Source organism: Danio aesculapii, chromosome 16 (genome assembly GCF_903798145.1).
Source record: "Danio aesculapii chromosome 16, fDanAes4.1, whole genome shotgun sequence".
Classification (NCBI taxonomy): Eukaryota; Metazoa; Chordata; class Actinopteri; order Cypriniformes; family Danionidae; genus Danio; species Danio aesculapii.
Window position 1 is genome coordinate 26861843 of NC_079450.1, and position 72089 is coordinate 26933931.

Below are 72089 nucleotides of genomic sequence, written 5' to 3' on the forward strand. Positions count from 1 at the left end.
ACTTAGGTTGGGGTCAGGGTTGGAGTTAGGGTTTGTGTAAGTTGACATGTACTTGCAAAGTTTTTATAGTCAGTTAAATGTCTTTTGAAGGAGCAGTATCAACAGATATTAAGCAGACAGACTACTAATACTCAAATGGACCATCAAAATAAAGTGTTGCCTAGCATAAAGGTTTATAACCACCTAATTGTGAGTAAATTATGATTCAATTTTTAGTTTTGTGTGAACAGTACCTTTAAACGAAATGATTGCATCTTTCCCAGTTAAAGTCAAATGTGAAATTGATTAAAGAGTGTCACTTTTAAATCAGGGTCAGAAATGAACTAGGGCTTGAAACAATGCCCCTCGATTGAACAAAAAAGCTCCAAAACTAAACCATACTGTTGCAATACAAGTAAAATTTAATAATGCATCAGTTGGCATTATATTTACTGTAGATCTGTGCATATGTTGCATCAGAATTCTTACATTCCACATATTCCCGTTGATAATCAGTCAGATTTGTTCAAAGTCACCAATTAACACTGAATTCTGCGTTCTCACATACTCTTTCATCATTAACAACAAAGTTCAGTAATTATAATGGGAGATTCCGATTTCTTTTGTCATTGTTTTCTATACATGCATCATATTTAAATGTATTTTTATATGTACAGCATTAATAATATTTACATTATTACAGGAGGAATGGTAGACATTACACAAGAAGGCTTTTTACAGCTCTACCCTGTATGTTAATAAGTTACATTTTATCAATGTACAGTATAATTCAAACATAAATTACTAGCTGCTAGTCACAGTTTGATAGTTAGCATCTGACATAAAAGGCAACACTGAAATAATTAAATTACAAAAAAATAGCCCCTGTAAGATCATTTCAGATACGGTATTTACTCTGTTTGGATAATTCCTCAGCATCACGTTTACTGCAAGTTCTTGGTAAAACACAGTGTTTACTGGGATTCATTTGATATTATTACATATTAACCTGCAAAACCTGAAAGGCAGGATTGACTTTGACCCGGATGCATTAAATGATTGGAGCATTTATTTAGTGATACACACCTGCTCCGTTCATGAATCTGATACATTCACGCTTTACAAAACTTTAGATTTTAGGCTTTTTTTAGGCTCTATCTGTGTGTGCGTGTGATGACTGGAATTTCATTCACTGACCAAATCAAGGATAATAATACCTGAAATTATTGATCTTATAGGAGCAATGTTTGGTTCTTATGAAAGTTTTAAGGGGGTTTCTGTTAGAGGACACAACACAGAATAAACCCCAACATGCATTTTTTAACAAAAAGCTCCTAAAATGAAGATATGGTAATATAGAAGAACTACTCCCATTCAGAGAATAGGTAAAAGAATCTTTTTTTTTTTCTAAAGAGCAAATAACATTTAAACAATCTACAATACTTTTTTTTACCATGACTTTTATTTTGTGCAATGGAAAAATCAAGTAAAAGGCTAATGATTGAATTAAAGCTAGTATTAAATTAATGCTGTTATTTTTATTTCTGTGTGTGTCACAAACAAACATCTTGTGAGTGCAGATGCCGTTGGTGTAAACACATTTAAATTGCTGTTAAATTAAACGATTTACGTCAGTGCCAATAGCCTAGTGGTACTGTGCGCTGACATATAGCACTGACGTGCTCACGGTGACCAGAGTTCGATTCCTGACTCGAGGTCCTTTGCCGATCCTTCTCCTCTCTCTGCTCCCAATGCTTTCCTGTCTAAAATCTCTACTGTCCTATCATAATAAAGGTGAAAAACCCCTAAAAAATAATAAAAAAATAATAATAATTAAATGATTTACAATAAACAAGGAGTTAAAATTGCAAACAATTGTATTAACCATCCCAAAACACTGCAATGCTTATACAAATCAAACAAGCAGAGGATAATAAAATAATTATTCATTTAAATATTCATAAACACATATTTATATCTTAATGCTGACTGCATGCCTATACAGTAATCGTCATGGGGCAACTTTGTAGACCTCAAACACTGACACGCTGCACAGGGAACATGCATTGTTGACTAACAAGGGGAAGTGTTCATGACAAGTTAACAGGGCCCCTGGAGAATGACCCTGAGAAAGATGCTATTTATTAATACTGAGTGTAAAGTCATAAGTTTGCTTCTGTCAGATAATAACCAGCCTGACCAGTCAAAAATGTATTATTTAATTGAATGTATTATTTTTGTATTAATATATATTTAAACAGCCTCAGTGTTTATAGTTGTGCATGCATGTTATACAGCAGGAAAAGCTCCTCTTCTTTTACTCTGTTAACAGCGAATCCACATCTGTTTCCTGTAAATTTACATTCCAGCCTGACCGCAGACCTTACCCAGAATGCCCTGCTCCAGTCATATGTCTGGTCCCATGACTGTCACGAGACTTTTGATTCAAAGGTTTTTTACAGAGTGAGAACTAAAGAACCTGCATCAAACTTCCCTTTTTGTGCATGCTATATAACTATATGATAATAGCTACACATACCAGCAAGTTACAACCTAGCCTAGTTCATGAGCTAAGGGGATACTAAGTTAATCTTATGGACTGATAAATATTTTTGCATTGCACGATTACATTTAGCTTAATGTACAGTATGTACTAAGCCTCTAGCCTTCCAGATTAAGCAAGGAGAATAGTTGGTGCAACCCCTGGTGTGTGAGCATGTGTATTTGTGTACATATGTATATACAGTGCTGAGCATAATTGAGTACACCCCATTTTGAAAATGAATATTTAGTAATAATAATATAGGCAATGCATTTTGGCACATTTAAACAAAATTATTTGAGAAAAAATATCACAACCTATAAAATTTCAACAAAATTTTTGAAAAAAATTCTTGAAAACTCTTGATTTTCCCTTTTTAAAATTTGTATTAAATATTTTTTTCTTACATATACATTTGGCTGTACTAGTTTTTGGACCGTTATCGTAAGTTATTTTGTTAGATAAACTCCAGATTTGGCTTCAGTACTGACTAATCTAATCTCTTGTTAAAAATATGATCTAGATATAACCTTTTTCTAAGTCCTTCATCTTCTATCTGGACTAGTCCATAATTGTTAATAGGTGGAACACCAGTTTTATGGGAGGAATGGATAGATAATAATATGAACATTCTGGAAAATCTTTATGAAGACAACAAATTAATATCTTTTGAGAGACTTAAAATCTAAATCTGCCTAATAATCAGTTATGGATATATCTACAGTTGAGACATTTACTCATACAGATTTGAAGATTTTAAGAGAACTGGGAAAAAAATTGCAGGGAATTTAAAATCTCTAGAGATGTTAGAACACGTCTTAAACAGTTAAAATTTTTACTTAGATTTTACTGGACCCCTAAGACTTTTTAGAGCAGGTTTAAAAAAAAAATCCAAAATGCTGGCGATGCCAAGAAGCATGTGACCCATTTCATGTATTATGTCAATGCCAGAAATCCAAAATTTTTGGAGAGAAGTGCATGAATACCTTTGATATTAATATTTAAGATATTGCAGACCCAGTATGACTTTTGCCCAAGCTTATGCCACATAAATGAAGCTGAATCACAGTGGATACAGAGCTGTATCATCAGATGGTGATTGTTAAAAACTTGAAATCATCCAGTAGACCTCCGATATTTGAGTGGATCACAGAGTTAGGACGAGTTGCAGCTTTTGAAAAACTTTCCTATAGTTTACATGGAAGGATTGAAATTTATTTTGATAAATGAGGAAAATTTCTGAATTTCTGTGACCCACAATGCTAGTAAACATGTAACTAGAAAAATATTAAGGCTATAATATTGGCAACTCCCTACCCTCTTCTTTTTTTTCTTGTATGTGTTTTGGTTTGGTTTACTTACTCAATTTGTATGACGTTATTTAATTATTGTATTTATTCATTTTGTATTGTTCTGCTTTTATGCTAATTCTCTGTATTTGATTTTCATCTACATTATTTGCAAATATGAAAAAATAATAAAAAGTTCAAAATATAATGTGTCATTTAAAGTAGAGAAGATTGTTTCGATTTTTAAACATAATAGTTTTAATAACTAATTCCAGATAACTAATTTCTTTTGTCTTTGCCATGAAGACAGTACATAACATTTTATTTGCTAGTTATTTTTCAAGATACTAGTATTCAGCTTAAAGTGCAATTTAAAGACTAGGTTATAATGTTAATGCAGCAGGTTATGATCATTTGGCAAGTTTTTGGACTAAAGTGATTTGTTTTATAGACAAAAGAAAAAAAACTCTTGAGGGGGCTAATAATATTGACCTTAAAATTGTTCCTGAAAACTTTTTATTGCAGCCAAACCAAAGTAAATAAAACTTTCCACAGAAGTCAAAAAAAATTATAGGAAATACTGTGGAAATTCCCTTGTTCTGTTAAAAATAATTTGGGAAATATTAGAAAAAGAATACAAATTTCACAGGACGGCTAAAGATTTTCATGTCAACCGCATATAAAGTGCTGAATGAGTGACAGTTCATTCATAAAAGCCCTTACAGAAGCCTGTTTGTGTTTTTCCAGTGCCACCACTATTGATGCACAGATGTCCTCAGGCTGAGGATTAGTGAGAGTCTGGCAAACTATACATTAGTGATAAACACATGTGCCTTTAAAGCACATTCACAATTTCAGAACTGTACCATCTGCCACGTGCGCAGGCATCTGAGGGCTTGTGATGGCAAGATTTGACCAATACAAATCAGTGAGTCTTACGCTAATCCAAGGTCAGACCGGCATTTATAAAGGCAGGTCAGAGAGGCTTGTGTCACTGGATTCACTGCAAAACAGAGAAAGAGAGAGAGAGAGAGAGAGAGAGAGAGAGAGAGAGAGAGAGAGAGAGAGAGAGAGAGAGAGAGAGAGAGAGAGAGAGAGAGAGAGAGAGAAAATGTTCAGCAGGGAATGATGAAGTTTTCAGAAGGTTGGGCTGTTTAAATGCACAACAAGCAGCAGACAGATTTTTGCTTATATCAGAGAATAAAAAAGCAAATAATCTAAACTCCTGGCTCACTATCACAATGGCTCTGCAGAATACATGTTGGAAAAGAGAAAACACTTAAGTTGTAATAATTATCAAACTGATCATTAAAGTGCTATTTTATAGTGCTGTTTTGCATGTGCATACTATACAGTTATCATAGTCATTACATAAAGAGGGTAGTACTGTCCCTTTAACCAGGGGTTCCAAACTTTTCAGCCCGTGACCCTTAAAATAACAATGCCAGTAACTCGCAACCCACAAATTCCTCTGAGATGGTCATAAATGTACAAACGTTGCACACACAACATTAGGCCTACAGTATATAAACACAAGCATGTTGACAACACAAAAAAGTGCAACAATCTAACAGTCATATCGTATTTATAGTCATTTATTAATTTGTTTAATTATTGTTAACTTCAACTAAAGAGACTGGTAGGCACAATGTTTTCAACAAGTCTATTCTTGGTTTAATTTTGGAGACCGCAAATCAGAGATCATTCTTAATGTTCAGTTGTGGATTGTAATTATCATTAATGTATTTGATTGCCACAAAGGTGTCAGAAAGTTTAACCTGGTGCTATAAAATCAATCTACTGCGGCTGACGCTATTGCGGTGCTGTTAATCTAATGTAAACACACCAATCCTATGAAAAAATGATTTAAAAATTATTAGTATTTTTTACTAAAAACAATTTTTTTTAATCTTCTGTGGGTTATGATTGAAATATGGCAATTCTAATAGTTTAATTAAATATATTTGATTCTGGAAATCACCAAGCGGCTCACCAAGCGACTCCCTGTCATTGTCCAACGACCCCCACTTTGGGAACCACTGTCTAAACTAAACCTCAGCCTATATGTAACCCATGTATTTACCCTATATAGCTGCAAGCCAGTATTTTCTAAGGTACTGTAAGTACACATCCTCTAAAATAAAAAGCAACCCTACTTTCTGACAAAACAAGTAAAGCAAGTAAATTCAGTGGCAATGCCTGTGGTTATAATTTAGTATCTGAGATAAATTATTAGATACTATTTAAATGGTTAAGAGTAAAAATCTACATTGCAACTAAATATAGCTTCATATGGTTCGTTCAAAGCTATTTCAGGAATTGCTAGTGTAAGGCATATATGCGAACATTCAAGGACAAATACCTTATGAAACAAACATGTGAGCAGCACAACGGCATTTTAAACCCTCTTCAGCCTCCAGGCTTTTATGTTGCTCTTTATGAACTCTTAAAACAGCTGTGCTAATGTTACAGACATTTACTTGAGATTTAGATATGATTTAATTTAGATTTAATTTAAAAATGTTTTAAGAAAATTCCTGCTGGTAACATTTTAGTTGAAATAAATAAATAAATAAATAAATAAATAAATAAATAAATAAATAAATAAATAAATAAATAAATAAATAAATAAAATGCTGCTGGTAACATTAGCTTTTTGTGGAACATGACAACACAATTTAAACCTTATGTCTTAGGCATTTCAGTAAAAAATTGATTTAACAAACAAACACACAGAATAAACTGCTGGTAACATTAGTTTTTTGTGATATACATGACTACATCTGAGGTATTTAGGTCAGATTTAGTCATTTAAATAGTTAGCTTGTCAGTTAATTATTTCTAAATGATTTTATTGTGTTTTTAGTTTAATCATGGTGTTTATTATCACATAACATGCTATATTATATTATATTATATTATATTATATTATATTATATTATATTATATTATATTATATTATATTATATTATATTATATTATAATCATATAAATATTAAACTATGATATTTTAATTAGGTTAGTATTTTTTATAATGTATGCATTTACATAAATACTATTTTTAATTTAATTTTATGTTGAAATTTCTGCTGTAACCCTATTTTAGTTCGACTACAATAGCATAAAAAAGACAAAGGGTTTGGAAAAATAGGCCAGTCTTGTTTTGATGTATTACTTTGGTGAAGTTTAAAGAACTTGGAGCTTCTAAATGAGGATAAAGGTGAATGTTTCCTATATTAGAGACGTTTCAGCACTCAGTCCCTTCCTTCATTTGAAATGTTTTCCCTCTAGTGGCCAAATTTAATTAAAAACCTACAGGCAATGTGGAGGGTGTCACTGTTCTCCCAAACCACCAATGTATGTGCAGATCTCTCTGTTTCTATTCAATCTGCTGTATCCATGGACTGTAGATGAAGTAAATAAGCTGTTGCCATTAGGGAACATCCTTATGATGCTTGTGAGCAACCGATGTCAGTGACTGGCCTGATTCATTGTTCTTTGAGACTAAATATCACACCTCTGTTATTCATTTGTGCCAAAATTACCATTAATATGATTCATTGAGCGTAATCTCTGTCCTCTTCACACACAAAAAAAAGAGAAGAAAATCAAAGATGACATCTTTTTTTCATATTAGTGGAATTAGCTTAAAGCTGCGTGATATTCATTATAAAGGTACTTAAGTTATTTAGGAATAATTGTAGTCTGAAAATGTGTGGTTTTATGGATTTTCATCACAGCCTAATTAAACCACAAAGATTTTTTTACCACAAGTTATATAATATGGTGGTTTCTCTACAGATGGTAATCTTAAAACTTTATGTATTATGAAATTAAAGTGAATGACAAAAGTTGCTATTTTAGTTGAGCGGATATGCCTGGGAGATCTGACCCTGGTCAGCATATTAGAGGATCTCGGTTGCAGACTTGCACATTTGACTTAAAACCTCATTTAATGTGATTTATTACCACCTTACCTGCACTATATCATAAGCAAACACTTTAGAAATGTATGAACAAAAACCTAACACATGGTTAAGATAACTTTCAGTTTAAAAGATTATTCATTCATTCATTTTCCTTCAGCTTAGTCCCGTTACTCATCAGGGGTCACCACAGTGGAATGAACCACCAACTTATCCAGCATATGTTTTACACAGCAGATGCCCTTTCAGCTGCAACCCAATACTGGGAAACATCCATACACACTCATTCACACGCATACACTACAGCCAATTTAGCTTATTCAGTACACCTATACCCACATGTCTTTGGACTGGAACTGGAACTGGAACACCCAGAAGAAACCCACGCCAACACCGGGAGAACATGCAAACTCCACATAGAAATGCCAACTGACCCAATCGGGACTTGAAACAGCGACCTTCTTGCTGTGAGGTGACAGTGCTAACCACTGAGCCACCATGTCGCCCTTTAAAAGATTATATTACACTAAATTTGCTATTATATTAAACTTATACTATTATATTAAATGTAACTGTGCATTATGTATACAAACGGAAATGTTAATTTTAACATTATTGATTCATTATTAAAATTAAAAGTTGTATAAAGTATATTTGCAAGTAAGTTTGGATGTTCTCCCCATGTTCGCGTGGGTTTCCTCTGGGTGCTCGGGTTTCCCCTACAAGTCCAAACACATGTGCTATAGGTGAATTGGGTAAGATAAATTGTCCGTAGGCTATGTGTGTGAATGAGTGTGTATGGATGTTTCCCAGTGATGGGTTGCAGCTGGAAGGGCATCCGCTGCATGAAACATGCTAGATAAATTGGCAGTTCATTCCGCTGTGGCGACCCCAGATTAATAAAGGGACTAAACCGAAAAGAAAATGAATGAACAATGTATATTTTATTTACTATGTTAGGTTACTGTATAATATACTATACACACCTTTTATTACACACACACACACACACACAAAATAATGTTTTATTTGTATTGCCATTTTATCGGGCAACTACATTAGTTAATATAACACATAAACACACACACACACACACACACACACACACACGGTTAACATTCAAATACTTCTAATTTATATTAGTCATTTATAAGACTAATCTTACCAGGGTATGTGTACTAAATTTAATTTATATAGCTTAAAATGAGGTATTATCTTTTAGTATTTACCTGTGTGTTACTTTTAGTTGGATTTGTTTGTTTTTATGTGTCAGAATCTGGGCCATTCTCCAGTTTAGTCACTGTGGCTAACGTCACATTTAACAAACAGTAAAAAGCTCATTGAAATTTTGCACAGACTACTGTTCTCATTTCGACAAAATAGCCTACTATAGTTTACCACACAAAAGTCACATTTAGTTGAACTCTGTGTGTCTTTGTATCGCATAAATCGACTGAAGTAAACATGTGTCCTATGAGATGTTTTCCCAGCATCTACAAGCCACGAGAGTCTCTCACTCGGCCATCTGCTGTTTTACCTAAATCCGGAGATTTGGCCAAGCCGCGCAAATATCTGCTATTCTCTCAGAGTGCCCTCGCGAGGTGTTATCCTTCACCAGCCCTGCTGAACAGAGCAGTAAACACCGATCTGCTCTCCAAAAAGCGCTGGGCTTCAGATGTTCACTCGTACTGAAACGGGCAGGTGGGAGTTGGAAGTTGGAGGAGCGAGTGCAGAGAAGCGTCAGTGCGGAGAACAGCCAACCTAAATTAAGGTTACAATTATCCTGCAAGCCCCTGGAGAGATGTGTCGTAGACAGAACGAATTAATGAAGGAGCAAAGCGATTAAAAAACATTCGGGTCTTGTCTCTTAAGACGGGCTCATCGTCTTTCTAAGCACGAGGATGATGTTAGAGGACATTGTGCAGAAGTGAGAAACTGCGACTCGACATGGACAAGAGACTTGAAGAGCAATGATGATGAGATCGCTGCCGTGCAGATACTGTGAGGGAAGACGGTGAGTTCCGCTTTTTCTTTCGTTCTAATAATTTATGTAGGCTCTGCATTTGAAAATAAAGTGTTTGCTGGGAGTTTTTCAAGGGTTTGGTCGATTCTGAAGTACTTCTCGTCAGACTTCATGCACGTCACGAAGTTGTCTTTTACATTATGTTACTATAAGATGAATATTTAATTAGGTTTGGTTTGCAAATTAATTATTTTAGAAATAGTATGTAAAGTTTTAATTTGAATGTTTTCTTAAGTGTGGACGTTTACTTTCTTAAATAAAAAATGCTCAAAGGATTTGCTTCAAGCAAAGCAGGAGTAGGAGATGATAGATTGTGTTGGATAGATAGATAGATAGATAGATAGATAGATAGATAGATAGATAGATAGATAGATAGATAGATAGATAGATAGATAGATAGATAGCAAAATAATCGTATAGATAGATAGATAGATAGATAGATAGATAGATAGATAGATAGATAGATAGATAGATAGATAGATAGATAGATAGATAGCAAAATAATCGTATAGATAGATAGATAGATAGATAGATAGATAGATAGATAGATAGATAGATAGATAGATAGATAGATAGCAAAATAATCGTATAGATAGATAAATAGATAGATAGATAGATAGATAGATAGATAGATAGATAGATAGCAAAATAATCGTATAGATAGATAGATAGATAGATAGATAGATAGATAGATAGATAGATAGATAGATAGATAGATAGATAGATGGTTAGATAGATAGATAGATAGATAGATAGATAGATAGATAGATAGATAGATAGATAGATAGATAGATAGATGGTTAGATAGATAGATAGATAGATAGATAGATAGATAGATAGATAGATAGATAGATAGATAGATAGATAGATAGATAGATAGATAGATAGATAGATAGATAAATAAAAGCCTTCATCACAGGGCCAGATCACAGTCTCACAAGGCACATGTCTTTGAAGCCCTTTGTTTTTGGAGGCAAATGTGCACCTAAAAATAGTTAGTTGTCCTAGTGGTGAATTTGCAGTATATGCAGTATGCGTGTTTCTGTCTCACAGTCTCTGGTCTCACAGTTGCTTGGGTTTAGAGGCCCCTGGCAGTCATGGCTGACTTAATTAGCTCTAATCAATCTATGCAAGATCTGTCTAATGAGATTTCAAACAGTATCCCACACCGCCAGTGTAGTGCAGCGCCGCAAATTCCCTGTCGCGCCTGTGTGAGCCAGAGCTCAAGGAGCACAAGCTTTGGGGCCCGTCCAGATGAGCACTTTAATCAGAAGGGTTGTAATGCACAGCAGGGCCTGATTTATCATCGGTTGATGAGCCGGAGCGGTAAAAGCACTTACTTGATCACTGGTTTGTTGTGCTTGGTCACTCGACATTCTCATCACACCCTCAGATGTATCGGCATGTGATTTGTGAGGGCTGCTAGTATGAGGTCATTTTGGAGCAGGGTTTAATATGACTGAACCAGTGCAGATGTCCTGTTTTGATCAGTTTTTGCCTTTTTAATAACACACAGCACTTATGTTTGGACTAAATGTGAGATTTGGGGCCCGAGTCTGTCTCGCATCATCACATGAGCATCATCCTTGTTCTTTCTGTAATCCTGCTGCCCTAAAACGGACTGCTTAGTGCTTAGGCACTGAACTAACCAGGGCACCATATGACCCTGCTAATGGGTGTCCTGTATTACAGAGCACAGGCTGATGCAGAGGTCTAACTGGAGAAATTTCCCAATAGACCAGACCCATCTTTTAACTAAGCAACAACCCTGCATGTAAAAATAAAACTGCGTCCTATAAAGGCAACGTTTACCCAAAAAGGAATATTTGCTGTTTGTTTGTTCACACTCAGGTGACTCTAGGTGTTTTTTTAGTAGAACATTAATGAAGTTAATGAAGAACTGTGAAGAACTGAAACCATGATCATTTGTGATTGATATAACCTCTTAAGGCCCAATATGTTTTTTTTTTTTTTACATGCAATATTTTTGATTTCTCTTCGCTATTTGGGCTTATTGGAACCTAATTAGAATAAAAGTCTAAGTATCATCTTTTGATATGATGTACTTTTAGAGAAAAATGATGTCCATATATGTGGTCACGGGTCTGAATTTACATAAAACACTTTTTCCTGAATGTTTTTTACTGCATATTTAACATAGATTTTTTTCAACTTGCTTTGAATATCAGAGAGTAAAAACAATTTTTTCCCATTTTGGACAGTTAAAAATAGGGTTTGGGACATTCTAAATGCAGGATGACACTGTATGTCTATAACAAAATATTAAGTATTTTAAATACAAAGTATTTTAAATAGCCACTTAAGAGCTAAAATGTACTGTCCACTCAGTATAATGTGAGTCAATGGCTACCGACACTGAGAATAAAGGAACTAGGGATGCCCCGATCAGGTTTTTTTTTGCCCTCGAGTCATTTGATTTTGAGTATCTGCCTATACCAAAAGCTGATCCGATACTTTTATAATACATAAAAATAATAAAGAAAAGCGAAGAAACAGATCCAGGATGATCCTTATGTTTTATTTAATTCACCCTATTTTAACAAACAGAGCACTTCTGTGAGGTAGCTTGAACAATCAAGTAATAAATAACATCAATTCTACACTTTTGGACTTTAGTGTAACAGTAAATAAAAAAAATCTAATATATAAACAAATCGCACCTTAACTTAAGCTCTGAAAACTGAACTACACTGTTTCAATTTACTATGATCTTTTATGTGAAGCTGCTTTGACACAATCTACATTGTAAGAGCTCTACACAAATAAAGGTGAATTGAATTGAACTTAAAATACCCGGCAGGCAATCCCAAGTTTACATATCTCACAGTTTGCTATGGCAGTGTTGTCATCATCAACTTTATAATACCTCCAGACCGCAGATATACTCGCGCTTTCCACTTCACGCTGCTTCCATGTTCTACTTAGCCGGCATTTACCCAATAGCATCTCTGCAACAACAAAGTGATGTCACCCCGCATGCGTTGCTGTTTCTGTGTGAAGTCAAGAAAGAGGTCTAACTCTGTGCCACCGCAAAACTATAGATGTGTTAAAAAATAATGAGAATAAATATAATATACATATATATTCGAGTCCTGATCGAGAGGTATAACGTGTGATTCTGATCGAGTCTGAAACCACGTGATGGGATCTGGACATCCCTAAAAAACAAACAAACTGGAGGGCCACAGCTCTGCATAGTTTAGCTCCAACCACCTCCAACTCACACCTGCTTAATAGTCTCTAGTAGACTTGAACACCTTGATTAGTTGGATCAGCTGTGTTTGATTAGGGTTAGAGCAAAACTGTGCAGAGCTGCGGCCCCCCAGGAATCCAGTTTGAGACCTATGCTCTAGAGTGAGGTTTTATGAGGCAAAATGATCAGTTTGTGCAAGAAACTGAACATAATTTACAGCATTATTACCACAAATTCACAGTAATTCATGTAAAAAAAATCCTGAGCAATGCAGTTCACTACACTTTACACACAATTTAACTAGAATTTACAATTACATTTCCAATTCCTCTACTTCCCACATCCCTTGTTTTAACAGACAATCACCAGAAGGTGAATAAATGACAGCAAATTTGCATTTCTGGGTAAACTATCTCTTTAAGAGCTAGATGTGTGACCCTGGGAGGGAGGCAATCTGTCAGCACTGGGTTTCAGCCTCAATTGATGGATTAAAATCTACGGACGTCTGATACAGTACATACATGGGCGAAGCAGATTCTGCGCTTTTCACAGATGACAGATGAGTGTAAACCATGTCCATATGTGTGACCCCTCGCACTAAAATCAATGGACTCTGGCTTGATTTATGCTCGCCGCTTCAAGACACGTTGCATCGCTGGAATGAAATCTGAATCCGGCCCTTCGCAGACAAATGATCTCCATCCCACCAGCATGTTTATTGAGTTGCCAATGCTTTTAGTGTTTCATAGGTTTATATTGTACAGTATCCATTGTTATTTAAACTTGCCTAAAATTAACAATGAGCTTGAGCACACGTGCAGTGACCCAGATACATTAATGCATTGAGTTTAGCCGGAGGTGACCTTACTTGTGTGTCCTTGAAAACTTACTGACAAAGTTAGTTTAAAGCGCTCATACGTGTGTTGCCTTCTAGCAGGCAGTACTGTAGGAATATGCGTGATGATCTCATGTTCATATTTTTTCCCCTTTTGCAGCACGTTTGATTCTCTTTGTGGTACATAATGTACATGTACTGAGTGAAGTGACCAGCGCAAAGCTGAATTATCATAATCTGTCCTTCAGACTGTTTTGATCTAAACTCAGCTTGACCTCTCTCAGCTGCTCCACATAATCATGAAAAACAACAACAAAAAGGCACATTCATATTCGTTTGTTCAAGTAAAACAGACACGAACGTTTACTGGGTAAAATTCAGTCATTCATTTTCTTTTCAGCTTAGTCCCTTTTTTAATCTGGGGTTGCCACAGCGGAATGAACCGCCAACTTATCCAGCATATGTTTTACACAGCGGATGCCCTTCCAGCTGCAACCCAGTACTGGGAAACATCCATACACACTCATTCACACAAATGCCCTACGGAGAATATAGCTTACCCATTTCACCTATATCACATGTCGTTGGACTGTGGGGGAAACCGGAGCAATTATTTGTAAATTACACAGTGGCAATAGAAAATATAAAAATATGTTTTATATATAAATTAAATTGTATGAAAATCATATTAATAATACACAAATAAGGGCAGCACGGTGGCGAAGTGGGTAGCACAATCGCCTCACAACCAAGCCCCGGCTGGGTCAGTTGGCATTTCTGTGTGGAGTTTGCATGTTCTCCCCGTGTTGGCGTGGGTTTCCTCCAGATGCTCCAGTTTCGCTCGCAAGTCCATAATCATGCGGTACAGGTTAACTGGGTAGGCTAAATTGCCCGTAGTGTGTGTGAATTAATGTGTACGGATGTTTCCCAGTGATGGGTTGCAGCTGGAAGGGCACTCGCTGTGTAAAACAAATGCTGGATAAGTTGGCGGTTCATTCCGCTGTGGCGACCCCGGATTAATAAAGGGACTAAGTCGAAAAGAAAATGAATGAATGAATGATACACAAATAAAAATTGTCCTTTCAGTAAAACAGTAAAAATTAAACATTTTATCTCTCAACTCTCTCACACACTCAAAAATGTATGATTATATGGTGTCAAGAGTTTGCCATCAAAAAATGTAACTATAATGGAAGTCAATGGGGCAAAAACAGCCACGAACATAACGAAAGGGTAGTAAATTTGAGTGTACTGTTAAAATTTCGAAACATTTCAAAGCATTTTCCCAAAGTTTGTGTCAAAGTAAAATTTGTCACCAAAAATCATTTCATTTGCTGAAACAGAGAAAGTTGCGGCCAAATTAAGACCCAAAATCATCCCCAACAGCTCACAAGTGTTGAATATTTTATTAGCATTTTACATCTATGCATTATTAATAAATTGTTAGTATTTTTAAAGAAGCTTCAGATGACAAAGGTAATGTAAATATAGAAATAAGGGGAATTAGCATTCACATTTAAAAAGCCAATATTAAAAATCACTGAACTCACAGCCGATAACCATCATTTAATTACAAATGTGATCATTTAAGTTTCAAATTACTTCTGTTGACAAGGCATAATCATAGTCTGATAGGATTTTAATAAATTTGCCTGCCAAACTAGTGCATTTTATATACAGTGATAACACCACACACACAAAAATCATCAACCCACTGCCACAAAACACATATTGACTTGCATCCTGAATTATCCAAAGAGATTTGCAATAACAACTCTGAATCCTCCCTGTCAGTCTATCTTCCTCTAACACACTCCTTTAGTGTAAATAACCCAAATCAGTCACACTCTAACAGAGAACACAAAAGACTATAAACTCCTAAGACTTTAAAGTATTGTATTATATGCTGCACATGCAAGCACAAAGCAAATGTTTTCCATCATAATGGTTTTCAGCAAAGTCGGATTAGAGAATGATGAGCAGAGGCATGTTGTAAATTCACTGTGGACTTTTAAAATAATAAACACTTTGAGGAAGCATCTGTGGTTTGTGCATCCAAGTGTGAAGCTCACCTTCTCAGTTATATTTATTTTTCCGTTCCCCGGGCAAGGGAACAAATTCTCCACGTCCTGAAGATCTGTCATCGTATCCCATTGCTAAACAACACCTGTTTCAGAAAAGCTTTTAATACTTGCGTTCATCCGCATGACTGCATTCTGTGGCGGGGGTGGAGGGCCAGCAGCCATAAACAGCCTCTTTCTCACTTTGTTGCAATTGTTGCTGTGAAGAATGGATGTGAGGAATTATAATTGGAGAGTTGGAGACGGGTAGTTTTCACCCCGGCTGGGACCAGAATAGCACACAGGCTCCATCGAGACAGGTGAACTACATTCCCTGGCTGCTCTCAGAGGTCTGAGGTCAGGCTAAATGTGCAGGTCGGTGACCTCTGATGTTGTCACTGGAAAAAAGTTTTGATATTTTAGAAAGTGTTAGTGCGAGATAAACCAGCATAAAGGATAAAACTTAAAATCACTTGTGAGTAGGGTAAACAGTGGTAAAATATATAATCTTTTATTTCAGAACATTAGGAATAACCACTGAAATGTTTTAATTATATATATGTTTTAAAACGTAACTAGTAAACCTAAAACATTACTAAAATATGATTCAATTATCATTCATTCATTTTCTTTTCGGCTTAGTCGCTTTTATTCATCAGGGTTTGCCACAGCGGAATGAACCACCAACTTATCTTGCAAATGTTTTGCACAGCGGATGCCCTTCCAGCCACAACCCAGTACTGGGAAACACTTATACACTCTAACATTCACACACATACACTACAATTTAGTTTATTCAATTCATCTCATGTCGTTGGACTGTGGGGGAAACTGAAGCACCTGGAGGAAACCCACACGAAGCCGAGGAGAACATAAAAACTCCACACAGAAATGCCAACTGGCCCAGCCGGGACTCGAACCAGCCACCTTGCTGTGAGGTGACAGTGTTGACCAGTGCCACCGTCAACTTAAAACATCACAAAATTATGATTCAATTAATGTTTCTTTTATTTAAAACCTTGCATAACTATTCAGTTAATGGATATTCTGTTCTAATGAGTGCGAATGTAAAAGAAAATCACTTGGTGAACTCTCTTCAGATCTCTTCAGAAAACATGTGTGAATATAAAGCCAAATACTTTATAAACTTGTCATATATGTGTACTAAAAAACTCAAATTTGTAAAAGCGATGGCATCATGCATCAGTATTACATGTTCAGTCCATAAGCATTTGTTAGATTTGTTTTAATTAAAAAGATATAACAATTACAAAGTTGGCTAAAGAATGTACAGAACAAAACTGAACAGGCCCTTAAAATAAAAATAAGTCAATAATAGTAGTTAATAGTGTATAATAGTAAATAACTGTAGTGTTATAATTAAACTATTACTAATAGTAGTTTTTAGAAAAATCGCCAAATATTAATATTATTATATATTTTTTGAATAGGTTGAAGCTGAACAATTTTGTGACTTTTTAATTTCACTGTTCTTCTTGTTAGTTTGTTTGCAATAATGCGGGCTGCACCATATTTGAAAAATCTGACATTGTGATATTTTGTTTTGCTGCGATATATATTGCAAAATGAATGCTATATCATTTAAAGATCAAGATTTCATGAATTTAGATTAACTGGGGTAATCAAGTCTTTTCCTATGCAGAAAACTGCAGAAAATTTAATAAATCACAAGCATATAAAAATATGATAGTAAGTCAAATTTATATACCCACTGCTTCTTTTTGGTTTAGTCCCTTTTTTAATCTGGGGTCGCCACAGCGGAATGAACCGCCACCTTATCCAGCATTTGTTTTTACGCAGCGGATGCCCTTCCAGCTGCAACCCATCACTGGGAAACATCCACACACACTCATTCACTATGAATAATTTCATAGTGAATAATTTCATTTTCAATTTAGTTTACCCAATTCACCTAAACCACGTTTTTAGACTTGTAGAGGAAACCGGAGCACCCAGGGGAAACCAACACGAACACGGAGAGAATATGCAAACTCCACACAGAAATGCCAACTGACCCAGCCAAGGCTTGAACAACGACTTTCTTGCTGTGAGGTGGACGTGCTACCCACTGCGCCACCATGCAGCCCCCACCTAATTTTTGGACAATACTATAAAAATAACATTTAATAATATCTTTATCTTTTAATCTTTAATAAATAATTTAATCCTGTGATGTGACTATCGTGGATACATTTCATTATCAATGCTCAAATAATATATAGTTCAGCCCTAATTTGCATTTATGAATATAAAATAAAAATGTGATTCATTACGTCATGTCAGTTAACTTCATTGATATGCTCATAAAAAACAAAATATACTATGCTTGAGGGCAGGGGCGCCACTAGGGGGGGAAGTTAGGGCGATCTAAGAGCCCCCCGAGACATAATAAAGGGCCCGCAATACTCCCCCCCCCCCCCCCCCCCCCCCCCAATCTTCAATCCTTCATTCGAGGACCCCCCCCCCCACTCTTCAAAGTCTTCCGTGATACCTCCGGAGCCACCAACCCCCCCGCACTATTCAATTTCATCCGCGATATCCCACACACCCCTTGTCAGAGGGCCCGTGGCGGCCAGCAGCGCCCCTGCTTGAGGGAAAAAACATTGTTAAGGAGAAGATTATTACAGGAAGACTATTATGGTGGAGCAGCTGTGGCCTGCGGAACCTGATCAGTAGGTTGCAGGTTAGCGCACTGGCACGGATGGTCAGTGGTGGGAGTGAATAACCAACGCTCTCACCACCCCACTTGGATGGGTTAAATGAAGAGCACAAATGGGTTTGGGTTGCCATACTTGGCCACATATCACGACCTTTACTTTCACTTTCACTTGAAAGCACAGCTGGTGAGCATTTGTTAATACTCGACAACCAAAACAGCAAAGTTGGACTAGAGCAACATACAGTATGTGCACAGGTGTTTCTGCACAACAGTCGCAAGCCACCAAAAATACGTGGCTCAGCTGTCTCGCTTCAATATTTTACAGTTTAAAAAATAATAACCGTCACTAAATCAGTTTCCTATTGAATATACAATTACAACTCCCTCTTTATTGTATTTTTTCAACAGCAAAATGAATGAAAACTCAGTTTTTATTGCTGCATACTTTATTTGGAATTGTTTGTAACTGAGTAATTTTTTGTAATACTAAAATGTTTTTTTTTAATTATATTGCTTCTAAGAAAAAAAATAAGAGTTTATTTGCCAGAATTTAAATAAATTGTCCTTTCTTCAACATGTGTTCAACTTGTTCAACATGTGATGCTTCATATTTGTTTATTTTTGAGTTGTGCATGAACATAAATATGTATTAGTAGTAATACATATTGGGGTTTATATGTACCCCAATGGTTCTTTAAAAAATGAGTTTTGCCAAAAATATCAGAAATGGCTCTTTGCTAAAAAAAAATTCCCAACACCTGCTTTACAAAGTGATATTGCCGCCTACTGGCCTGGCATGCATAAAACACATTGGTCTTTCATAGATCCATGTGAACCATGATTGTTTTGACCAACGTTGTGGGTCTGCGAATCTTAAAAAAAAAATGCTAAGAAAAGTAGTAAAGGTCACACTTTATTTTGATGCTCCATTTGTTGAATTTAAGTTACATTGCATTTACATGCCAACTAATTCTCGTTAGATTATAAGTAGACTGTTAGGTTAGGGTTAGAGTTGGGGTTAAGGTTAGCATAAGTTGACATGTACTTGCAGAGTTTCTTATAGTCAGTTAAATGTCTGTTTAGCAGCAGTATCAACAGATATTAAGCAGACAGTCTACTAATGCTCAAATGGACCATCAAAGTGTTACCGTAGTAAATTATTGTAAGTTTGTACTAAATTTATGTCTTGTAAATGTACCCCTAGAATTCAAAGACGTTCAAAGAAGTTAAAATTCAAAGTGTGTCTGTCTGTAAGACTTTTTTCGCCATTTCACTGCCCATGTCATTTGATTTGAAAGCAAAAACACACTGTGTGATTGTATTGTAGGCTATCATTAACAGTAGCACAACCCGATGTGATACAAAGCACATTTTGTATCATTACTGATATATTCTACAGTTCTTCATAGAGCAGTGTCTTTACGTGGTGGAATCATCATAATAATGTCATCATAATTATTCAATCTATATTACTAATTAATAAATGAATTAATTAATAAGCTAGAAAAATCACCTAGTCATGCTTATGGGCTTGACTGTGAATATCCTGTAATGCTGAAGATTAATATTAATTTCAAAGTGTCTCTCATCTATTTGCTCAGCACATCCATTCTGACCTTTTTCGCACAAGAATACACAGTTATAGCTCGATAACTGTTATATTCCATGTTGGCCGCCTGGAGCCAGTGAAGTGCAAATTGGAGTGAGTCTGCAGAGGTCTGAAGTGTTATGGTTTTCTAATGGAGTCAGTACAAGGTTTAGCTGGCCGGTTTTAGTATCTGGCAGTGGTCCATGTTATTTACCGTAACCTAATGAAGCCTGTCGGACCCTGATGAGTTTTGATTGTTGACGTGAAAGTATGAAAGTCAGGGCTGATGTGAGAAAACAACACGTTATGTTTGCATGTGTAAGTGTGTGTGTTCAGCTTAGAGAGGACCGGCTAACTGTGATGACATTGCATCAGATCGACAAGGACAGACTGTTTGGCAGAGCGTTGTTTGTTAGATAACAGCGTTTCCAATGCTGGTAGATGTTTGATGATTATGCAAAAGTTTTACTATGAGGCAACATATAGACCAATTACCAGCCTACGTCACACATGACATCACACGGGTCACCGGCGGTTGCAAAAAAAGACAGACTGCAATAGTAAACATGTCGTGTTGTGCGGTAGGATGCCAAATTTGAACTTTTACCATACACCACACTGCTTTAATGCCAACTGCAGACGTCTTTGGATAAAAGGGAGCTGAATGAAGTGACGACCTAATTAGAAATTAGGACTCTGCAGTTCTCATGTCATATCAGGTAAGCTCACGCTATGCTGAATCATACACATTACTCGTTTTTGATTGCAGAAATGATTTCAGCAAAAACAGTAATATACGGTTAATTAAACTACGGACACTGAATGCTCAGAATGAAACGTGAAAGTGTAAGTTATTAAGATAAAATTGGTTTTATATTCACACATTCATTCAGTGACAAATTGTGACACTCTCCCTAAATTGTTAACCAACGCACTTTGAATATTCGGTCTGAAATAACCTGCAAATGTGACTTGAAAACAACATTAACAATGTTTATTTGACTGTAAACAATGTTGTACTTTGATAGTCATTGGCTGCTAATATGATTTTAGAGTTTGCAAATGATATTTTTATGAAATTATATTATTAAGGAGAAAGTCTGAATGTGCGAATATAAAATCACATATCCTGCCGTACAAGTGTAGTTCATTGTCAGAATGCAGTTGTTTTGCTTGTTGGTGATTAATTACCCAGGCCTTGTACAGTTCCGTCTTCTTTCCTTGTCTTTGGATAGGTTTTTAGCACTACATAGTGTTGAATCTAGTAATCATGGAACATTATTTCTTGCACATGACCACACAGAACAATATTGTTGGCATCCTTCTCTCTTGTAAAATCACTTGGAGCTTCAATGAGATTCTATATTTGGGGCTGGATGCTTGGTCATTTCGTCTCATCCAATATCCATTGGGAGGGTGCTATCGCAAATGGACCTGTCAGACGAACGTCGCTTATCACTGGGTGACGAGCTGTTATAATATGCTGAAAGCATTATGTAAATAATATATGTAATGTGTAATCAATATATCTTATTTCTAAGGCAACAACAAACTCTGTACCGCATCGGATGTCATTCCCTCTCTGTAAATGCTAGCGCTCCCGTTTTTTTTCTGCCACCTCCCTGCGCATGCATCCTGAATGTTTACAAACATGGTAATTGGTCTATATGTGGCAGTTTGAAAACAAAAATACATTGATGTTTTGTTGTAATTAACTAATAAATTAAACGAATAACTGAAATAACATAAATTGGCACATTACAGTATTTTATGTATTAATATGTAAAAATTATTATTATTTGAGCAATATCACATGAGAAGCAGTGCGAAATGGCTGTTTATAGGCACTGGTGGGAGGCGTGTGTTGTGTGATCACTTGCCAAATTTATAATGGTTTGATCAGCTGTAGTTAAAAACTACGCATAGTTTTTCTCCTCAAAGGTCTTATTATGCATTTTCTGTCGCCATCTTGTGGATGGACAACGTCAACTGTCTTTGACTCTGCTCAGTATAACAGGCTGATGGATGTCGACGTGCTGTATTTCCAAAATTATAAATATTTTAAAAAGGCACTTTCCTTATGAATAAAATGCATATTTTGCTCTCTAAACAACTACATTCTCGCCTGAAAAAGCCTCAAAAGTACATTATGTTGTCCAACAGCTGCAACATTTGTCAAGTTTGTAGTGAGTTTATTGATCTGCTGTCACTCTATGTGGGTGGAGTAATACAGAAGGGTGAGGAGGCTGTACGAGTGCTGTTATTACAGAAATATCGCACAGCTATCAGCCGATCAGATTCGAGAATCAGACAGAACTGTTGTATAAATAAATACACTTAATATACTAATTTAACCATAAAACAAAAATAGTCATTATTTATTTAAAAAGTAGACAGTGTTAATAAAATAATATAATAATATATTTTCAAAACTAATTAAACTGTATATTAAAATGTTATAAAACAAATGTTTATATTATTAAAAATGCATTCTTTTAAATTTTCAATTGTAATATTACTAGATCTTATTAAATATATATATTTCATTTCATTAAAATATCATACATGTTATTTTAATAATAATATTAATAATAATTAAAAAAATTGTATTCTTTTCTAGCTCAAATAGACAAAAGAAAATATATAAAGAGAAATCAAGGGGTGAAAAAAGTCATGTTGGCTTTGAGGAACAGATATATAAGATACAAAAGTTGGTGACGTTAATAAAAATATATACAAGATATATAAAAAATATACAAGATATACATTTTTTAACATTTTTTACCAAGAATAATAATAACAAAATATTTTTAAAAATATTAAATGATATTTGATAAACATTATAAAAACTTTGCAGCAATAATGTAAACAGACAAAATGTATATTCAGCAAGAAAAACATATTTAAAAATGCAAAAATTATATTTATACAGAGAATGTGATAAAGAAAATGTAATATTTAAAATCTGGTTGTTCAAAACAGCACCGCAAGCATGACAACAAATCACTCAGACTACTTTTCCCTGCATTTTATTAGCAGATGATCAAGATCTTAGCTGTCAGACAGTGTGAAATGTAATACAGAGCAGCAGCGAGACACAGAGCATGAGTTTGGTGTCCAGATCACGTCCACCTGCTGCTCTGTGTCTTTCGCAAGTCCGCAGAGAGGGATTCACACCTTTAATTTGTGTAAGCCTGGCTCTCTGCTGTGTGGAAAACCAATACGGTGTCAAAACAGTCAAGCCGAGATTGACTCTCTCTCTTTTTCTCTCCCTCTCTCTCTGGATACAGCATTATGAGTCAGCTTATTTGGCCAGTATAAGGCCTTTGTGTGGAGACAGGGGACGACACTGGACACTGGAGGACTCAGGAAAACAAGTCAACCTGATTTTTAAGTGGCTTCAGCAGGAACTGGTTGAAAATAGCAGCTCTGTGTGTGTAAACAGAAGATGTGAGAAACTCAGACTCGTGTGAATAGGCTAAATTGAGTCAGCAAGCAGTGGGAGAGGTGTAATACACGACTGGATAATTGAGAACGTTTGTCACGACAAGGTAGGAGTTTGTAGCCGTTTCACTCCATTCATTAGTAAGCAAAGGACTCGTAGATATATATATTAACCAATACAGTGTAATGGTATGATTTATTATATGATTTATAAATCATAATTTGTACTTTTTAAACTTTTTTATTTGCTAATGTGATACTTAAGAGGTGGATTTTCATGTTTTCACTGTTTCTGTAAATTAAAATGGTAGGTTTTTTAGTCTTTTTTGTCAATTTGAAGGTCAATTTGACCTTTTTTAAGGAGTAGTTCAACTAAAAATGTACACTTTTAGAAATTTATTCACAAGTATGTCCTTGTCGGTGGCTTTTTTCCTTCAGTTGAACATAAAACTGTGTTGCTTTATGATTCATAAATGCAAATTAAAGGCTGACAGCAATTTGAGAGTCACAATTTTTTTTGGGACTAAATAAAATGAATAGCCCCGGCTACCGTTGATGCACTGAGGTTTTATAAAGCAAATGAAGGAAAAAAATGAATATTATGTACAACTTTATTACCTTTAATCCACAGCCTTCAGGAAACGAGCATGAGCACATTCATGGCAATTTGGAGTGCTACACTGAAAATGATGATTTCTGCAATATTGTTGCAAATAAATTATATGTGTTGAATTTAAACAAACAAATTAAATTTAGTAATGTTCAACCTAATTTGTTTGTTTAAATTCAACCCAAATAAATTGTTTACTGCCGCTTAACTTTTTAGTAAATCCAAGGAATCCAAAGAGTACTTGACATGTTTCTCTGGACCTTATTATTATGTGTAGTAAAACAGAATTTTTGTTTATTCTTTAAAGTACTGATGATATTTTTTCCACATAAAAAAATAAATAATTTATTTCCTTTAGAATTTTTTTTTCAATTAACAACAAAAAAGATGCCATGTTTTCAGACATTTACATTCATTTTAGACAATACAACTCCAGAAGAGTTGAGTTTAGAACAATATTTGGTTGAATTATCCTGATTTTCAATCACAATTCACAACAAATAAAGACATTTTTATTCTGACCATTTGTCATTTTCTGATTAAAAAATGCTTTAAGCAACAATTTGAATTACGAAATCATTTATCAAAGCCTTACAGAAAAACACAAATAGTAACAATTACTCAAACAAATGCCTAATAAATCAACGAAAAGGTTCAAGTGGCCTTAATTTTTCTGCTAATATATTATTATTATTTACTCAAAGTCTCTGTAGGTGTTGACTTGTATTTTACGAATCACCAGCTAAATTCAATGAACATTTAGTGATCTACTGACCAAAGAAAAGTCCCTTAATCTTAGATGTGCTATGAGTGAGTAAATTCACAGAACATTTTCATGTTTAAGTTAACTATATCTATTATTTTTAGCAATATTCCCCCAAATAATTTCCCAACTGGCCCAACAGAATCACACACTGTTCAAAATGTATCCTGCCTTAAATTACTTAGTTAAATCAAGTGACCTTTTCTAGTCATCTCATCTTATCAGTCAAACTGACTCAAATATTAAACTTTGTATGAAAATTTAGTCAAAACCTGATAACCTTATTAAATTTTCAAGTTAAAGTAACAAAAACATTAGTTGTCATGACTTTTTAGTCATATATATTTTTACAGTGCAAAGGCACTTTAGACTGACTTATCAATAGTTTGAGATTTCCCATTTCTCTACTCCTACTGTTTGCAAGTTTTATTTTATCCTATCCTATACTGTTGTCTTTTTTGGCACTGGTGCTGCTTTGTAATGTGGTGTTTAAAGCTCTCTTTTTCACTCTATTGAGCTGTAGTAAATTGTGACTATTGCTTTTTTAAGCGTGGAGTGCTGAGGCTGTTTATTTATAATAATGAATTGAAGTGAAACATCGTCATGATGCAGAATGTTTTCTCAATTACACCTACACCAGACTTTGCCTTTAGAGGCGAGCAATAAATAAAGGCTGTGCGTGATAAAGATAAAATAAATGAAAAGTTGCCGTGCTGCAAATTGACTTTAGCAGATGCAGGAGACGTTCAGCATTCACTGAACAAACAAATCCAAATAGACTAAAACAATACAGAAGACGATTAGACGATTCAGCTTCTCTATAAAAACAATAATCTAAATCTTTTTCTATATTTTCCCCTTCCATAGATGCTGTTCAATCTAGAATGAAACTATTTTTTAGCATAGCTTTTAGAATAGAATAGAATAGAAGTTTGTATGTAATTAAGCTAGAAATCACTTTGATCACTGGCAGTTGTTTTAAATGTGTTATAGAAATAATAATGTTAAAATTTTCACAGTGCAATTTAGGGATCATGTATATGACTTTTTTTAACAACTAAAATCAAAAAACATTTGGCCATATTGGCTGTTCGTTCACATGAGAACTGATGACCTGAAATTTTGATGAGCTAAAAATGTAAACTTACAAAAACTTTGGACTCTAATTTAACGACGTAGGCGCAAAGTCTAAAGCGCATGACGCAAAAGCATTAAGGCTGTGTCCGAATGCACTTTTGCAATATTAAGGACAGAGAAATATGCTCTGGCGCATGGTCTAACAGGGCTGTACTTATTCTCTTAATGAGTTATGGGTGTGTTTTAAGCATAACATGCATTAAACCAATCAGAGTCTCATGTCACATTCCCTTTAAGAGTCAGTTTTGTCACACCATGGCGCATTTGCTATTTACATGGCGACTTTGTAAGTGGAAAACTAAACACTTCACTAGCAAAAAAAAAAACAAAAAACAGATATACATGGAAAGCCTCCTGCACTCACCCTCTTTACTTTCTTTTTCTCTTTACTCCTTTACTTTCATGGATAATAATAATAATAATAATAATAATAATAATAATAATAATAATAAGATTATACAAATGCAAATTGTCATGAATAAACTGAAAAAGCCACCCAAGATGAGGCATGTAGGATGTGGGTTTTATATTTATTTAGAAAATAATAATTTTTGTAACATTTTAATCCTTTAATTTTTTTCATATGTAAAGATATTTCTGTATTGCTGTACATACTGTGTGTATTAAGCAATGTGTAAGCATTTGAGCCCAAATACGCCTAACTAACATGCTCTGAGCTGGACTTTGGACCTGCAACGCGTCAACGATGCACCTTAACACACCTCGATTTAAGACCAGCACACCCATGAGTCCACAAAGTCGCGCAGATGGATTTGCTATTTAATCAGCGTGGCACAAAATGGGAATATTAGGATTGCACTAGTCTGAAAATAGCAACACGTCTTGCGCCTTATTGCTCCCGGTGTATGATAGGACCTCTAGAGTTTCAAAATGCAAGTTTTTGAAAATGATGCTGTACACTTTACTACTGTAAACTTTACTACTGTCAGGGCACACAAAATAACATTTTTGAAATGATTTTACAGAACCATGTGAACAGAAATCATTTTGACAATGTGATTAGCAATTGAAAAGCAACAAATCTGTAATGTCAGATTTTACTTTTATTATATACTTCATTATTATTATATATTTTATTATTATATATTATACTAGTTATTAAATAAGAATATATATATAAATATATATATATATATATATATATATATATATATATATATATATATATATATATATATATATATATATATATATATATATATATATATATATATATATATATAATTTTAGTTTGGGGCGACACAGTGGCTCAGTGGTTAGCACTGTCTTTTTCACAGCAAGAAGGTCGCTGGATCGAATCCTGGCTCAGTTGGCATTTCTGTGTAGAGTTTGCAAGTTCTCCCTGTGTTGGCGTGGGTTTCCTCCGGGTGCTTCAGTTTGCCCCAGAGTCCAAAGACATAAGCTATACTGTAGGTGAATTGGGTAAACTAAATTGGGCATAGTGTATGTGTGTAAATGTGAGAGTCTTTGGGTGTTTCCCAGTACTGGGTTGCAGCTAGAAGGGCATTTGCTGTGTAAAGCATATGCTGGAAAAGTTGGCAGTTCATTGCCATGTGGTGACCACTGATGAATAAAGGGACTAAGCCGAAGGAAAATGAATGAATGGATTTTAGTTTTGCATAAAATGACCATTATAAATATAAAATAGTCCACTTTTTCACAGCTTAAATATTGTGAGAACTCTGAATATTTTTACAACACTGAAGACTAATCTGTAGTTTATACAATTGACCAATTTACTCAAAAACACATTTTAAAGGCAACCCCAGAGAAATGAGTCCTTAGTTTTGGTTATTTGTTTGTTTATTCATTCATTCATTCTTTTATATTTTTTCTTACTACTCTTCCTGGATTCTCACGTTTAATTGTTTAATCTATAAGGTAAAAAGCTCTGTGTAATATGAACCTGTAAGTAAACATGGAAAATAATGTAGTAAATATCTAAATAGAAAGAAATCATTTAGACAGCTTTGAAATCTATGGGCAAACCTATATTCATTTCCATTTTTAGCATATGCATTTGTCATGTAAACGCACACTTATTCTTATCTTATGTTTGCATCTTTAAATAATGAATTGCTCTTGGTTTAGTATGCGTTTGTTGACCAGGTATACTATTAAGCAGTCCACTGTTTTTCTCTTTGTGGATCATTTGGCTCAGCTCTCTCCAATAAACTGAAGCACAGTCAGCGTCTGTCCATTCCGGCTGGGTAATTTCTAATTTGTGTTTAGGCCTCTGCACCTGCACCCTGTGGCATGAGGTTAAGCTGGACTATAGTGAAAGTGTCCCGCACACCTGTCCTCTTACATCAAACCCTCTGGAGCCGAAATAGGGAAATAAGCGCGTTACTGCGCAGCTGTCGCATGTCTCATCACTGGTACTTACCTAATGAGTGCGCATTGAGCACATTTCGCAGTCTCATTACAGGTCTAGAACATTCCACTATTGTCTTTCATCAGAAAGGGATGATGAACTGCTCCAGAACTTCAGCTGTGTCTGGATCAGTCACTCTGTCTAACAGTAGAGGATTAAAGAGATTGTTATAGCACAGATCATTGTAACCCTGTCTGAATCACCTTTTTCTCTGTTTCTTCTTTTCTCTCTGGCTGTAGGATTTTCAACGTGTGATGTTTAAATGCATTTCCAACAAACACTGAGCCCATCATAGATACCCACCTGAACAAAAATCTGGTAATGAGAACTGGCACTACAGAAGTCCCTTGGTGAGCATAACTGAACAAATGACATCTAATAGTACAATATTAGTGTTATGAGGGGTGGCACGGTGGCTCAGTGGTTAGCACTGTCACCTCACAGCAAGAAGGTCGCTGGTTCGAGTCCCGGCTGGACCAGTTGGGGTTTCTGTGTGGAGTTTATATGTTCTCCCCATGTTGGCATGGGTTTCCTCCGGGTGCTCTAGTTTCCCCCACAGTTCAAGCACATGCAGTATAGGTGAATTGAATAAACTAAATTGTCCGTAGTGTATGAGTGTGTGTGAATAAGTGTGTATGGGTGTTTCCCAGTACTGGTTTGCAGCTGGAATCATAAAATGCATTCGCTGCATTAAACATATGCTGGAATAGTTGGTGGTTTATTCCGTTGTGTCGACCCCTGATAATTAGGGACTATGGAAATTGAATAAATAGTGTTGTGAGAAAAGAAACAAGTCATTTTTCTTCGGATTTCTTGTACTTAAGAAGTAGATACTTAAATGTATTTCTAGTGCTGTTGAATGGACTGATTGATAACAATTCAGACCACTTCAAAGTGATTCTGTAGTTCATTCTGTAGATTTGCCTTAATTCGATGTATATTTATTTTTTGAGTAAAATATTTAATTGTGTTTAATTTTAGAATCTATTGATAACGTGTCTTTGTAATTTCAAATAAGATTATTATAAATTAGAGCATTTATATGCATAAACATACCACGTCAATAAAAAATATTCCATGTTTGCAGACCTTAAATACTGAAATAAAAGAGGACATGTAAAATTTATCGAAAACTTTGAAGACAAGTTATTTGTAGTTTTTACAATAAAACAAGTTGAAAAATGTAGTCAAAAACATGCCTTTTAAAGGCAAATCCAGAGAAAAGACAAATAAATAAATTGGTCTTTTCATTTTTCTAGACTTATTTGTGTCAGTCAGTTACAAAACACAATGATTCTTAGTATAGATTCATTCATTCATTAAAAAATACAATGCAAATGCATCTCATAAAATACAGCATACAAATTAAAGATACATTTTCCATGATGGAAATGCTTTAAATTTCAGAAATAAAATAAATTTTGATATTTTAGGAGGGGTGTCTATTTCATAATCAAGACAAAAAAAAGTCATTCATAATCCAATATTCCTAAAATGTAGACCATAAGCACTTTGAAATAATTTTTTACTATTAATTCTCAGAAATATATATTTGAACGAGGGTAGCACGGTGGCGCAGTGAGTAGCACAATCACCTCACAGCAAGCAGGTCACTGGTTCGAGCCCCGGCTGGGTCAGTTGGCTTTTCTGTGTGGAGTGTGGATGTTCTCCCCGTGTTTGCGTGGGTTTCCTCTGGGTGCTCCGGTTTCCCCCACAAGTCCAAAGACATGTGGTATAGGTGAATTGGGTAAGCTAAATTGTCCGTAGTGAATGAGAGTGTATGGATGTTTCCCAGTGATGGGTTGCAGCTGGAAGGGCATCTGCTGCGTAAAACATATATGTTGGCAGTTCATTCCACTGTGGCGACCCCAGATTAATAAAGGGACTAACCGAAAAGAAAATGAATTAATGAATGAATAAACTATTTTACCTAAACTGCTTCCCTACTTATGGATAAGATACTATTTTTATTCTGAAGAAAATACTTTAAAACATACTTAAGGAAACAGGAGTCTTGAAATTCATTTGAAAGAATCTGAATGATTAGTGTAACAACCTATCTACAGTGTTCCTTTCCTAAACTATGTGTGTCTTGCTTATGTTTATCTTGCAGGAAGGAGGTAAGATGTTCCTGGATTTGTGTGGCCAGCGGGGCGCATGGACCATCCTGCTGCTGTGGTGCCTGAACCTGTCAGCTGCGGACCTCCCCTGCCCTCAGAGGTGCAGCTGCTCCCGAGACCCTCTGGAGGTCAACTGCTCCTCCAGACACCTGACGGCTGTGCCTGAGGGTTTACCCAGCAATGCCAAACGTTTGGATCTTTCAGGAAACCAGCTGAAAACGCTGGCTAGGCGTCAGTTCTCCAGCCTGTCAAAGCTGGAGGACCTAGACCTGAGTGAGAACATCATCTCCATGATCGAGGTGGAAACATTTCAGGGTCTAAAGAACCTGCGATACTTGAGGATTAAGAACAACCGCCTCAAGATCTTGCCGGTCGGGGTTTTCTCTGGCCTCTCCAACCTTCGACGTCTGGATATCAGCGAGAATGAGATCCTGGTTTTCCTGGATTACACATTCAGGGACATGATTAACTTGCAGCAGCTGGATGCAGGGGAAAATGACCTGGTGTTTATCTCGCAGCGTGCATTTGTCGGGCTTCAGGCACTGAAGGAGCTGAACGTGGACCGCAGCAATCTGACCTCCATCCCAACCGAAGCTCTGTCGCAACTTCAGAGCTTGACCAAGCTGCGTCTGCGCAAGCTCACCATTAGTGTGCTGCCCAACAATGCCTTTCGCCGACTGCACCAGCTGCGTACTTTGCAGATCCTCCACTGGAGTTCTCTCGAGTTGCTGAACAGCAACAGCTTGGTCGGCCTGAACCTGACCACTTTAGTTTTAACCAACTGCAATCTTAGTGCCATACCTTACTCTCCCCTGCGCCATCTTGCCTATCTGCAATACCTTGATCTGTCCTACAACCCCATCACCTCCATACAGGGCAACCTCTTGGGGGACCTTGTGAGACTCCAAGAGTTGCACCTGGTGGGTGGGAACCTGCTACGGATTGAGCCAGGTGCCTTCAGGGGTCTGTCCCGCTTTCGCTTACTCAATGTGTCCTCAAATCGTCTGTCCACACTGGAAGAAAGCGCCTTTCACTCTGTGGGGAACCTGCAGACACTGCGGCTGGACAGAAACCCGTTGGCTTGTGACTGTAGGCTACTCTGGGTAATGCGACGGCGTCGACGGCTAGATTTCGATGGACGGCAACCCACTTGTTCACCCCTGAATCATCAGAGGAAGGCATTTCGGGACTTCTCAGAGGCAGAGCTTCCGGTTGTTTTTACGTGCAGACAGGCGCAGATACTGAACCGGCAGCTGCAGGATGTAAGCGCGATTGAGGGAATGAGTGTACATTTTGACTGCAAAGCAGATGGCTATCCATCGCCGTCTATCACCTGGCTGTCAGCCCAACAGTCTGCAGTTAGCTCTGCCGGGAGAGTACGAGTGCTCACTAATGGGAGTTTACAGATTAGTTATGCGCAAGTACAAGACAGTGGAATGTATTTATGTAGCGCAGCTAATGCTGCAGGTAATGACAGCATCTCTGTCAGTCTGCATGTGGAGGGGCTTCCACAAAACCGCACAGTATCGTATTTCTCAGACGAGGGATGGATAGAAACTTCAGCCCCTCCATCTACCAACTCCTCAGCTCGGGTGTCAAGTCCTTACCCGTTTGATGCTAAAACCCTCATTATTGCTACCACCATGGGATTTTTGTCTTTTCTCAGCTCTGTTGCAATCTGTTTTGTGTTCATGTTCTTCTGGAGTCAGAGCAAAGGTCAGATAAAACACACTGCCACAATAGACTTTGTGCCACGATCATCCATGGGTGGAGGTGGAGATAGTGGAGACACTGGGAGATTCACAATGAAGCTCATTTAAGCTGGAATGGAGAATTCATGGTATTTGTTACAAATAGTTGAGCCTTTGAAACTGTTGTACACTCTTAAATTAAAGGTTTCAAAACAGAGTTTTTCACAGTGATGCCATAGATGAACCATTTTGGGTTCCTTAAAGGACTTTCAGTGAATAGTTCTTAAAAGGACATTTTGTTCTTTGTGTGAAGAACAATTTAATAATATAAAGACCTTTTTTTTGCAACTGAAAAGAATAGTTTGAGGAATGGAAAGGTTTTATGGATGTCAATGCCAATAAAGAACCTTTCTTTTTGAGAGTGTACTGTAACTCTCAAAGTGCAGAAGAAACTTATCCATCACTCTTATCATTAATAGTTAAAAACTATGATTTCTTAGTGATGAAATTGTAGAACTATTTTTGTTCTCCAAATAATCTATCAGTGTATTGTTCTTAAAAGAACTATTTTAAAATGTAGAATCTAAAATGAATCTTATGGAATGAGACGATTCCTTTAATTTTAAAGGTTCTTCATGGAACCATCGATGCCAATAAAAAACTTTTTGTCTTTTTTTGATGTTGCTGCTTGTCAACCCTGCAAGGTACAAAGCCTTATAACTTTTATTTGCAAGCCTGAACAGCATTTTTGTAAATACGTATAGTATGTTATCTTTATGATACTCTCATTTCGATTTTTAAGCCCAACTAATATAGTAAATATACATTGTAAGTTTACTTTATCACAAAAAAAACTATTTTAGTGACGAAATTAGGTTGACACTATTATATAAATTCAAAGTTAAGTGGATAATACTATAAATGAAGTCTGAAGATAAACAAAAAGCAAATACTCTTAATATACAAAGGTAATATTATATATTTATAAAAATATGAATGAATGATGTAAGTTATATCTAACATTTAATGTTCAAGTGATAGTTCGCTCAAAATTTGCTAGTAATTTACTCAGGCCATCCAATATGTACAGTCGATGGCTGCTTTTTTCATTATTTAGTAAACTAAAGAAGATTTTTCACTGAATCTATGGTCATTTGTCATTCATAAAATGCAAGATGATGGCTACTGACATTTTGAGAGTCTAAAAAAACACATGCAGACATTAACCAAGGCAATTTGAGCTAGAAACAATCTATACAACATTATTACATTTTAATACACTATTTTAATACTACTGTATTCCAGTTTTAAATATTTAAATAACTTTTAGATATCATTGTCGTGTGCCCTTGATTTGGCGTGTCATAGCTTGATTTTTTTAGGCTCAGCTATTAGTATAATGAATAAAATCTCTTCCTTTCGTAAGGGATCTGGCACAGTTAGCCTTTTCGAGACATTCATTTCACTGCCAAATTAAACCAGAGCAGGTCATGCGATTAAGCATATGACAATGCAGTTTTAGATATTTTAACTTTGCTGTACAAGTGTATAAATATATATGTTGCTATCTACTGTAAATCTTAACTGCCTATAAATATGTATTGTAGTTTGTATAGCAATTACAACCAGAATTAAAACATGGATTTGTAAAGCTTTTAAATGTATCAATATTGAAAACTGTATATATTGTGTGTGATACTGTACATTACATTACAGCTGATCTTATAAGCTGCAGATTACAAACTATTTCTTTAATGACTCTTTTTTTTTTCCGTCTTTGTTTTTTATAAACAAAACCAAGCGATGATTTGCCATGCCATTGACATTTAAAGCTCTTATGGCTATGCACAAATCACATCGATATGTATGTTTTGCAGTTTATATCATGTATAAGTTACGTTTCCTCATTTTAATGTTTGCTAATGTAAGTTACAACATTTTGCATTGGATTATTAAAGACTATGCAAGTCTGTCTGTTCACAAAAACCATCTCGTCTCACTCTCTTTACTCCATACGTGTTCCCTTTTAAACCCTATTAAAAATTCAAGTTCATTTCTAGGTAAAATTAATGTCTGACTCCTGAAAGTCTGAACAATCTGCGGGTTTCATTAATACAGTTGACAGCTGTAATTTTAAAGGACGTTGTGATCACACTTCGGTGTATAAAATAGCCCAGATGTCAGCTCCATCTGTTTCATCGAGCCAGCACCTCTAACCTTGAGTGTTTGCAGTTTTTCTATAGTTCATCTGATTGTGCAGAATAAATGACATGCGACTCAACGGTGGTGTCAAGAGAGAAGAATCTGCATAATTATCCACATCAGTCAAGGTCTTGTTTGTTAAATGGTGAAATAATTTGCTCCTGCTGCCTTTCATCTGATTAACCCTGATTTATGTTTGATTTCACAGAATTGATGCTGTTGATTCAGTCTAATAACAAAGTGAAATTGATCCGTACGAGGTATTGTTCTATTACGCTGATGACGGATTATTGTCTGCTTGGGATCGGGGACTTTTAAAGCTTTAACTGAATTCTGCAGAGAGAGAGAGAGACAGAGAGAGAGAGAGAGAGAGTGAGTGTGTTGCCCAGAATAACCTAGAAAAAAGATGATAATCACGTGTATGACCAGTGGTTTAAACCCTTTAGGATTACCTCTGGATGTCTCAATCTGTTACAGTATATAGGTCTGTCTGGCTACAGGCTGCATTTTATTTCACTAAATGTGCTACAATTAAACTACAATTCAAGTACAAGTTCAGTTAGTCCTTATATAATGTATACAAACCTATTGTTAGGATCAAAACAATAAGATGAATCACTGAATCAACTGATTCGTCACATTTTCTGTAATTGACAGTAATTAATTGTACTTACTATGTGATATTTTATAAACAAATTTTGGGAGGAGCATGTGCAGACATTTTGACAAAGCTAATTCATTGTCAATCTTTCTATCCAATTAGGGGTGCTCCGAAAACCATGGTTAGCCAATGTATGTCGCAAGTTGCATTCTTTCAAACATAGTTCGTTGATTTTACGTTTCCCAAATCCGTCATTCGAACGAACATTCGCAAACTGCATCTCAAACTTGTACGTTTTCAGCTACACCTCTGGAGCTGTAGTTAGAAGCAGAGTTCCTGGTTGTGTTCTATTCCCAGTTATCTTCCCTATGCCCTATTAATTTAGAATATTTCAACATTTAAACTTGCAATGATTCAAGAAGAAACATTAAAGTTATCTCTCTTACGTGTAATTTGGTGTCAAAGTATTTTTACAGTTCAGTTTTAGTGATCTTAATATTGACAATTGCGCTCCCTTCTTAATGCACTTTGAAAACATTTGAACGCAGCCGTGGCTCAGGTGACCTATTATTAAAAAAGCTGAATTTACGTTGCGTCTCCAAAGCTTGTGAAAAAAAATATATAGCATACAATAATGCTTTTAATTTATAGTAGGTTATTTATTAAGAAATGTATCTGTATTGTTGGCATATATGGCATAGGCCTGTTAGTTAGAACATTTCTAAACCAGTCCACTATGCTTCAGAAAATTAAACATGCTAGACTTTCTGCAAGGCATCGCAGACATGGTATTGGTTGTCATGAATTATGCCACATTACACAAGAAGAAACAATTAAATCCTGTGTCACGATGTCCATTTGTCGTTTATGACTCCCCACGACACCCTACGACAAGGAAATCGTGTAAAAATTCTTTTTGAATATAATTTAAAATCTTACTAAAAACACATATCTATTGATGACAAACACATATGGTTAATCACTGATATATGACTTAATAATCACAGTTTTCTCTAACCGATAGTAATTAATCATGCCATAATATAATATATTAATTTTACATTGTAATTATAAGCATGGGCCGGTATAAAATTCTGACGGTATGATAACCTTGGATAAAAATATAACGGTTTCACAGTATCACAGTATTGTGATCACTGCTCTAAAATACAGATATTTTTAAATGTCTGGGTAAAAAGCTAAAACTTTTCCCCCTTTAAACACAATATATTTTATTTTTTGACAGATTTATAATATTTTGGAGCAGTAAACATGTCAGGCTAAATATTGAAAATGAATAATTGACTTCTGCTGTCTTCATTTGTTTCAAAAACACAGATTTCTTTACAATTTAAAACAGCATCTTTAAATATTTTATTTGCTGAAGATACTGTTGTCCTAAAAAACTAAAAATAGTTGTCCTAAAAATGGAAATAAAAAATCTTACACATACCTTAGGAACGGTATTGCAGAAAATTTTGGCGGTTTTAAAACCTTGACTTTTCCAAACCGCAGTCTTGTTTCTAGCCCAAATATCTACATTTCAAAGTAAAAACAGGATTATTTGACTTCCCCCACAGGCAGATTATTCCTTAAAACAAGAAACAAATCGCTTAATTTTCACTTATTTCTTTTGACGGTGAAAACTAAACTATAAAATATTTTTACTAGGTCTTGGATTTTTTTTTTTATATTTACAGTTGAAGTCAGAAATATTAGCCCCCCTGAATTATTAGCCCCCTGTTTATTTTTTTACCCAATTTCTGTTTAATGGAGAGAAGATTTTATTCAACACATTTCAGACCATAATAGTTTAAATAACTCATTTCTAATAACTGATTTATCTTTGTCTTGATGACAGTAAATCATATTTTACTAGATATTTTTCAAGACACTTCTATACAGCTTAAAGTGACATTTAAAGGCTTAACTAAGTTAATTAGGTTCACTAGGCAGGTTAGGATAATTAGGCAAGTTACTGTATACAGATGAGTTGTTCTGTATACAGTCGAAAAACTATTTTCTTAAAGGGGCTAATAATTTTGACCTTAAAATGGTTCATAAAAAATTCAAACTGTTATCAGACATACTGTGAAAATTTCCTTGCTCTGTTAAACATCATTTGGGAAATATTTAAAAAGAAATAAAAATTCAGAGCGGGACTCCAACTGTATAGTTGGACTTGAAACAAGACATTTTTTTTTTGCATTGTGATTATTAGATTTCTGTACCTGAATATTGTTACTCCCCAGAAAACCCATTCAAATAATCTTCTGAAACTTGTATTCATATCACAATATTTTTTGCAGAAAAATAAAATATCACAATATCAGGTTTTTGAAATATCGTGCAGCCCTAATTCAATGTATAAACAACATAAAGGTTGCATATTTTAAATATTTTTTAACAATAAGAGGATTTAAATGGCCTTTATAATGGCACACACAGACACATATACATATATGTACATATAATGAACACTTTAATAATATATAATATTGAATTTGCAATAATTTAAATATTACAATTTATTATTGTCACCTTATAAACAGATTTTATGTAACTTAACTCATAAAATGCATATGGTTTATGCATCTGTGCAGTTAAAACGAACTCATGGTAAATGTTAGAGTGCTTAAAGTATGTTGAGATCTCTTTGTTCTGTACACACAGTTGTGAGGAACTATTTATGCCTGTTGGCCACTAGCTGGAGCCAAAGACACACTACATACAAGGGCACTATTTAGAACCGATGAAAAATAATGACCAGTTAACGTTTGAAACTATTTCTTCATGCTATAAGAGAAGGACTAGTGTGAGAGATACTCTACAATTAACGAGGAAGAATCAAACGTACATTTAGAGTCCCTCTCTTGGCTGATGCAGTGAGCATTGGCTTGATGAGTCTAATGAAAAGGAGAATAATAACACACGAGTCGATTGTTAGAGCTGATTCTGTCAAATTCACAGTATTGGCAAGAACTGGACAAAGCAACAACAACAGCACTCTTTAAAAAAAGATTGATTCTGAAATAATAGAAAAGATAATAGATTAAACTTGATGAGTTTACCACAGCAGCAGGGTGACCAGACCTCCCGTTATTTTAGCTCTTTTTAGAGTACCAACTTACAACGAAAAACTAAATAGTTTTATATGACTATAAAGGTCTAACAATGGCTAATATTTCTGTGAGGCGAAAAAGAGCCAGTGATTAATGTCTGTTTTTGAAGAATAATCAGACTATCCAATCACATTTCCACATCAATCACCTTACTGATAGAGAAGGCGGGGCCTGCATTAGGCCGGCCTATTCCAGACAGCGACAGAGTTGACGGTTCTCGTGGAGGAAAAGAAGTCGGACGCTAAAGACATTTTCAACGGTTTAAGTAAGGCAAAAACACAAATGAACATTAGAATGTGTGTTTAAACAATTGTAAAACTTCCTGAAATGTATCCCGTCTCGAATAATTAAGGCTTTCAACTGTGGAACAAAGTCAATACAACATCTGTAAACTAGGCCACAGTGTAACGTAAGACGCTACATTTGCCTCAGGTGATCTAGTTAGCAGGAACAAATATACAGTATAGACATAAAAAGGATTATTTTGCTACGATATGAACCATATTTTATGTAAAATATATATCTATGTATTTTTAAGGAAGACTAGAAATAGTCTTTTCCTGTCCATGGTCTTAGACTAGTGTTAGTGCTGTCATGGTCTGGAAAAAACTAGATGACGACTTTGTCTCAATTGCATTGTTTTTAAGATAGATCGACCTTAGCCGATAAGAAAAAAAATATTGTCTTATAGAATATGGATTGGAATTTTTTGGTTGATGCACTTCAGATGTATTTTGCTGGCTATGAGCGTTTTGGTTCTTTCCACATTATATGAGACGTGTAGCAATATATCAGAGTTTATGAGGGAAAACAGAAGTCCAAGCCTAAGTGCATTCCAATTTGCATACTTCTGAACTATTCTAGTGTTTTAGGTGTAAATAGTACAAGTTAGTAAAAAACAATCAAATTTAAAATAAGTAAATTTCCACTTTCAAGGTGCAGTATGCACTGTAGAATTGACTGTCTAATGTAGGATTTTTGCCTAGTATCGAAACGGGTATTGCAGTCCAAATTCAAAATATTGGAAAGAGTTTTTTTCACCCAGCCCCTCTGAAGACTGGATGCACACAGGTTGCCAGATTGATGACACAAACAGAAGAGAGTGTGTCTGATGATGGTATATTTCTATTTGTAATTATTCTATATGATAATTAAAAACCACCTCATCTGGAATTTTATAAATTTGAATCGGCGTCTCAATTTAGAGTATTTTATTAGAAGTTGCATTTTTAGCCATGCCCACATACATTGAGGCAGCCTTCATGACTGAAATGAAATGCAATGTTTTCCACCAAGGCAACCCGGGTGCTGAAAAATAATTGGATAAAACGGCAATGGCAGAAGTTCTCAAATGGAACGCTTAAATCCAAAGGAAAATAACTTTTTTTTAATATAATTTTTTTAGGGATTTTTCAACTTTATTTGAATAGGATAGTGGAGGTTACAGACAGGAAAGTGTTGGGAACATAGAGAGGGGAAGGGTCAGCAAAGGACCTTGAGCCAGGAATCGAACTCAGGTCACAGTGAGCACCATAGTGCTATATGTCAGCGCACTTAACCACTAGGCTATTGGCGCCAACAGGAAATGTTTCTTAAATTTCTGCAAACATTCAGTATTATGAGATTGTATGCTTTAGAAGAGTCAAAAACTACATACAGCACTTAAATCAGTTATTAACCCCATGTAACAGTGTAAGATGTCACTGTCATAATGTCAGACTGATCGACAATCAAGACACATTCATTTTTCTCAAATGTTTCAACAAGTGGTTTCAAGTTGCTGCCATAATTGTGCTATCAGGTTTTGTGCTTAGAGCTGTGTTCCAGAAATCGATTCTGCATCAATTTTGAGTTTTTCCGAGTCTCTTGAATCGATTGTAATCGAATCAATCGCAGATGACACTGAATGCTATACAAACAGCTGCGCATTGCTTGCATCCAATTCCTTACAAATACCACTTGAACCTAAATAATCATTATTAAATTTAGGAAAGGGTTAAGTGAATTACAAGTGTTCATAGTGAGCTGCATGCATTTCCATTCATTTTGGGACATAAAACAGTGAATTTATCAAATGCATGGTAAAGTAAACCTTGCGCGCAGTCGTGCATTTATACTTCAGCTTGAAGTTTGTGTTGCTCTGCAGTGACAGTTCTGTAACGCTAGCTGGCAGTAGTTTTTTTGTTCCTCTGTGGCGAGTTTGTTTGCAGGTTTCTTCATTTTTTCTGAACATTACAAGTAGCTAAAACTCACTCATTCAGAGGCGGAAACCAGCAGACATGCAACAACTTTAATCATAAGGTAAACACAAAACAAAAGTCTCCATCTGGAGCTCCTTTGCGCGACTTGACACTTGTAAACAATCACTCCATTGTGCTCACGGCTCTCAGCAACACACCCATGCTCATCACTGCTACAGAGCTTGCGCTACGCGTCATTGCGATGTGTACATGTAGTTAAATTTTTTAAGAGGTGTGCGTCAGCGTTGGCGTCTGCATCAGCCACGGCAAGGGCTATGCGACTACGCAAAGGCTGCACCGGCCCATACATGTGCACTTGATACAGACGTGTATATCAGCCTTTGAGGGTTATGCAAAACCACAATAAAGCTGTGAATAGTCTATTACTTACATTGTTAGCACTTTTGTTGTTTATGACGAGCATGCACCCAAATGCTGCCTTTTTCAGTGATAACTAATCTAAATGCATCTGATTGGCAACTAGAAATGTGTGTGATTTGTTAAACAGTTCAGCATAAAAATCAATCTGAAGCAAAAAGCTTGAATCAGGATTTAGATGTTTCATTCTTTTTCCATTCACTTTATTTGTGAGCCATAAAACTCACTGCAAAAAATGTCTGTGGTTAAAAAACGCTACAGTAGAAATATATAACCTGATCAACAGTAAATATCTTTAAAGGGCACCTATTTTACCCCTTTTTCAAGATTTAAGAGAAGTATTTTGTGTCTCCAGAATGTGTCTGTAAAGTTTCAGCTCAAAACACCCATCAGATTCTTTATTAAACCTTTCAGAATATTGGAATTTTCTGCTCTGAACACATTGTAGCTGTTTTTGTTGCCTGTGCCTTTAATGCTAGTTCTCCCTGCCCACTGTTCCCACATTCCTGTCAGTGGGTCTCCGTCTCTGTCAGATAAACAGCACAGTGACAGACATGAAGGGAGCAGATCTCATGTAACGTTTGTGAGAAATACTACATTGAAATACTGATTATTTGATGTATATTGTTATGGAGTTAATTCACACATACACACACACACAGACACTCACACACACACAGCATGTAATAACTTTGCATTACTTTGTGCACAACTTTTTTTGCATGCAAATGTGGATACATGATACACGTTCATATCCACTGCTGTATGGATACTGCGTTATGTTAACGTACAAAATAAACCTGATTTAATGTCCACAAACCAGGATTGAAGCGTCTTCTTTTATAATTGTACTGACATGTGGCTGTGGTGACAAATTAAAGTGATTTTACCATCTTTAACTTTATTACAAACATGTACTGTTTTAAAAATGTTTTAAACTTGTAAAACTCACTCTTGATCACATTTGATGATGACTGATGATCACAGAGAGCTCAACAGATCTTTTAATCTCAGTTGCTTTGCGCACATCCTGTCTTGTTGATATGATTACATGTGTTACTATGGAGACATGTTAATACGCGGCTGTCAATCAATTCGTCATGTTGCGGTGGGCAATTTGGATCCTATTTTAACATCAGGAAATAAAAAAAGACACTTATTGTCTTTATACCACCCCAATATGACTGTGGACACACTTTGCCTACACACAGTTCTGTCCAAACAGCTTCAAAAAGATGATTTTCATCATAGCTGCTCATTAGTATATACAGTAAATTACTGTATATTGAATTTCCTGGAATTCCCTACATGAAAGTTCACTGTTTATGCTTTTTTTGTTGACATAACTATGGTTCTTTTTAGTTTTTTTCTAATCAGTTATGTACATTAGAGTTTTATGTTACAGGTAAAGTTTATGGGATATAATGTTTATTGCATTACTTTAGTGCCATGAGTGTTACCAAGATGGTGTTTAGTAGTTGTATAAATGACACTGAGCACCTTCTACGAATGTATGCTACTCTGCTTGTGGGAAAAGTTGTTTGTGTTTAGCTTTAATGTTTATTTTATGTTGTGATTTTGATGTAGGGCAATACATTTATGAAATATGGTAATTTACCGTAAAATTTATTTAATGTTCCTGCTGTATTTTTAATAGATAGATAGATAGATAGATAGATAGATAGATAGATAGATAGATAGATAGATAGAGAACTCTCACCTGTATCAAATATAAACTATGCTATTTAGTGTGATAATACATATATAAGCTGACATGCAAGCAAAATGTAATCGAAAAACTAGTAAATTACGCGAGTGTTTTGCTCTTAGTTGTTGTCAGTGGGGTGAGCGCATGTCTGCTCGCTCCTTCTCTCTTTCAGGAGGTGTGACGTGAAGGCAATTACCGCTCAGCTTCTCGCGGAGCTCTGAGGGACAGACAGGCGAGGCGGCGTCCGCTTATCGCACGCGCACTTCTGCAAAAACAACCTCAGTCCTTCAGCGAGACCTCTCTTTCATTAGCTTGTCGTCACTCTAATTAGAGCACCGATGAGCAACATGAATCTGTTCGTACTCGCAACTCTTTTCTCAGTGGTTTTGGCCGAAAAATCACCTCGGCTGAAATTCATCGTGAATGGTAAGACTTTATTTGTCTTTAACGTTACAGTTTCAGTCTGCATAACGCATACGTATTTTTTTTCTGTGGAAAGTTCTGGATTTTTCTAAAGCCATGTTTATCCTTACTCTAGCACAAATTGTTCATCTTATTTTTCCCTTGGGAGAAAAAAAACTGCTGCGTATCCACTTCCGTTAGGATGAAAGAAATCAAATGGCAATGTTGGTGACTGGAAGCAGGCCAATATGGGGCACTGATTGCATTACATAGCTGTTTTGAAAACAAAAACCGATTGAGGCTCATGTGGACGTCATGACTTCACATCATGACGTATATGTGATATTAATCGGGGTTTAGAGTGTAAGTTTATTTATTGCACTACACTAGAAAATAAAGCTCTAGCATCGCGTTAATTAGGGAAAATGTAAACATAAACACATATAATCATGCTGTCAATATAGCTGGGTTTATAGCCTAAACCCGACGCTTCATACAACACTACTGGAGGGCTTTTTGACCGTGTAGCCATAGAAACGTCTCTTTAAGATTTGTTAGGCTGGTCAAGATCGAGTAGTCTGCTTGGGATGTTTGAGTAAACAAGCTCTTGATTCTTCATGGAGGGTACCGAATAAGTAATTTCATCAACTGGGCATCCACTTGCTCCCTAAACTTGTAATCGCAATGAATGTCATTGCTGTACGCAGTTATTTTCGGCTACATCCGCGGCTGGTAGTTTTAAGAAAAGCGTAAGGCGCAATCTTCAGGGCTGCAATGCAGGTGCGCGAGCGAACGGGAATGATGGCACTGCAGCAACTGATGCATTTCCAAGACACAGGGCACAACATGCGAACCAGCGAGAAACACTCGAACAGCCCATGGAAAATTCCACGAAACCCACCATTATTGTTTATTCCAAGCACGTTCTTCATAGACTTGTGTATCTACAAAGCCCTGCGATTCACAATTCAGGTGTCTATTTGAAGACATCAACACGTCTCTTGGTCATCTTCTAAGTGTTACGTGGTATTACAACCTCTTAAAACATGAGAAAATATAAGGTATGAGAGCAATTTGTGCTTGACCGCCCACTTCAGCACCATGGACAACGCTTCCCTCAATCCTCAATTCAGCGCACGTCTTCATTAAAATAATGAAGGATGCGATCAGCGAACAAATACTCTTAGCTAAACTACTGCTTTATGGAAAGCGATATGCAAATACAAACCAGATCAGACTGGTCTGCAAGCTTCGACCTCGTCAACCCCCCTGATCAACCGCCAGTTATTGATTAAGATCTCTGCCAGCGCCGAGCGAAACAAACACCTGTTGCAATGTATTAGTTTTATGAAATAATTGCGCAGCCCCGCGGTGGGCTATGTAATTTAGCAGGCTATCAATAATTTATATCTACATAGCGGTTACCATTGACAACCACATTTGACATTTTCCTTAATTTAGGTCAAACGAAGCACGCCCACAAAAGTGGATCAGGCGTTTGAATTAATCAGCTGTTTTACCCCCAAACCAAGATTGTACAGTGGAATTCAGTAATAGATAAATGATATTCAGGGTGAAAAGTGATGCTAATTTAGACTTGCTGTAAAAATATATCTTGTTTTTATAAAAATGTAAAGCCAACCGTGGTTGCCAGAATATTTCTCTGTAAACACATGTTAAACCATCAAATCCAACAGTGCACACTGCTACTAAAACTTTTAATTCTGGGTGTTATTTCCTCCACATTTACTTTCTGCACTTAATTAAGAAACTTGATGTTTACCAATAATTAGTTTTTATTTCATATCATTTTAAAGGGCACCTATGATGAAAATCAACTTTTGTAAGCTGTTTGCACAGAACTGTGTAGTTTGTCCACAGTCATATTGGGATGATATAAACACAATAACTCTCTTTTTTTTTTTTTTTAATTTACTGATGTTAAAAAAGGACCCAAATCCCAGTGAGTTTGAGGCCCACTGCACTGTGGCGTAGGAGTGCGGGTTTTCCCCGTTCACCAAATTGATTGACAGGCACCATGTATACACACGTCCACGGAACATTTTTTTTGCTACAACTCTGTGATTTTTATAAGTTTAAAACGTTTTTAAAACAGAAGATGTTTGTAATAGAGTAAAATCACTACATAATTCTTAACCGCTATCATCACTACAGCCACATGGTGACAGTAAACACGTGTATATATATATATATGTGTATCCTGCAAACGGCATTTGTGTGAGACTCATCATTTCAGGAAGGCTTGAATAAACTCCACCACAAATACATCGAATAAACTTACTTGGTATTTTTGACTAATGAGCTGTAGTTCAGCTTCATCTGTTTCTGTCCCTATCACTGATGGCTGTTTATCTGACATAATGCATGATGAGAAGCAGACACTCACGTGGGAGCTGTGGGCGGGGAGAAGTACTGTAGTTCATTTAGATTTAAAGCCACAGGCTACAAAAACAGCTACACTGTACTCAAGAAAGCAAAATGGGCAGATTCTGGAGGCTATAATAAATACTCTGAGTATTTTGAGCTGAAACTTTACAGACAGATTCTGGAGACACCAAAAGCTTGTATAAGTCTTGTAAAAGTAGTAAAATAGGTGCCCTTTAAAGTATTTTACCAATAAAATTACAATATTTTTACAGTGCATCACTGAACCAATTATAAATTTAATGCATAACCAACTGATCAATTGAACCACAGCACTACAGAGTCTCTAATACCAAGATTTTCGAGTGGAAATTAAACTCAATTCCTGGAGGGCCGCAGCTCTGCACAGTTTTGGTCCAACCCTAATCAAACACATCTGATCCAACTAATCAAGGTGTTTAAGACTACTAAAGACTATTAAGCTGGTGTAAATTGGGGGTTGTTGGAGCTAAACTATGCAGAGCTGCGGCCCTCCAGGAATTGAGTTTTAGACAATTGCCTTAAAGATGTTTCTTAACATCTAATAGACCCAATGCTCAACCCCCAACCTGGAAGACCGGGGCACACAATATGGACATTTTATATTACCCAATTCAACTATAGTACTTGTCGTTGGACTTGTGGGGGAAACCGGAGCCTCCGGAGGAAACCCACACGAATACGGGAGAACATGCAAACTCCACACTGAAATGCTAACTGACAAAGCCGGGGCTCGAACCAGCGACCTTCTTGCTGTAAGGCGACAGCCCTACCCACAGCACCACCATGCCGCCCATCCTCAAAGGATAGTTCACCAAAAAATAAAAAATACTGTCATTATTTATCCAACTTTAACTTTTTTCAAACAAATAGATTTTTTTTCTTTGTTTTGTCTGTCTGTTCAACACAAAGTAAGATATTTTGAAAAATGTTGTAAACCTGTAACCATTGACATCCATAGGAAAAAAATATTAAAGTCAATGGTTGCAGGCTTTCAACATTCTAAAAAATATCTTCTTTTGTGTTCAACAGGAGGAAGACACTCAAACTGGTTTGGAAAAATCAAGGGAGAGTTAATGCTGACAGAATTGTCATTTTTGAGTGAACTATCCCTTTAAATAGCCATAATATAATATAATTTTTAACAATATTTAAAATCATGCACTAGAAATGTGTTAAAAAGAATGACAGCTTTGTAAATGCATTCAGCAGCAGTGTAATGGGTAAAAGTTCACTTAATATTAATCCTGTGACCATATTATGAATTTGGATGCAGTCTCTACAATCTCTACAATTGGAAACATTCAATGCATTTAAATAGGTTCATTAGGTTCTATTTGTTTTGCTGTCTTATTCAAATTGTATGACTATAGTTGTATTTACATTTTTTTTTCTCTGTAACAATATATGAACATATACCAACATTGTGTGTGTACTTAATTTCTGTCTGTTTGTCTTTAGAATCACCTCGATTCCGCTTCATAAAACCAGAGAACTTCACAACGGTTTACCACCAACACGAGACTGATGTCCTGTATGTGGGGGGCCAAGGGGTCATCTATAAGCTCAGTTTTCGTGATAAAGAAGTGCATGACATTCAGGTAGGGGGCCGACACTGTAACCCAGAGCCAAAGTAGATCTATCACTGCTCTAAATCCTGACCTAGATAGCTGGTACTCAGCAAGTAACAAAAAAACTGTGCTATTATTTATGGAGCAGAACAATGTCTTATAATGGAGGCTCTTTAATACGATTACTTGCGGTTGGATAAAGAAAGCATTTCTTGCCAAGGACAGATGGTTATGGTTTCTTACCATTTAACTACAGCAATTATACTCTGTTCTGTTTTCTACAACAGAAAATAGCTCTAACATGATGAGAACAAATCACCCCTACAGTACATTATTATGAATGCGAGGCTGTGTGATTAGTACTGTTGTTGATGTGCTCACAGATCCCTGTGGTGATGGATGAGAATGCAAAAGAGCTGTGCCTCTCTAAATCATCCCTATGGAAGGTAAGAGAGACAATCCTACAATATTCAGTCAGTTTAGACCTCGGGTAGCGTGTGATTTCAGGCAAAGAAAAGGATTATCTTTACTCATTTAGGCTGTGATTCAATTCATCTGTTCTCCTAAACCCCTCAGTGTGAATTGCACTCGTCAGGTTTAGCGGGATTATAATAAATGTAGAATTCGGAGACTGACTGTAATCAGACCATTTGTGAAAGCGTTTCCCTCGTGAGCTAAAGCCTGGCTGGATTCACTGCCCTGGTTCAACATTTACAGAAATAGTCATCCATGATGAGCAGGTCATCACTCAGAGTTGACTGAATGAGGCTATTTTTTTAAGGGTAATGGCACAGACAGACTGTCAAATGAGAGTCTGGCTTGTTTAGAGATCTAAATAAATATGGTGGTTAGGGTGGTTATGTTGATCAGTCAAGAAGAATAAAGTTGTAACAAATTCTAATTAAATGCTAAAAAAATTTCTTTTTGGCACTGGTGGTTTCATGATGGCACCAGTGGTCACCTTTAACTTCCATGAAACCTTTCCATAGCAATAAATGTTCTTTAAATTAATAAATGTTCAACACTCTAAGAAATAAGGAAAGGTTATAAGGAAAGATTATTTTAGGAAAGGTCCTTTACAGAAAAGTGAAACCTTTTGGAACGTTTAGTATTGAGTATGTTGTATAGAAAGTGGGAAAAGAAAATCTTCTCCAAACTCACAATTAAAGCCTTTAAATGTTTAGCAAGTACACTACCTAACAAAAGTCATTTTGTTCCTAAAATCTGACTTTTAGGAACAACAAATGATAACTTGACTTCTAGTTGATCATTTGGTATCAGAAGTGGCTAATATGAAAGGCAAACACCTCTAGATTATGCTTATTTTACCAAAATAAAACATGATCATGCCTTGATTTTTAATTATTTAATTAGGACAGTAAAGTCTGACTTTGGTTAGACCAAAGTCTTGTCACTTAACAGAAATAATGTAGAGTATAGAATATAAAGTCATGGTGCAGTGGAAAAATAATTAATATTGTTTATGACTCCCATGAGCTTGGAGGACTGCATCCATACATCTCTGCAATGACTCAAATAACTTATTAATAAAGTCATCTGGAATGACAAAGAAAGCATTCTTGCAGGACACGCAGAGTTCATCAAGATTATTTGGATTCATTTTCAATGCCTCCTCCTTCATCTCACCCTAGACATGCTCAATAATGTTCATGTCTGGTGACTTGGCTGGCCAATCCTGGAGCACCTTGACCTTCTTTGCTTTCAGGAACTCTGATGTGAAGGCTGAAGTATGAGAAGGAGCGCTATACTGCTGAAGAATTTGCCCTCTCCTGTGGTTTCTAATGTAACGGGCAGCACAAATGTCTTGATGCCTCAGGCTGTTGATGTTGCCATCCAGTCTGCAGATCGCTCATACACCCCCATACTGAATGTAACCCCAAACCATGATTTTTCCTTCACTAAACTTGACTGATTTCTGTGAGAATCTTGGGTCCATGTGGGTTCCTTCTGCAGTATTTGTGATGATTGGGATGCAGTTCAACAGATGATTCATCAGAAAAATCTATCTTCTGCCACTTTTCCAAATGATCAACTAGAAGTCAAGTTATTATTTGTTGCTCTTACAACTGGGATCAACAACAAGACTCTTGTCAGGCAGTGCATGTCTATATAATGTATAATAGTCTTCATGTTTTTGATTAACTGTGTTCTTTAATCTTTTAATAGCATGAGTGTGATAATTTCATCACGGTAATTGAAAAAGTCGGTGATTCAATGGTGGTGTGTGGGACAAGAGCAGGAACTCCTAAATGTTGGCTGCTGGTAAGTCTGTTGAAATTCTTGATTTTGATTGGCTGAAGGTTTGCAATAATATTGTTTAGTGTACAGATATTTGTATTTAGATTTGAGTTTGAAATAAATGCACTACCTTCAAACATTAACCATAGAAACTCTGTGAAAGTTGCTGAAGCCTTTAATCCTCTGTGTGCTTTATACCAGCGAGTCGATGGAGATCAACCAATCCACTTTTATTCTCAAAAACATTTGCAAAGTGGTAGCTAACATGTTACTATATTATATAAATCATTAATTTCATGCACATACATTATCTGTTTTGCTCGAGCATTCTCTCTCTCTCTCTCTCTCCCTGTTTGCCTGTGGTTAGTTCAAAACTGGGAGATCTAACATTTGATTTGGTCAAATTTCACACTGCAAAAAGCAGTCCTATTTGTAACTTGTCAATAACTTGACAAATGACCACAGAATAAATGGGAAAATGAACTGCGTGCCATGCATTAAAAGAGTTTAAATGTGCTTTGCATCGGGCGGTTCTTTCCCTCCGCTTTTAAAATTGTGCATATGAGTTGACTTTATTGGTACCCATAGGTAGATTCTTTTTGCAGTAAAGTTTGGCATTTGATACAAACAATTAAATCACACATATACATATCCACATATGAACATGTAAAAGTACCTTAAAAAATATTACAATATAGTCAGAGCGACAATAGATGATGGGACAAAGCTATTCCTGTAATAGGAATAATAATTTTGTCCTACTAAAAAGTATCTGAAACCTTTGACCCAAAGAGAGTAGGGTAAACTCTTCAGACAGAGGAAGAGAGCCACAGCTACTAATGTTCTGGGCAATCTGTAAAAGCTGTCTATTATACAGGGATTCAATACTCAGCTTTAAAATGTAAACACAGACACTGATGGAGAAATTTGTTTTGCAGTTAAATTTGGATTTGGAACAATTATAAGGGAACCTCATTCACTTACTTTCCTTCTGCTTAGTCCTTGATTTATCTAATGTCACCATAGCAGAATGAACTGCCAATTATTCTGGCATATGTTTCATGTGGTGGATACTCTTCTAGCCATATATTAACCATCCTTAAAATAGATTTTAAAACATTATTATTATTATTATTATTATTATTATTATTATCACGTAGATCTTTTGTGGGCTTTATCCATTGTAAGGCCTCCTGCCTGAATTTAACTGTAATAAGCAACATATCTTCAAGAAAATCCTGTATGCTTGGGTATTCTGTATTCTGTACCCAGTAATATGGTTACTTCTTCTGCACTCTCTATAATAAAGGTAAAAGAGCTGTCACTGGAGCAGTACCTTCTAAAAATGGATAAATTTGTACTTAACGGGTCCATATTAGTACCTCAAAGGTACATTGCAAAAAAATCCATAATTTTACAGCTGGGGTGCCAGAAAAAAAACGTAAAATAACGGCAGTTAAATTACAGAATTTTACCGTAAAATAACAGACGTTACATTACAGAAATTTACCAGAAATTTTAATTTAAGAACATTTCTGTACGTTAACGGCTGTTATTTTACAGTAAATTTCTGTAATTTATAATATTAATATTAAAATAATATTTGATGGGTTTTTTCGGCACCACAACTTTATCTATTAGTACCTAAACGTTTCAAAAGGTAAACATTAGTGCTTTTTAGGTATTAATATGTACCCTTGAGGTATTAATATGGTCCCTTTTGAAAAGGTACCAACGCAGTGATAGCTCTTGTACCTTTCATGAAGATATCACACCTTGTATGAAATAGATCAAGACTTAAACTCTGATGGAGTTTGACTGAGATATAGCATGAACACAACAGGTAGTGTGAACTCACCATAAGATTTGTTTACTGCTTAACTTACAGTCTTAAATCACAGAAACGCCACATCTGCTTAATGCAGATATTTCAGGTTCTCTTATGTATTGAAGACACTTATTGAGTATTGTTTGTCATCTTTCCAAGCGCTTTCTGTCGATTACTGGAAAAAGCGAAGGGAAAATGAGACCAATTTTCTGTCAGAGCTCAGCTGCTTTGGCAGAATTGAGGCTGTTTATTTAACTGCTTCTGCGTTATTGTGCACATTTTCATAACCTCTGTGTCTCTGCTGTGGGTGTGATTTATAACTGAATCATTTAACAGTTTCTTTCGCCGCTGTACTTGGATTAAAACCAGGCAGAACAGAAAGCGTTATAATAAAATGAGAGTTTCACATCCTGAAATGTGGGATGCATTGTTAGTGGATGAAAAATATTATGGGGAAAGCAAGTTTTCAGCACATTTCTTCCTTAAATAGGTCTGATTTTGAAAAGTGCTAAAGGGTCTTCAGTGCTGTTTTCATAGAGAAAGCCTGAGGAGCACTGAATAATCACATCATCTCTCTCACCCAGGTAAATGACAGCACACTGACGGACATGTCTGAGGAAACAGCAGCATCTAACATCTTGGCACCTTTTCCCTCTCAGCGCTCTATCAGTCTGTCAGCAGGTAGGGACAGGAGAGGAGCGGAGGAAGGGGAAAGAAGATAATGTGAAGATGATGGGAGAAAACGCTGTGTGCTCTGCTCAGAAAGAACATTGTGCATCACAGTAAATGCAAAAGAACAACTTACAAAGAGAACAACAATCCCTGTAGTATATGAAACAGAGAAATCTCTCTTTAGCGCTCTAAATGTCAGATACAAAGTTCATTATTTTATATGCCACGCAGCCGAAAGGTCAGCACTGATCCTGAAAGAAGTTGAATGTCTCTGCAATGTCTTTATCTGTCAATCAGAAAGAAGTAGTTTGCAGTTCATCCGCAGCCTTCTGTTTTAGTCTGAGTATCAAAGTATTGCAAACACTGCTAATTCGGAATCAAAGTTTAGCGGATTCTTTGATTTGATAGGACTGTGTAGTGACAGAGGTTTGGCTGATGGATATACTTATCTCTCTCTTTCTCTCTCCTCATTTAGATGAGAATCTGTACTCTGCTCTGTCAGCGGCTGCAGGACAGACTGGCTCTATCCGTCGCACATTCGGCTCCAAAAAGCAGCTGAAGACAGAGAATAAATGGTTACAAAGTGAGTTGACAGTTGTTATCTATACTGCATTAAAGGTTTGGAGATTTTCTTGAAGGACTGAGCAAATTGATTCAGGTCTTTTATGACAGCAGAGCAAAAAAAAAAACATTATTTTGGTAATTACTTAAAAATGCACATCATAAATCAATGGAATAAATTTGGATTTTAAACAGATTTTTTTTACTGAAAAATAATATATTGTGAAATGTTATTAGTCAATTTTCATATGTACTCATGCTCATTTATAACCATGCATACTCAATACTGAATATACACTCATGTATTCATTCATACACAGATATCCATACATACACTTGTACTTAATTATACATAAAGACTTGTTTACTCATTTATACTCCTTCAAACATGTAGATACTCATATTTAGTTATATATATACTAATGTACATTCATGCACTGATATTCATACAGTATTTACAATTGTAGTCATATCTACTTGTGTACTCATTTAAACTCCCTCATACATGTGGATACTCGTATAATTGTATTCTCAAGTATTCTTTGATTCTAATGTGCGCTTCCACATCCACTCATTTATACCAAAACATACACTCATGTCCTTAAGAACTCATTTATACTCATTCATTCATTTTCCTTTCTTTATCTGGGATTGCCACAGCGGAATGAACCACAAACTCATCCAGCATATGTTTTACGCAGTGGATGCCCTTCCAGCTGCAACCCATCATTGGGAAACATTCAAACACAATCATTCACACACATAAACTACGGCTAATTTAGCTTACCCAATTCACCCATTGTGCATGTCTTTGGACTTATGGGGGAAACCGGAGCACCCGGAGGAAACCAACACGGGGAGAACATGCAAACTCCAAACAGAAATGTCAACTGACCCAGCCGTGTCTCAGACCAGCGACCGTCTTGCTGTGAGGCCGTTGTGCTACCCACTACGCCACCATGCTGGCCACTCATTTATACTCATATCTCCTAATATATACTTAAGAACTCATGTCTACGTGTACATACTCAAGAACTCATTTATACACATATACACTCATATATACTCAAGTACTCATTTACTCACTGATACTCATGAATTTATTCAGACAAAGACAGTATTTTTTCATTCCTAAACATTATAGCCTCAAATGTTTTTGAATTTATTATATCTCTAAAGGTTATGTAAGGCAGTTTAAAAGTACATTTATCCACTTGCAAAAATGAATCTGAATGTAATCCATTGTCTTCATTACAAATACTGTATATCAAAAGCTATCATCAAATTGAGTTTATTTATTAAAGATCTCCAGATGTTTTTGTATAACAAATATTAGAGAGGTATGAATTAAAATTGTTCATCGTATTTATCCTCTAAAACAGGTAATTGCCAAATTTTGTAAAGACATCGATTTAAAATGTGTTTTCTGTAAAGATAAAGAAGTGAGTATTATTCATTTATTTTATGATTGTATTTATACACAATTATTTTGGTGTTTATCAAATATTATTTTTTTAGTTTAGAGTTTAAGTATTGAATTGAAATTCAAAGAAAAAGATGTTTTATTTTTTATAAGAATGTTGTTGATTTCAAAATTTGGTATATTGTCAGTTTACTCATTATATATGGAACATTTTTATTCATAAATGTAAATGTGCAGTGAAAAAAACTAAATTTTCCCTCTTAAAAATTAGAAATAGGTACCTGTGTACGGTAAAAGAAACAAGAAAAACCAAAGCAAAAAGAACTGTTAATTATTTTAAAGACTTAAATCTAATCTTTAAGTAATTGTAATTATTTCATATTTCTTTATATATTGTATTTATTTTGATGTCAATTTTATGTTATGTAATATTTCTTCCTATTTTTTTTAATTCCTGTCACATCAGAGGCTAGATTTCCAGTTTAAAATGTCATTATTTAGTCTTCAGTGTACATGACCTAATATACAGATTTCTGATGATTACTAAGAATATGATGAATTTGTGATGAAATAATTTTTGGAAGTTGTGATATATTTTGTGATATATCAGTACTGTTTGATCAATAGAAAGGGTAAAAGAACAGCATTTTTTCAAATTGCATTTAAATAAATATATAATTTTTCCATTTTACTAGTAATACAACCCAAATCATTGAGGATAAGCGAATGTAAATACAGCAATATTGATAGCACCACCACTGTTGGTGAAATCAACTAATTCTGCAAATGGTTTACTATACTTTCAAATGCAGCATAGTTTGAATCTATAACAATAAATGTCTCTAAATGTCTCGATCTTCTTAGATCCGCAGTTTGCAGGAGCTGCTGTGATACCACACGAGGAGAAACTCAAAAATGAGATCTACTTCTTCTTCAGCGAAGTCAACAGCACCTCCAGTCTAGATGAAGAGCCGTACAGGGCACGGATAGGACGAGTCTGCATGGTAACAAGCTTTTAGCAGTTCCTGCTTCACATACCGCACACTGCTGTAAGGACACAAGCTTTCGGATGACCTTTGTATCTGTGTTTCAGGTCGATGAGGGAGGGCTTCAGAATGTGCTGCCCAACTCCTGGACTACATTCCTGAAGGCACGTGTGATGTGTGGGAAAGCTGGAACTCCTGTGCAGTACAACAACTTCAAGCAGGCTTTCGTTCTGACCTCTCATCTCCGCACTGGCTTGATCTATGGCATTTTCTCCAATGCCTGGTAAGCAGATGTCTGAGAGTGAGTAGGATGGTAGCATTCGACAGCAGACTGTTGAATAATGCCTCTGGCAGTACTACATTCAACATAGAAAAACACATCCCTATAGATTTACGCTCAAAACATAACTTTTACATCGACTATGTATACACACACACACATATATATATAAGACAGATTCTGACAGAAATTTCAAAATAAGATGGCTCATGCTCGTAAAAGACAGTATTTAGTATGAATCCATATGCCAGAGTTTATTTTCTAATTTATGTATTCTTTCAGCTTTTTTTCTATCTCCAGGCAATCCCATACTGCCTCTTTAATACTATATTAAGGTCTGGACTCTGAGGAGGCCATTTCATAACTGTTTTATTCTAGAAATATCATGAATATCTATACATATCATATAATTTCCTTCATTCAGTCATTTTCTTTTTGGCTTAGTCCTTTTAATTATTAATTAATCTGGGGTCGCCAAAGGGGAATGAATCGCCAACTTATCCAGTATATGTTTTATGCAGCGGATGCCCTTCCAGCTGCAACACATCACTAGGAAACTCACATAATATTATAATCAATAATCAAATCAAATCGCTTTTATTGTCACATCATCAGCAGCATGTGTACTGTGATGAGTGAAAAACTTAGGTGCTGGCTCCAGACAGTTTAAAGTACAACAACATACTACCAAAAAAACAAAACAATATACAATTGGCAATGTTGACAGTAATACGTAGAAGACAATAAATAAGTGTACAATAAAATTATCTATAAATATCATTACTGTTCAGTTGAAGAGCAAGAGATTATATATTATATTATATTATATTATATTATATTATATTATATTATATTATATTATATTATATTATATTATATTATATTATATTATATTATATTATATTATAATTTAATATTTTATTATAATGTATTTTATTATATTTTATTTTATTTTATAATATTTTATTATATTATGTTATATTATATTATATTATTATTATTTTATATTATATTATATTATATTATATTATATTATATTATAATTTAATATTTTATTATATTGTATTATATTATATTATATTATGATATTATATTATATTATATTATATTTAATTTTATTTAATTTTATAATATTTTATTATATTATATTATATTATATTTTACTATTATATTATATTATTATTTTATATTTTATTATATTATATTATATTAAATTATATTAAAATATATTATATTATATTATATTATATTATATTATATTATATTATATTATATTATATTATATTATATTATATTATATTATATTATATTATATTATATTATATTATATTATATTATATTATATTTTATTATATTATATTATATTATATTATGCTAAAATGACAAATCTAATGGTGGCCAAAGACTTTTGCACAGTACTGTTTATAAAAAAACCTTACAAATAAAACCACATTTTCTCTAATAAAAGTTACATACTTTTTACCATCTTAAATGTGCAACTTGTAGTTCCCAAAGTGAGTTATATAATGTAATTACTGTTAAGTAAGCAGTGTGTGTGTTGGTGCAGATGAGAGAGATTTTTGTAAGGTAGCACATTTAAAACACAAAGCTAGTTCCACTTTTAGTTTTGATAAATTTGTTTTGGCTTGACCTTTATGATGAAATGTCGTTTATAGAGAATGCCATTTGCGTTTGTTTTAATGTCATTTATATACCATTTCTGTTAGTTTTATAGGTCTCATTGGTTTTTTTAAAGGGTTTGTTGTTTGGTGAGGGGAGGCAAAATACATTTTTATAATGTTTGTAGATGTTTTGCTGGTGTATGGGAAGCCTGTTTTACATTCTTTTGTTAATGAAATTTTAAAATGTGACTTAGGCTGTACTTGTACTGTATGATTTTCCTCCTTTCAACAATAATTTTCTTTCTTTTAAAGATTTATTTTTTGGGCTTTTTGCCTTCTTTATTAAGTGAATAGCACAGAAAGGAGACAGGAAGCGAAGTGGGAGAGAGAGAAGGGGTAGGGACGGGAAATGTTCTCGACGCCCAGAAGTGCTACTGCACCATATGTCAGCGCTCTAACCACTAGGCTATTGCGCCGACTCAACAATACAATTTTCACAAAAACTGAAGTAAAAGTGTTGTCCAACATTATTTTTTTCCTGAAAATATAGTACACTACCTGGCAAAAGTCTTGTCGTCGATCACAGATGTAAGAGCAACAAATAATAACTTGACTTCTAGTTGATCATTTGGAAAAGTGGGAGAAGGTACATTTTTGCGGTGAACCATCTGTTGAACTGCATCCCAATCATCACAAATACTGCAGAAGACCTATTAGAACCTGCATAGACCCAAGATTCTCACAGAAATCAGTCAAGTTTAGTGAAGGAAAAATCATGGTTTGGGGTTACATTCAGTTTGGGGGTGTACGAGAGATCTGCAGAGTGCATGATAACATCAACAGCCTGAGGCATCAAGACATTTGTGCTGCCCATTACATTACAAACCACAGGAGAGGGCAAATTCTTCAGCAGTATAGCGCTCCTTCTCATACTTCAGCCTCTGCATCAAAGCTCCTGAAAGTAAAGAAGATTAAGGTGCTCCAGGAGTAGGACTGGCCAGCCCAGTCACCACACATGAACATTATTGAGCACATCTGGGGTAAGATGAAGGAGGAGGCATCAAAGATGAATCCAAAGAATCTTGATGAACTCTGGGAGTCCTGCAAGAACACTTTCTTTGCCATTTCAGATGACTTTATTAATAAGTTATTTGAGTCATTGCAGAGATCTATAGATGCAGTCCTCCAAGCTCATAGGAGTCATACACAATACTATTTCTTTTTCCACTGCACCATGACTTTAATTCTATACTGCTCATTATTTTTGTTATGTGACAATACTTTTGTCTAAGCAAAGTCAGACCTTACTGTCCTAATTAAATAATTAAAAATCAAGGCATGATCATATTTTATTTTGATAAAATAAGCGTAATCTAGAGGCCTTTGCCTTTCATATAAGCCACTTCTGATTCCAAATGATCAACTAAAAGTCAAGTTATTATTTGTTGTTTCTAACACTTGAATAGGCGACAAGACTGTTTGTTAGGTAGTGTACAGATATACAAGTTTTAGTACCATATTAATAGTGTCAGTATTGGTTCGAATCCCGGCTGGGTCAGTTGGCATTTCTGTGTGGACCTTGCTTGTTCTCCTTGTGTTTGCATGGGCTTTCTCCGGGTGCTCCGGTTTCCCCCACAATCTAAAGACATGCGACAGGTGAATTGAATAAACTAAATTAGCCATAGTTTATGTGTGTGAATGAGTGTGTATGGATGTTTCCCAGTACTGGGTTGCAGCTGAAAGGGCATCCGCTTTGTAAAACAAATGCTGGATCTGTTGGCGGTTCATCCTGCAGTGGCAACCCCTGATGAATAAAGGAGCTAAGCCTAAGGAAAATTAATGAATGAATAAATGGTTAAGACTAAATAAATAAAAGACACAGACAGAGAAAAGCATATTCCTTAAAGAGGTAAACCTATTACAATCCAATCAAATGTGAATGTCCAGTTCAGCATTGTGAGTTCTTGTCTTCATATTAAGGGAATACACTGCAAATAAAAAGCTTTTCTTACTTTGATTTTTTTGTTATGATTCTAGTTCAAAAATCTAACAATTCTTACATTAAGAATAATTTTCTAGCCAAGAAAAAAATATTGTCATATTTTAAGTTTTTTCTTAAAACAAGCAAAACAACTGGCCAATGGTGTAAGCAAAATAATTTAGTTTTTTCTTTTAATATATTATTATTTAGCTTACCCCACTGGCAGATTATTTAGCTAGTTTAAAGGAAAAACTCACTTAATTTGGGCATTTTATTTCTTAAAACAAGACAATATGTTTTGCTTGTCTAGAAAATGCTTCGTGATTTAAGAATGTTTAGATATTTGGACTAGAAAAAAAGACAAAACATCTTACTAAGAAAAGTCAGTGTTGCAGTGTAGATCAGGGGCACCGCTGGCCGCCATGGGCTCTCTGACAAGTTGATATTGAAGAACGTTGGGGGGGGGGGGGGGTGGTATTGCGGTTGAAAGTGAAGAGCGGGGTGGGGGGGTGAGTTGAGAGAGGTGGTATCGCGGCTGAAAGTGACGAGCGGGGGGAGGTGGTATCGCAGCTAAAAGTTAAGAGCGAGGTGGGGGGGGGGTCTATGGGGGGTGGAAATTGGCGCGGGCCCTTGAATATGTCTCTGGGGCCCCCATTAAATGTATGGGCCCTTAGAATCTTCCTAACTCCCCCCCCCCCCCCCCTAGCGGCGCCCCTGGTGTAGATATCTGATCACCACATCAGAACTGATTAATTTTCAGCCCGTTTGGCCTGCTGTTTGTTTTTGATGTACAATATGTATTTAATATTGGTTTCAGATCTTCAAAAGATATAAAGCATTTCACTAATTCTGTAGATAATGCTTCTTTACCAAACTTATCATGAGTTATAGACCGAAATGTACAAAATAATTATCAGCTAATTAGTATTTGTATATGAGTCAAGATGTATAGTAGCAATGCAGATACTTCAAAAATCTGTGTCTCATGTTCATGTTTTTCCACAGGAACACCACCGTAGTGTGTGCGTACTCTATTGAAGATATTGACAAAGCCTTTTCTTCATCCAAACTGAAGGGCTACAACTCACCATTGGCAAATCCACGTCCTGGAACGGTAAACACACCAAAAAGTCAAAGCAAAGTCAAATTTAGCTTAACAGAGGTTATACGGTACATTTAATCACGTTCTTATTCATTTTCAACACACCTATTAGAAACTAAAACAAAGACACAACCTGATTCATCATTTGTGTGGTCTTCCTCCATCCAGTGTGCTTTCAAGAATAACACTCAAGCTCATAATCAGAAGATCCTGAGTGTGATCAGGGATCACCCTGAAATTGAAGAAGTGATCGGCCCGGTACATGACGTTCCTCTGGAGTTGTCGGTTCAAGACCACTTCACTCATATCGTAGCGGACACAGTCTTGGCTGTCAATGATGAACACTACAGCATCATTTATTTGGGCACAGGTACAGTAAACTGCAGAGAAATGTGCTAAAGAGCTTGAATAATTTGTTAAAGCTAGAGATGCATTGATATTAGAATTTTGATGACATTGACAAATAGTAATTTTCATAGTATTTGGTAGCACTTTACCTAAAGCCTTTATATATAATCTACTATAAAAGCATTTTAATGCATTATTTATGCTGAGTAATGCACCTTGTAATGTACTGTATGATGTCAAGATTGATTGTCACTGCAGTATTTGTTTATTCATTAGTACACCTTCAGAATGTTTAATGCGTTCAATCACGACAAAGAACCAAGTTCAGTAATGTGTAAGGATAAATCACAGTACAAAATACATTATGAAAGCCTTTATTATGTATATTTGTTTACATATTAGCCATAAGTGTTTGGTTTATAAACTCTGAGAAAACTTTATTCTTCTCTCTAAAGATATATTTATTTTATTAAAAATAACAAAAAACCTGTCATATTCATTCATACACTGATTTTCCTAGTCTCTATATTCATCAGGGGTCACCACAGCCCAATGAACTGCCAACTGATCCAGCATATGTTTTCCCAGTACTGGCAAACATCTATACACACACATTCACACACACACACACACTACGACCAATTTAGTTTATTCAATACACCTGTACTGCATATCTTTGGACTGTGGGGGAAACCAGAGCACCCGGAGGAACCGGAACACGAGGAGAACATCTATACTCCACACAGAAATGCCAACTGACTCAGCCTGAACTCGAACCAGAGACCTTCTCACTGTGGGGCGACAGTGCTAACCACTGAGCCACTGTGTCGCCCCAACTATCATATTGTGAAATACTATTTCAATTTATGACAATGTTATAAATGTTTCTAATTGAATAAATTCTAAAATTATTCTTGTGAATTGTACAGCAGCAATTGTTTCTTTCAGAAATCATACTAATGATTTGGTAAAAAAATATATATAATATGTTACTATTTAAAATAACATTTTTTATATAAAACCTTCATTTATGTAAAACCTTCAATAAAGCACCAAATTAACATTTTAAAATGATTTTTGAAGGTTCATGTGACACTGAAGACCGGGGTAATGATGCTGAATTTGCAGACTTTGAATCACAAGAGCTAAACATATTCTAAAATATATCCGTGCTTTAAATTAAAATAATATTTCACAATAATATTGAAATGCGGCCTCTGTGAGAATAAGAAACTTCTTGAATGCAAACCTGAATGATAAATTATATAACTAAAATACAGTATACAACAAACATTCATTATGGCACCCCATATATTTCTCTCTCATTTCTTTTACTGTTTTCTTTTTTCAATCTTTCCTAATCAAGTTTTTCTTGTATCTCCTGTACAGAGAAAGGTAAAGTCCTGAAGGTGCTCCACACCATAGAAGGAGCCTTTATCATCGCACAGTACTCCTTATTCCATGACGACAGTCCTGTCACCAACATGGCCATCGACCCCAAAAAGGTAGAGACTTCCTTTTAAAACAAGACAAACTAAAACTAAATAAATATAAACAGCAGTCAACGTTTGAAGTGGTCCATCACCTTACATCAAATCCTTCTAAAACTATTGATCAACACTCATTTTGGTTTTAGGACAGTTTAGAATTTTTTTTGGTCCACTTCCAATGTTGACTACTGTAGATAACATCACTGGAATAATAACAAAGCGAATTGCAAACATGTAAAATGATAAATATAATATATGTAAATGACAAACATATTAAATATGTAAATATTTAATTAAATATTTGCTAATTTGCATACAATTATTGCACAATACTTGTTTGATTTTATTTATTTATTTGACAAGGAATTTTGGGAATCTTTTTTATTTATCATCTATAATTCAGAAAATGATGTACAGTTGAAGTCAGAATTATTAGCCCTCCTGTCAAATATTTCCCAAATGATGTTTAATAGAGCAAGGAATTTTTCACAGTATTTGCTATAATATATAATTTATAATAATATATAATATATAATAATTTTTCTTCTGGAGAAAGTCTTATTTGTTTTATTTTGTCTAGAATAAAAGCAGTTTTTAATTTTTAAATAACTATTTTAGGTCAATAGTATGAGCCCCTTTAAGCTATATATTTTTCTGATAGTCTACAGAAAAAAAACATCGTTATACAATAACCTTCCTAGTTAACCTAATTATCCTAGTTAAGCCTTTAAATGTCACTTTAAGCTACTGTATATAGAAGTATCTTGAAAAATATCTAGTCAAATATTATTTACTGTCATCATGGCAAAAACAAAAGAAATCAGTTATTAGTTAGAAATAAGTTATTAAAACTATTATTTTAGAAATGTTTAAAAAAATATTTCTGTTTAACAGAAATTGGTTAAAAAACATATACAGGGGGCTATTAATTCAGGAGGGTTTATAATTCTGACAACTGTATATACATAATCTGTCAAATTATATCCTTCTGTAAAAATCTTCAAAATATAGCTATGAATAAAAATGTTTGGTGTATGCAAGTCCTGCTTGGGAAAAAAGGCCAAAATCTCAAAAATGATGTGCACAGTGCACAAAAAACCTGCCTACAGTGTCTTATTTTACTTTAAAATAGGCCAGTTTAGCCTGCAATGCTGTATCACATTATTCTACTGTAATCTAATAATATTTAGCATTTTTACTTTACAGCGAAATGAAGTAATTCAAAAGCTGTTCGCATAGTTTTTAAAAATAGCGTTTGATAGGAGGCAGATGGCGCCTTTCACCTCTGTATTGTGCTATGTGCCAGGGTCATCTCTACATTGGCACACAGCTTGAAGTGCAGCGCCTCCCTCTGGCGGACTGCGGTCGTTACGGTCTCAGCTGTAGGGAATGCATCCTTTCACGGGACCCATATTGTGCGTGGGACGTGCACAAGAAGAAGTGCACTGCGATCACAACAGGCAGCATTAACACCGGGTACATATGCATTCGCTAATGTAATAAACCAACAAATGATGCATCACTGCTTTCATTTCTGAAGTAAATCAAATTTCGTGTCTTTCTTTTTGAAATCAGAAACCTCATTCAGACGCTTGACCACTCCAATGCCTCAGTCTGTGGCGATACTAAAGGTAGGCTGTTCAAAAAGACACTTAAAATGCTGTATTTCTTGTTATATTGTATTGCATTACCCTTTATAGCACTGACTGAGGAATCTGAAAGCTTTCCAAACTGTTTCAGCATCCTCCTGTTCCCTCTGAAACATTCTTTCTTATCACTTGCCTGAAAGTATTTAATTTGGAACTTGTTAACCTTAAGTTACTTTGAAAATAACTTCTTGAAGAATCCTAAATAAATATAAGCTCCAATAGGAATACCAAAATACATATTTTTGCAACCCTGTTAGTGTTGTGTGTCCAGATGAGATTAACGTTATCTGTACAGTACATAAACAGAATTGTCACTAAGAAAATGCTTGTATATAAAAAATCTTTTCACTAGTCCAGTCAAAAAGATTAAATACAGTTAATCGCATCCAAAGTAAAAGCTTGTCCTGCATATATCAATATACATATTTGAGAAAATGCTTATTTTATAAATTAAATATTTATATCTAATACAAAGTCTATGTAAATATAAATATATGTAAATATTTTGGTTTCGTATTTTTTTGCAATTTAGGTATTTTTTATTTATATAAACACAATATTTAGACACAGTGAGTACACACACTTAATGTAAATACAAACTTTTATTGTGGATGCGATCAGTCTTTTGAAAGCACTACTTTAGGCCTGTCACAATAAACAATATATTGACTTATCGCACAATATATGGATATGACCACAATGATTTTTAGGGGTGTAATATATATCGGCCATACAAAAAAGCATTTCTTGCAACATTTTAGCTGACTTTAAGATCTCTATCGGAGGTGTCTGTGTCAGTATGGGTAAAAAACACTTTAGTATTTACTATAAATTACCAACTGAAAATAGATCTGGTAGCAGATATCGCAGCCTCTGTTACTTTTTACCTTTCACTTTTTTGTTAACATTTATTATTATTTATTTGGGATATACGTTTTCCGATTCTGATTCCAATGTGTAAATTGTTAAAATTACTATATTTAAATGAAATATTCTTAAGATTAAAATATTATGTGTTTTTTAGAAGTGTGTACTTGCATTATGATGATATTATATTGCCATTCTGGCATTATATAATGAGTGGCATAAAACGGTCTTAAAATCACAATAATAGTATCGTGACAGGCTTATTGAGCATTCTATTCATCAAATACCCCTGTAAAAATTACTCACAGTTTCTAAAAAAAATATGAGAAAGCTGTAACACAACTGATTTCAGCATTGATAATAAAACTAAATGCATCTTAAGAACCAAATCAGTCTATCAGAATGTTACAGTAAAAACACAGTAATATAAAATTTAAATTTACCATTACAGCAGTAAATATACTTTTAATGCACTCACATAGAATACAAATAGCAAATATTGCTAAGCTATTGCAAATTGTAATAATATTTCACAATTCTTCTGTTTTACTTAATGTTTTATCAAATAAATTCAGTAAACATTTTTTAAATATTTATCAAAAACTAAACCCCCAAAGTTTGAATGATAATATATTTTATGTGGGTTTCCTCCGGGTGCTCCAGTTTCCCCCAGAGTCCAAAGACATGCAGGACATTAGAATTAGGTAAACAAACCTGGTTGTAGTGTATAAGTGTGTGAAAGAGCATTCACTGTGCAAAACATATGAAAGAATAGTTGGGGGTTAATTCTGCTGTGCCGACCTCTGAAATAGAGACTAAGGGCCAGGGGCGAATTTAACTAATAAGCAAGTTAAACGGCCGCTTAACTGAAATCTGAGGGCCCTCAAATAAATACCTAGAAGTATAAATTATACCTATATATTATATATAGCATAATTTTCTATCATATTTTGTATGACAAGGGTCAAAAAAAATTAGTTTCCTTTTATTACTTCTGCGCAAATGTGTAAACCACCCTCCATAATGGAGCAGTCCTAATAAGGTAAAGATTTAGTTTTAAAAATATAATTAAAAAATTCTAAATATTTAATTAAAACATAATTAAAACTATTTAAAAATTGTTTATATATTATTTTAGTTGTGAATTCATATAATTTCAAATCTTTTACAAGATGCTTTACATGTTGGTTTTTGCATTAAGACAAAATATAAAAAAGGAGATTGAGTGAAATAAGGAAAAAACTGCAAAATAAATCAATTAAGAATAAATTAAAGGACAAACTTTTGGGCCCCATGGCTGGAATTGCGTGGGGCCCCCAAATCACTAACGCCCAATCCAAATTCTATTTTCGTACCCCTACCCCTTCTCATCCCCCAACCAAGTGTGAAGGGGAAGGGCTTTAAAATTTATCCCTAAGAATTGGGACACCACTACAGCACCTGCACACGTCATCATATGTCATTGCAATCTCTTGCTTCATATGAGATCAGACGATCGTGACTGCTGTAGTTTATACTGTTGCTTAATTTTTTGGTATTCATCTTCAAGAAATCACTGACGGCATATATTATGTTATCATAATGACTTATTGTAGCAATAAGATTTTAACTGTACTGCACATTAACACCATGGCCATATTCATCTATGCAAACACACCAAAAACAACATTAACATTAGAGCAGACACTGTAAAAAGCTCATTCCCAGCCACTAGACTTTTCTGACAGGGTAATCGAGTGTCACCGAGTGTTAGAATGTTGTGGGAGTACTGTACAGGAGTTATTATTATGAATTATTGATTGTAAAATTTAGCGGTTTTTATTTTAGAGTTTTTTAAAGCATGATGGTAAAACACGAACGCGGTTATGAATATATTAAAGCATGTGCTTGTTTGTTGTAAAAATTTGTAATCTCCTTACAGCTTTTTACATCTCCGCAGCTTTGCTGGCGTTGTGGCTGGTGTATTCTGGGAAATTTTCTTAGGTTTCGAGAGTGGTCCTGAAAAAATCTCTCTTTCGAGGGCTATCTAGTCCTTCCTTTTAGCCTTATGCCTTCAAGATTCCCTTAACAAAACGCGCAAAACGAAGGGTTAGGGGTAAGGGGAAGGGCTAAGGGGTGGAATTGGGATTGGGCCTAAATCCACTTCTGCTAAGGGCGTACACAAACTAGGTACAGTTGTCTTGAACCATGCCAAAGCGCGATTTGTCCCCTCCCCCCCCGACGACGTGCACTGTTTTTGCCTTCAGAGTCCAAGCATGCTTACGTCATCGATGATGCGACTGTTCAGTATAACAGGAAGAGAAGCGCTCTCACACAACACAGTGGAGAATGCTTTAGTTATATAATTTTAGTTGTTTGGGATGCAGTGAAACGCAGTCAAATATTTTGCAGAACAGATCCACAACTGTTGACGTTCATATATATATATGAATATATATATATATATATATATATATATATATATATATATATATATATATATATAATCATTAATTTTCCTTTTATTTTAATTGTAGCTCTTTATTTTACAGCCCTGTTTCAAATGTACAGTATATTGCAAAATAACTAGGCACTATCCTGAATGTACACTATAAGTACCACATAATAATTTCATCACACTAAAACATTTCCCGTCATTCTCTAAAACAGCTCCTAAAGCCCGCAGCACCATCCCCAAAGAAGTTTTAGTAGATAAAGATGGGCCGGTCCTGCTGCCCTGCCCCGTGCGCTCCTATCACGCCTCTTACCGCTGGGAGAAAGACAACTGCATCAAGACTTACCCCTGCACCATCTCAGGCTCCTCATGTGTCCTGGCACCGACCCCCGAGCTGCCCTTGAAGGAGGGTGTTTTCCGCTGTCTGGCGGAGGAGAGCGGCCTGCAGCAGGAGGTGGTGTCCTATAAGCTGGTGTTCAACGGCGGGCCACTATCAACCTCTTTGGCCTCCACCCTGGGCTCCACTCTGCTGCTGGCCGTCACCGCACATTGGCTCCTGTAGATCCAGATTGAGGAAGAAACCAGTGTTATGCTAAGGTCAGCAGAGCATGAGTTCAGCTACAGTAAACTGCAGGAGCGTCTGGTCTCGGTATAAACTGGGTTTCTTGTTTCTTATTCGGAGCAATCACTATAGAGCTGCACGATTAATCGGTGAAAATCGCAAGCTCGATTCAGACACCCACATGATATCAATTTTAAATGATCAATAATTTGTATGTTTATTAAAGCTTTGAAGATTATAGCGGTACAGTACGTTCAAATCTGCGTTCAATTTATTATTCATAATAACAGTATTATTATTATTTCTATTTTATAAATATTCCAATTGCCACAGAAGGTCTGGGCTAAGTTTAAACACACTGATGTTTAAAAATATATTAGATCAAATATGAAAATCTACCAGTAGATTAAAAAAATATCAGTTTCAATGCAACTTGATGCTTCAAATTAAGGTTGTAGTTATTGCACTGATAACTTCAACCATTAAAAAAGTATTTATCATTCAATAATGTTCAAGTGATTCTTCAAAAATGCTGATTCATCAAGTAATGAAACGTTTAAAGTCTTTATAAGAGAGTCGTTAAACTGTTCATTCAAATCGAGGTTAATTTAAATTATAACCATTTAAATTTAAATTATATTATTATTAAATGACAAATTATCCATTTTAAATTATAAATAATTAAATAATTTTTTTAATCTGCAGTGAATTAAATTTAGCCTGAACATCTAGTAAATTATTATTTCCTATAATAATGTTGTCTATTCAGAATCGTGGGAGAATCGTGATCTCTAATAATAAATAAATTGCGACTTTTATTCAAAATCGTGCAGCTCTAAATCACAAGATTTATTCTTTTCTTTGAAGGGCCGAGAAAATGCCTACTATTGTCTCATTTAGCGAAAAGCTTGACCATTACCAAACTCCAGTGTTATGTATAACATGAACTTATATGTAAGTGAACTTTCATTCTGCCATCAGCCTGAAGCCAACATTTAGACTTATATACTGTATGTTTAAATATCTAATACATGAGGTTTGTGTACCGCATAATACATTGCTTGCAAAATGTTAGTGCCATCATTCAGATGTTTCAGAGGACTGCTTTGCTAAGACATGGAATCCCTATCAGTTCTTTAACAGGTTACTTTCTCATTTACACTTTACAGTGAAGTTCAGTCGCATTAGTCAAACGCATCGGTATTATCAAATCAGATTCATACAGAATAAGAAAAGCCGATTGACAGTATAGATAATAAGAATCAGTAATGCAAACGCCATCAAATAAACAATCAATTTAAATTCAGCTTTAAAATATTATTATTCAGTTCAAGTTGGTTCAGTTCATATTAAAGGGAACGTTCACTCAAACATTGGTCATTTATTCACCCTCAGGCCATCCAAGATGAAAAAGGTGACTTTTTTCTTCAGCAGATCATTTAAGAAGTGTTTTTTCTTGATGACTCACAAAATGGTTACACATACATATTTTACATATATATTTATATATATTTATATCAATATAAAAAAAATATATATATAATTTTTTTTTAAATTTGTACTTTTTTTCTATTTTTTATTTTATTTTATTTATTTATTTATTTTTGCATATTTTGTTTTGATTTCTGTTGTACATGTTAAAAGCTACTAAAATCAATATTAAAAAAATCTTGGAAAGTGAAACCGAACAATATTTATAACATTACATAACAGTTATGTAATGTACATAATGTTTATAACATAACATATAACAGACCTTATTGTACTGTATCAACAGGTATGTCTTTTGTTTTCCCAATATATGCCCCTTTGACTTTAAAGGTGTGCCTTTGACATGTTTAAAATCTTCTTAAATGTTCTACTGAAGAAAAAAGTCATCTACACATCTTGAATGGCCTGAGAAAATTAACAAATTTTAATTTTTGCATAATTACTTGTTTAATACATGAATTTCTTTATGAATTGACCTGTTTTTACAGCTTTAGTGAACTATTAATTTATTATTGTGTAACATTTAATACACTATTGTTCATTATCTTTTAATGTTTGTGCATTGCGCATGAACTAATACAACTTGAAATGCTAAAATACATTAGTTTATGCTGTTCGTTTTAGTAAATGAGTTATTTAGCATACACCAAATGGTGTTACAAAACTGAACCTTATTTTAAAGTGTTACTTTTTTTGGTATGTATAATTGTAGAGGAATACAGTACGTGCTGAAAGATAATAATACTGTTATAAATCTTTCAGTATTTTCCATTGTGTGCCATTAGGACAGTTCTGAAGCCTTAAAACAAGGATGAGTCTCTGCAAGGGCCACATCCGAAGCACAACATGCAAACTGAGCAGAACCTGCAGAATCTGCTGGCTTTGTGTTTCCATTGAGTCACACCGAATGTTATTTTAGGAGTACATGCAGCTGATTTGTTTTACGCCTGTTTAGCAAGTTTGAAATCACTTATCAGTCACAGTTTGAAATATGAGCTGCAAAACAATCCCATACAAGACACAGATTCAACTGCTTTTGCTCAGTGGGTGAACAGCGATAATAACCGGAATCCATAGCAAGCGGATAGTTTCTCTCAGTACATCACTGTGTTTAACAAACACTCTTTAATGCCTGTACTTTTCACGCTCATGAAACATCTTTCGCATTCATACGAAATAAGCTTCAGTCTGTGTAATATGGAGTTGCATTTTGTAGTGTAAAGGGGCTTAATTATGATGTTGTTTTAATTGTAATGCTGCATATGCTGTTCTTCACCATTGCTGCCTATGGGAATAGAAAGTATTCCTGATGGATCTAAAGAGCCGAGGTGTTCCGAGTGCGAATCTGCCATCATTTTACTTCAGACCATTTCATTTCCACTTCAGCTTAATATCTTTATGGTGGTTATCATCATATAAATGTATATTACGGAAATGCTCAAATAAAACAACTCTTTAACTAGCACACTTCTAATTCGTCATCTAACGCACACTATTTCTGTATTTTCTCTCTCTCTCTCTCAGAGCAACTGACCCCAAATGCCAATTTTGTCTTTAACCTTGTTCTTTCCTTGCTGTATTTTGGGAGCAGGAGTGAATCAATGGTGTTAGGAACTAATTGATCACTAATTAACCAGAAGTGCATTGTGTTTTCAGATGATGGATGTTGTGTCTTCTTAGTTAGGTCTTGTGTGGTTCCTTTTCTTGCTCTACTGGTGACATAACATGTTAATCCTAAGCAGCTAAAACGCTAAACGGAGTTATCCTTGTTTTTGTACTTGATGTTGAGACATATGGCAAGCCATTAGAACATTTAATCCTAGTATCTATTTTCATGTTATTGGTAGCTAATATGGTTCGAGCCCCGGCTGGGTGCATCCGCAGCGTAAAAATATATTCTGGATAAGTTGACAGGTCCTTCTGCTGTGGTGACCCCTGATAAATATAGGGACTATGCGGAAGGAAAATGAATGAATGGTAGCTAATATTAGATAGTATTTCCATTGAATAAGGACTAGTACTTTGAAGTAGTTGTTTAGCTACTTGTGTTTTTTTCACTAATGGTGTTCTGGGTTCACACTAAATGCAAAGAAAACATGTGATCGCATCACTAGTTTACTCGTGAGATGCGAGATTTAGCTTCAATTGATGTTTTAACTTGCATGATCAATGCATTCGATGCAAATTCCACGCATTGGTGGCAAGCACATTGCGCATTACACATCATTCTACCTGCCCAGAGGAAATTTGTTTATATTTACATTTGCACTGAATTTATATGTCATTTACTCATGTGAATACTTAAATTTGCATTTGGTGTGCACTTATTAATATACACTAGTACCTACTAGTACTTGTTCATTAAATACCAGTACTTATTTCAGTAGTGACTAGTTACAATTTTATTGTTCATTCATTCATTTTCTTTTCGACTTACTCCCTTTATTAATCAGGGATCGCCACAGCGGAATGAACCGCCAACTCATCCAGCACATGTTTGATGCAGCGGATGTCCTTTCAGCTGTAACCCATCACTGGGTACAATTCTATTGTTACTAATAGCAAATTTTAAATGTTTACCATTGGGTTCTATAGGGATCGTCATTCATATATCAACGGTTCAGTTTTGAATAGTATCCCAGCAAGCATTGTTTGGTTTTAAAAGATATCTAATAGACATCTAAACATAGTCGTCTTGGCTAAAACAAGGCTAAACTTGGGCTGTCAGTGAAAATCTAATTGGCGTCTAAGAATTGGCCAAAACTAGACTAGTCATCAAATAAACAGAAATGAATGACTACACATATAAAGTCTGTCTAATCTGTCTATTTTTGGGCTATTCTTAGATGTCTATTAGACTGACAGCACAAGTTTAGCCTTGTTTTAGCCAAGTCTATGTTTAGATGTCTATTAGACGTCTATTAAACACAAAATTGTTTGCTGGGGTGTATTCATTTTCAAATTTAATAGGTTATATTAGTTATTTTTATTTTATTTTAGTAACTACTCATTAGGTACTATTAGTTATTTTTAGATACCTACCTATCTTTAGATTACTACTGTGGACTACTATTGAAATAAGTACTAGTACCTAATGAATAAGAGCTAGCATCAAATACATACTACTAGTATCTAATGAAACCAAAAAAGTATATTTTAAAAAGTTACTCGTATTTAATAAAGAATTGAAAAATGAAATTATAAAAGATACTAGTATCTATGAAATTAGGGTCCTACTTTATATTAAGTGGCCTTAACTAATATGTACTTACAGCACAAATTAGTAATTCGTTACAATGTACTTATTGTGTAAATACATGGTTTTTACATTGTACTTATGCTTGATTAAATATCTGTATGTAATTACATCTGTAATTAATTTCTATAATTACATTTGTAAATACACTGTTGACCATCCCTTACACCTTAAATCACCCTTAAACCTACCAATACCACCAAACTTGTCCATAACCCTACCCCTGCCCAAACTCAAGAGCACCACAAGTGTACTCAAATACATTATGAACACAGTGAGTCTATTGTATTTATTTTTTGATGCAAGTACATGGTAGTTAAGAACACAATATAAA

At 35.2% G+C, this 72089-nt stretch overlaps 2 protein-coding genes across 2 annotated transcripts; both read left to right on the forward strand.

Moving 5' to 3' along the window:
• The first annotated feature begins 9469 nt into the window (after window positions 1–9469).
• lingo4b (leucine rich repeat and Ig domain containing 4b) lies at window positions 9470–34245 on the forward strand. The gene is made up of 3 exons (XM_056476175.1): window positions 9470–9750; window positions 28725–28835; window positions 30599–34245. Exon 3 carries the CDS (start codon window positions 30611–30613, stop codon window positions 32423–32425), a length of 1815 nt encoding a protein of 604 aa, XP_056332150.1. The 5' UTR covers window positions 9470–9750; window positions 28725–28835; window positions 30599–30610; the 3' UTR covers window positions 32426–34245.
• An 8527-nt stretch (window positions 34246–42772) lies between these two features.
• Window positions 42773–68482, forward strand: si:ch211-113g11.6 (uncharacterized protein LOC559008 homolog). The gene is made up of 14 exons (XM_056476174.1): window positions 42773–42973; window positions 46835–46974; window positions 47328–47390; window positions 49132–49227; window positions 51616–51712; window positions 52179–52286; window positions 54552–54691; window positions 54781–54956; window positions 59562–59670; window positions 59827–60028; window positions 61396–61511; window positions 62803–62972; window positions 63072–63127; window positions 66662–68482. The coding sequence occupies exons 1-14, from the start codon at window positions 42886–42888 to the stop codon at window positions 67006–67008; spliced, it is 1908 nt and encodes a 635-aa protein (XP_056332149.1). The 5' UTR covers window positions 42773–42885; the 3' UTR covers window positions 67009–68482.
• Window positions 68483–72089: the final 3607 nt, after the last annotated feature.

Coding starts and splice junctions, on each gene's coding strand:
- lingo4b (XM_056476175.1), top strand. CDS start 30,611: ATGTTCCTGGATTTGTGTGGCCAGCGGGGCGCATGGACCATCCTGCTG.
- si:ch211-113g11.6 (XM_056476174.1), top strand. CDS start 42,886: ATGAGCAACATGAATCTGTTCGTACTCGCAACTCTTTTCTCAGTGGTT. Junction 51,713..52,178: donor CTCTATCAGTCTGTCAGCAG/GTAGGGACAGGA, acceptor CTCCTCATTTAG/ATGAGAATCTGTACTCTGCT. Junction 61,512..62,802: donor TGGCCATCGACCCCAAAAAG/GTAGAGACTTCC, acceptor GCTATGTGCCAG/GGTCATCTCTACATTGGCAC.